Source organism: Nyctereutes procyonoides, unplaced genomic scaffold (genome assembly GCF_905146905.1).
Source record: "Nyctereutes procyonoides isolate TBG_1078 unplaced genomic scaffold, NYPRO_anot_genome, whole genome shotgun sequence".
Lineage (NCBI taxonomy): Eukaryota > Metazoa > Chordata > Mammalia > Carnivora > Canidae > Nyctereutes > Nyctereutes procyonoides.
Window position 1 is genome coordinate 6,300,300 of NW_026575129.1, and position 72,089 is coordinate 6,372,388.

The following is a 72,089-nucleotide window of genomic DNA, read 5'->3' on the forward strand; positions in this document are numbered from 1 at the left end:
GGATCACGCCCTGGGCCAAAGGCAGGCGCCAAACCGCTGCGCCACCCAGGGACCCCAATACTGTACTGTTTTAATTACTGTAGCTTTGCAATGTATTTTTGAATCAGGAAGTGTGATACTTCCACCTTTCTTCTTTCTCAAGATAGATTTGGCTGCTTAGGGCCTTGATGTATCTTTTTAAAATTTTTTTAAGATTTTATTTATTTATTCATGAGAGACACAGAGAGAGGCAGAGACACAGGCAGAGGGAGAAGCAGGCTCCATGCAGGGAGCCTGACATGGGACTCGATCCCGGGTCTCCAGGATCACGCCCTGGGCTGAAGGCGACGCTAAACCGCTGAGCCACCTGGGCTGCCCTTGATATATCTTTACAACAGGTTTTTGAGTTAAGTACTTTTGTTCCCCTCTGCAGATGGGGAAACTGGACTTTGGAATGCACTTGAGGGCTGTCTGACTCCAAAGTCAGTGCTCTTTACCATTACATTCCAGATCTCTTAGCACATAGAGTCATGAATTTAATAAGAAACTGCGAACTAGGATGCATATGTAAAATTAGATAAGTTTCAAAGATTTTTCTCCTTTATTTACCTGCAAAATGCATGTAGTAATGCATACTTTGTAGATTTTTGAGGAGAGTTTAATAGCTTCCTGAGAAGTACTATGAGATTCTTATTAAGAGTTAGAGTATGAGAACAATGCCAGTTTCTAAAAAAGAGGTTAATTGAAAATCTGCTCCTTAGTAATAGTCTCTCATGAATAAGCAAACATCCTGAATAGACCCACTGATATCATTCTACCCTCTAAATTAAGCAGTATCAAGCCCCTCCCTCCACCCTCTCCTATGCATAATACATCCTGGAAATGTGATCTTCCAGTTGGTTGAATATGTTGTCAGTCACAAGGCATGGAAAGTACTGCCTCTGCTCTGTTTGCATTTATGAATTAACAGATGTGCTTGGTTTGAAGACACTGATTCATTTCTTGATGGGAAGAAAAATCTTGCTTAGTTTTTCACTTATTTCTTTTTGTATGGGATTTTCACTAACTTTGGACCAGATTCTTGCAAGGAAGAATGTAAGGTGAGTAATTGCACATTTTTTTTAAATTTGGTGCATCTGTGAACTTCAATACAAGTGTGAAATTAGATGGTTCTGTAATTTCTTTATATTGTTGCATAGCTATATTTGTTTATAATTCAAGTTGAATTTATTAGATCATTCAGTAGCTTATTAAATCATTGGACTAGAGTTTATAAATATGAGATGAAAACAAAGTCTTTATTATAAGAGGCAAGGATTATTCAAAATGCATAAGAAACATTTGTATTATGTATCAAAGTATGTATCTACGAGAAAATGACTCACAACAGTATTCAGGTTTCTTTTAGACTTATGAGTAAATATTAATTTTATGGTTTTCTCTTGCCATTACTATGTGAGGAGAGAGCAAGGAAAAATGTAAAAACTTCAGAAATATATAACCTGTCCTTTGGAGAAAAGGTGATGAATCATTTTAACTGGTAGGAGATGATAATTGTTTGGAGTACATACTATTTAAAACTAACAAGCAAAACTTCTATTTCTGTGTCCTTTGTCTTTTTTCTCTTTCCATGTCATATAAGGGAAACTAGAGATTTATCTATAAGGGAGACTATTCAGAATCTGAATATCAACTAACTTATGTCATATCTCCTAATTGCTCATTATGTGCCATCCCAACAAATACATCAGGGAATTTAGTGTGAACACCAAGGATAGCGCCAGGGAGAATGGTCTGCCAAAACTTGTTAAAGAATCTTTAAGTCACCAGCTGATAAAAACTATACGTGTAGGTATTTTCTCATTGTTTCTAAGTTAATTAGTGCTTTTCCTCAAGTTCATTTTCAAATAATAAGTGACCTATACTCCTTAGGTTGTTAAGGCTTAATAAGGTGTCCTTACTTCATTTATGCAGAAATGACTTATTTGTGCATTACACTTGTAAAATGTACACCAAATACTATGAAAATCCCAGTTCTGTTTTTAAAGCAAGGTTAATGGGTTTAAATAATCTTGGCTTCAGAAGGGATCCTAGAAATCACATCAATCACTGATCATTTGAATCTAATAATATAGCATATTAATTTATTATGAAAGAAACAGGAGTTGCTGTTTTGTGAATGTCTTTCAAATCATGGATCTGAGATTTAAAACATCTTTCAGGGACACCTAGGTGGCTCAGTGGTTGAGCTGCTGCCTTTGGCTCAGGGGGTGATCCTGGATTCCTGGATTGGGGTCAGGGATCAAGTCCCACGTATGGCTCCTTGTGGGGTGCTTGGTTCTTCCTCTGCCTATGTTTCTGCCTCTCTCTCTGTGTGTCTTTTGTGAATAAATAAATAACATCTTTAAAAAAACTCAAAAAACCCCGATCTTTCAGTTCTATGGGTCTTTTCAAGGTTATTAAGTCTCTAGGAAGAATGATTGTATTTTAAGCTTAATACTTTTTTCCTAAGCTTAGAAAGAGTAGGGGTCACCACTCTCTCTTTACATATTCCTTCCTCAAATTGTATTTAAAGCATTCCTTAAACAAAAGGAAATGTTTTTCCTTTTCTACCCAGCATCCTGTGTGATCTCCCATTTTCTACTTCCCTTTCAGATTTCATTCATTAATCTGTTAGTTCATTCATGCATGTAGCACATAATGTTTTTAACACTTGGTACTTTTAAGTACTAGGCACTGGACTAGGTACTGCATCTACAATGGTGAGCAAAACAGATGTAGTCCCTGCCTTCATGAAGCTTTAAGTCTAGTGGGGGAGGTACGATCATTAATCAAATGTGAATTATGCTGTGAAAGAAAAGTGTGGGAGGCTATGAGCACGTATAATAGGCGAATCTGAAATGATCTGAGATGGTAGGTATAGTGTTCTTACGGAAGTGACATTTAAGCTGTGATCTCTAGCATAGGGAGGAAGTATCTAGGAGGTAAGGGGAAGGGGAGGCTAGAGAACATTCTAGGTGGAGAGAACAGCAAGCAGTAAGACTTATGAGAGAAGAGGGGAACATGAAGCATTCAAGGAGCTGAGTTAAGGAATGCTGGTGTAGCTAGAGCAGACAGGGGACTAGGTCAAATGAAGTGAGCACAGTTTTTTTTTTTTTTTTTTGTGTGTGTGTGTGTGTGTGTATTTTTTTTTTATTGGAGTTCGATTTGCCAACATATAGCATAACACTCAGTTGAAGTGAGCACAGTTAACAGGTCTTTGAGGGCCTTAGAGGCCATGTTGGGAATGTGCTCTTCATCCTGCATAGAACTATGACAAAGCTGCTTCTCCTTCACCTTCATGAAGGCATGACTTTGCAGATTCATGATGGACTACCTCGTATATAAAAAATGTGGCACCAGCTACTACAAGCTTAGGGCTCTTGATTATGTTTCAAATACAGAGTTCCCTTCTACTGGACAAGAATCTGAATGTTTTAGAGACAATGTAGGTTTTCTTAAATTTTTTATTAAAAAATTTTTTAACCAGTGCTTCTCATTTTATTCATATACATAATTTTATTTTTAAAAAATGTTTAAAGATTTTATTTATTTATTTGAGAGAGAGAGAGAGAGTGAGAGTACAAATGGGTGGAAGGCCAGAGGGAAAGGGAGAAGCAGACTCGTCTCTGAGCAGGGCTCCTGACATGGATGTGGGGCTTGATCCCAGGACCCTGAGATCATGACTTGAGCCAAAGGCAGATACTTAACTGACTAAGCCAGCTAGGCGCCCCACACATAGATAACTTTAACCACTAATTCTTTGCAATTCTTACTTTAGTTCAGAGATTATCTTTGGTTGCAATTGTGGTTTCCCATAAAACCCTGTTAATTCAGTCATATGGGTATGGGAAAGACCTATCTAAATTATAGTTCATTAAAAAAAAAAAGTATGGGAGTGTTACTGTATATTCATGACCATAGATTCATTGAAATGAAAATAAGCCTTTGTTGTCTTCTAAAAGCTTTTCATTTGTGAACACATGAAAACTTCTGATGAGTAGAGCAAAATCTCAAGCCAAGATTATTATCAGTATGGTAGCTCATCCATCCATCTATCCATCCATCTATTCATCCACTCATTCATATACTTTTTCTCAGGAAACTTTTATTAAACTGTTCTGCTAACTAGGTATGTCCAAATGACTTGATTAATTTACATCTTATTTAGATAAAATATATCTCATAATTTTCTGTTTTTGTTCATTAAGACCTTTTAAAATTGAATACTTAACCATGTATCATGAAACGTGATTTTTGGATAAATGAAGTTTAAAATAAAGAAATTTAAAAAGTCTATTTGTTTATGATGATATCAGAAAGCTTGAAGCTCTTTAAGAAGTTATTGCCTGGATATTAGTGTTCCTTTCATGTGTTTAGTCACTTTGTAACTTGTATAGAGTTTGCAGTTAAGGTAAGATAGAGATCTTTTCTCTAAAGCACATCTCTATTGTAATTACACGATTACTGATTGGAGCCTCACTTTTGCTGCTCAGGAAATTAAATTTCTTACTGCTCCTAGGTGTAATGGGCCTCTGAGGACTGATTTATGCTAACGCTACTCATCAGAGACTTACTATATAAATCAGAATGCTAGTTTATAAATTTCAAAAGGAAGACATCGTTTTTCTTCTTTTTTTTTAAAGAGAGAAAGAGAGAGAGTGGTGGGATGGGAAGGGGCAGCGGGAGAGGTAGAGAGAGAATGTTAAGCATGCTCTATGCCCAGTGCAGCGTTGGATATGGGGCTCCATCTCATGACCCTAAGATCATGACCTGGGCCTAAATCACAAGTCAGGGGCTTAACTAACTGAGCCACCCAGCTGCCCCAGAAGGCATCTTTTTAAAAAGAATAAACTAGAAAAATCCATCAAAGTAATGCATATACATGGTTTTAAAAAAAATCTGAGGTTACCAAGACACATCATAAATTATAAAAAAAAAAAAACAACTGTCTCCCATTCAGTCAGCTTTTTTCTAGTAACACACAACTCCAGCATTCCAGAATCTTACAATCTCAAACACGTATTTCTCACTCATGTTACATGTTGATAGCTGCAAGTAGCCTGTTGCAGATGTGTTCCAGCTCTGTTTCCCATGTCTTGTGATTCCAAGACCTAGGCTGACAGAGCAGCCCATGTTCGGGCACACCATCGTGGCAGAGGGAAGAGGGCAAGGAGGTGCAGACATGTGCAGCACCTCCAGAAGTTTCTGCAGAACTGCTATACTGTCACTTCCACTCATGTTCCCTTGGCTCAACCAAGACACATAGTAGAGACTTATGGAGCCGGAAATACTCTCTACCTGCAGGGAGGTGCTGCAAAGCATATGGCCAAGGGCAGGGATATATACATTTTGGGTTGTTTCTGAGGAGTTGGGAACAGTCATACAACCCACCAACCTGCCCCCCGTAGAAAAATGCAAACTAACCTAAAGTGACAGAAAGCAATTCTTTAGCTTTCCTGTGGCTGAGAGTGGATAGAAGACCACTCTACTGCAAAAGTGCATGGGGAAACTTTGGTGGTGTGGAAGTGTTCTGTGTCTTTACTATGGTGGTCTGTTGTGGATATATGCATAGGCCAGAACTCGTCGGATTATACACGCGGAGTGATGTCATTCATTGTCCTTAAATTATATCTCAGTAGAGTTGATAAAGTGAGAGTAAGTTGTATGCATGCATGAATTTATCAGTAGCAATGAGTAGACATCATGGTCACCAACTTGTCCTCTCCAGAAATTCTCATTAGATAGGGGCGCCTGAGTGGCCCAGTCAGTGAAACGTCTGTCTTTGGCTAGGATCATGATCTCAGGGTCCTGGGATCAAGCCCTTGTCAGGCTCCCTGCTCAGTGCAAGCCTGTTTCTCCCTCTCCCTCTGCAGCTCCCTCTCCTTGTGCTCTCCCTCTCTGTCAAATAAAGAAATAAAATCTTAAAAGAAAAATTCTCATTAGCTATAGATAGTAGTTGCATTGCCAAGAGAATGGTGCATTCAAATGTAATTGGTTCCATATAGTTCGTTTTAAAGCACATTCTGATACAGATTTAGTAACTCTTTAGCTAAAATTATGTTTTGCATAGGGATCATGATATGTACTATATATATTTCTAATTGTAAATATATTGAGCTTATGTAATAATTATATATTAATTGTCTTGAATTGTAATGTCTTAAATACAGTTTGGTCTGCATTCTTACAAACTACAAGGTACAAGTTCTAAACTACCTTGAACTACAAGATACAAGTTCTGAAAAATTGTAAATAGGCAATAAACTAAAATTTTTTATGACATTTATGATGCAATTAGAGATTTAAGCACTGGCATGATATTTAATGTTAAAAGAAATTAATATTTTCTATATGTAATGGGCTCATGTTTTAAAAAGTCCTTATCTTTTAGAAATATATACTTAAATCATGTAATTTCTGATATTTCTTTCAAAATAATGCCAGAGAGGGGAAGTGGGTGAGCTCAAAGGTGAGATAAGATTGCTTATAACTTGATAATTACTAAAGCTGTTGGTGGGTACAAGTACATGAGGGTGGGAAGAGAGCTTATGTTTTTCTGTTTATGTTTGGTGTATGTTTACAATATTCTATGATAAAAAGATGTATAGACCTTCTAAGTTAGCAATTTCACTTCTAGGAATTTATCTTAAGGAAAATCTTGGGGATACGAACAAACAATCCACAATAATGTTCAATGTAGTATTGTTTATTAATTGAAAACAACCTAAATATTAATGAGAATTTGGTTGAGTAAATTGATACATTTCTATGATGTAATACCAACAAGAAATTCAAAATTATGTCAGAAAATCATATTGAGTACCAGGTGATGTATGGAATTGTTAAATCACTATATTGTACATCTGAAACTAATATAACACAGTATGTTAACTAACAGGAATTAAAAAGTAAAAAAATTGTCAGAAAAATATATATTATATGAAAAAATATTTATGATATATTTTTTATTTTTTACTTTTTAAGGATTTTATTTATTCATGAGAGACACAGAGAGAAGCAGAGACATAGGCAGAGGGAGAAGCAGACCCCCCATGGGGAGCCCATATGGGACTTGATTCTGGGATCCCAGGATCATGACCTAGCCAAAGGCAGACACTCAACCACTGAGCCATCCAGACATTCCTGTGATATATTTTTAAGTTGAAAACAATTTTGCAGGCTCCAAAACAGGATGTTTATACATATCTGTTTTTTAATTTTATAAAAAGTAAATTTATGTGTGTTGTGTGTGTACCTCTGTGTGTTTGTGTGTATGTAGAGTGCAACACTGGAAGGATATATATTATAATTTATATCCCCATAATTTTCAGAAAGAGCTTTTTGGCAATAGAATCTTTTTTTTTTTAAAGACTTTATTCATTCATGAGAGACACAAAGAGGCGGAGAACATAGGCAGAGGGAGAAGTAGGTTCCCTGTGGGGAACCTGATACAGGACTCGATCCCAGGACCCTGGGATCACGACCTGAGCCAAAGGCAGACGCTCAACCACTAAGCCACCCAGATACCCCTAGAGTCTTTTTTTAAATAAAAAGGATTGAATATTTTTGTTTTAATATGGTAAAATTACAATGAGTATAAAATTTCACTGTAAAAGATTTTATTATTTGATTATTTGGTTACTATTTATTTTGGTTAGACCTCTGTAGCACACTATTTTGCACATGGTAGGTCTACAGTAATAATATTCAATGGGTAAGAATTTGGGTTGATGTTTACAAATTTGAAAAAAATCCTGACTTTCCTTATTTTCTTTGAAGAACATGTATTACTACTTTTTTAAAATCAGAAATTCACTATGAAAAAGTGGACAGTTTTGACAGGTAAGGTTCTGTCTTTTACTCTTGGGATGTAATAAATTGAAATACCCTCCTTAAAACTTCCTGTGAAATCTGAAATATAGATATTTGTTCAGCATCTTTTTATTTTATTTTCTCTAGTTTCATCTCTCGAACATCTTCAAATAAAGAAGTGATTCTAAATGGTAAGATCTGTGTTTGCCTGTAAGATTCCTTGAAGAGTTGAGAAGAGTGTCGTCTGTGGTGGGCTTCCCTGAATATTGGTGATTGAAGCAAGAGTCTTTTACATAAAAATCTCTTAAACTGGTATATTTTAAATAATGAACAAGAAGAGGCTCAAACCTGGTAGATTTTACAGTGCTTTGCATTTTATTATCATTCAGTTACATGAATAAATCTGACATTTAGCCTTTGTACTCATATCATTGTTAACAGATCATCAGAGTAATGGAGATGTGAATCCAATCCAGAATTTCACAACAATACCAATCATAAAGGTATGGATATGTTAGGAAACTAGATTGTATCTTTAAAAATATTTTTTAAAACACATTTCAATCAGGTCAGAGCAACTGTGAAAATATAAATAATATGAATATTAATAACTAACATTCTTGCTTAAGCTTTGGGTGGGGAAATGTATTATGGTAGTTTTATAGTAAATAGAAAACTAAAGTTTTACTTGCTCTTGTATATTGTTTTACAATAGTTGCTTTCCAGACAGGATCACTATAGTAACACTTTGTCTTTGGTTACTGGTAAACTTGGATGGCTGCTGCCTCTTTAATTTCTCTTTTTTCTGTACTTACACTAGAGTAATTGGTATGGGATAATTGGTCTAGATAAGTGGATCTTCTTTCAGATATAGACCTGTCTTTGTGACTTCTGGAGTCAAGTACTGAAGTGCATTGTCTTGGGCTTCCTAGGTTTTCATAAGATGAAGAATGGTATTAGCATACCCTGCTAGTTTATGTACATTAAATGATCTGGAGCTGCACTGTCCAAGGCAGTGGCCACTAGCCACAGGTGCCTATTTAAATTAAAATTCAAATGAAACAATGTTGAGTAAGATTAAAAATTAATCTCCTCAGTTGGACTAGCCACATTTCCAGTGCCATGATAGCTTTAGAAAGCCAGTGGCTGCTGCACTGAGTAGGACAAATATAGAGCATATCCAATATTGCAGAATGTTCTATTGGACATTACTGGTCTGGAGAATTATGCTGATATCTAGAATCCTCTTGTATGTCTTTTTGCTTAACATGCTAATTTCTTTATTTTTAAATCCTGCTTTCTTTGGGTTCCTATTTTCTGAAGAGATTACTGCTATTAGTTTCATGGCATGGTGAATTTTTGTTTTTAATTACTAAATTTTTTTTTAATAGTTTTAGGTTTACAGGGAAAACATGAGCAAAATAGGAGGTTCCTTCCTATGTGGTCCCTCAAACCCTGCCCTCCACAGTTTTCCTTTTGTTTAACATGTTGTGTTATTGTGGTACATTTATTAAAGTTGATGAACCAATACTGATACATTATTATTAACTAAAGCCCATAGTTTACATTCAGATTCACTCTTTGTGTTGTACACGTTATGGGTTTTGACAAATGTATAATGCTATCTACCTACCATTACAGTATTATATGGAATATTGCTTTTGTGGGCCTAAAAATCTCCGCTCCACCTATTCATCCCCACTCTCTCTCTCCCAGCCTGGTTAGCTTTTGAAAGTCTATATTGCTAAAATTATTATTTGCAAAGTTGGCTTTTTTTTTTTTTCTTAAACAATTTGGTCCTTTCCAATCTTGGTGCTTTATGGAACTAGGTTCAAGTACTTTTCAGGTATACCTATCAGTTTAGTCTTGTTAAATAATTAAGATGAGTCTACCTACCTCCTCTGTTTCACTGTAGTGTGGACTCTGGAGCTAGAGAGATGAGAGTTTCAACAGGTTGTGAATTAGCCCTTTTACTTCCAAGGAGCCTTTTGTGCCATGGAAACAAATCCATCTCTTAAATTTTGTTTATTTGGTTAACTAGGCTTCCAACTACACTCCGAGCAGACAAGGACATTTAGAAAAAGAACCTTGGAATGGATTCAACCATCATAGCCCAGTTAATGTCTCCATGGATGGAATTCCCTGCATTCTTTTCTGGGCCAAAGGAATAACAATAAAATTTAAGAATCAGACCTGGCTGGACCTTACAGATGAAGCTTTTGGCCAGAAGGCAACCGTGGACATTAGCAACTCAAACTGCAGTGAAGAAAGTGCCACGTAAGTTGACTGCTTTGCTGGAGGAGGCCCTTCGGGCGATTTTAGTCTGTTAACTGGGAGATCCAGTTTTCTCACATTTCAGAAAATGGAAGTAGGTTCCTTTGTAGTGAATTTGAAGCACATCTCTGATGAACTGTTTAATATCTAAAATGAAAGACCAAGTCAGAAATTAAGTTGAAAAAATAATTTTTCCCACCAATTTTCTTGTTAAAATACCTTGTCAAATCAGAGTTGTGAAAGTGAGGGTTTTCCAAACTCGTTCTGAAAGATGAACAGGATTCCAGGCTTGGTATCAACTCCAAATGTGAGGTGTCAGACTACTTTAGTCCTAGCAGGGTGGAAATCATGTATCAGTACGCAGAGTCCTATATCTTCTAGTGGGTGAAACAGAGAAGGCGGACTCTAGCCAAGGCGGATGTCTGCTTCTAGGGAGTGCTCTGAAGCTGTGGAATGATGCCAGTTTGCAAATGTGCAAGGGTACCTTTGAGTGGCAAATGTCAGAGGATTCTTTAGGACATTTGTTCAAAATGATTATAATAATTCATTTTGATTCAAGATAAGCAGATGGAACAAATACCCTTTTTGAAGAAGAAATCAATTTCCAGTACCTTTCTCTGCTTTCTAGTCATCCAAGCGAAAATTTTTTGCTTGTATTTGTTTTGGTTGAGGAGGAATAAGTCTGGCATATCCCTCTTGCTTTCTGTAAATCTCCTTGCTTTCAACATTTGCTGGTTTAATGAAAGCTTTTGGAAGATTGTCTGCATTTGTTTTGGCCTGGTTAAGATGGGCATAATGCTTTGTATACTGTGTATTTGTGTGTGTGTGTATTTATTTTATGTAATTTGATTGGAAACACTTTTTTACTCCTAAGCTTTACTTTTCATTTAAAAATTATTGATGATGGGTAAAAATGGATTATATGAATATTACAAGTTTTAGTAAGTAGCTTGCTATTCAGAATGATGATCTCTTATTAGGGAATTAGGGAATTTTAAGTATAAGCGTCCAGAGTCCTCACAGATTTGTTTATTCTGTTGCAGCACGGACTACCAAAGAGATTCCAGCACTGCTGAGAGCTCAGGACTTTTTTCTTGGACTCTAATTAATTCCCTACAGGGCTCTTTATTTGTGGTCAGTTGCCTGAAGAGAGGCTGATTGCCTGGGGATCTTCTTGCTTGTCTGTGGCTGACTGGCTTGCCTTGATTCCATTTATTCTGACCCCAGGATATTTGTGGGGAAGATCAGAGCACCACAGTGTTTTTTTTTTTTGTTTTGTTTTTTTTTTTTTTTGCTGGGCTTTAGAAATCTTAATGATCTCCGGGAACCCAGAGACAGAAAGAATAAAACTTGGCTTCTAGACCCAGTTCTGCTAGTGAACTTTGTGACTTTACAAATAGGAGCCACCATAGCATCATCTATGAATGGAGATGATGCCATCTATTAATTGTAACAGGCCTGGAGCACTTGCCAGGGCCAGGCACAGTGTGAGGACTTCACAGGCACAATATCTGTTATTCCTTACAATGCTATTTGTGAATAAGTCCCCGAGTCACAGACTGTTACCATCCAAAATCAAGGCTTGTAGAGGTTAGGAAATTTGATAAGATCATGCAGCTTATTTGGTAATAGATCTGGGGCCTAAAATGTCTTTAAAAATGACATTTCACCTCCTCTTTCTTGGCCCTGTTTTATAGCATTGTGAAAATCACATGGGGAAATGTATGCATGAGAACTTCGAGAACTCGTCAAAGGCTACTCAAAGTAGTAGTATTATCTTCCTAGTTAGGGTAAAATAGTGCCTATGCCTAGTTACCTGGTAGAGAGACCCAGAGAAAGTTTGGTTTTTACAATGCACAAAGGAATGGTTGGGTGGGACCTGACTTTTCTTCTTGGTCAACGCCTAAGAATTCTAGTAGGATGAGTCCTGAGTGAGCAGCATCCACCTCTTGGTGTCCTGTTCAGTCAAGTGTGCAGACATCGTGGACAGCCCACCCACGGGGGTGAATGGGAAGCTTCCCAGTACACGAGGCGTGCAGGGACCAGCTACTGAGACCATCCCTCATTCTTATGAAATCTTATATTCTCAAGAACCAGAGGCAGAGATGCTGAAAGAATAAACCTCAGTAAAGACATAACCATGTAAGGTCGAAAGCACAGATTAAAAAAAGATGACCTTATTTTAATGCTTGGAAACAAAATGTTCAGGGAAAGGCAAATTGTTGGCAGACAGATTTGCTACGGAAATCTTTTGAAATAGTGAAAGCCCTACAAATAGAACATAATCTGAGCATCTGTGCGTATTTTGAATTTAGGCAATTATAGTCTGAGGAATTCAGAGTCTGTTTTAAACGTGGGAGGTTAGGGCGCTTGGAAGAGTAAAAGCAGCTCTTTTTTGAGTGACTTACTAGATTATATATCTCCTTCGTGTTCCCAGGTTATGGTGCAGTGCCTCAGTGCCTGGCACTTAGGAGGGTCTCACTGAATCATTGTTGAATTTGCTTTGTTGAAATCAGGCATTTTTTTTACTCTGCAGCAGAGCATGTTAACAGCTTTCATCAAAACCAGCGCTGCTAGAGAAAGCTCTTGGAGTGTCAGAAGCTTAGAGGCCATCGAGCTGCTCCCTCAGGAAAAGGGGATAGCAGTTAGATGGGCTCAGTATCGCTTTGCTTTGAGGTTTTAATTCATCAGCTACAGAGTCAGTTTATGGATAACTAAGCTATTCTGATTCCTTGGAAGAAATATAAAAATTTCTGTTAAAGTAAGTGACCAGTCAAGTTTATAAGAAATAAGTTTTATTTCTTTAAAGTATCTTAAGTTCTTTGTAATAGACTATCAGAGTATTTTTAGAGAAAAGCCCTTTTGGAGACTTGCTTTACTGAGTTAATTTGCTTACAACGTGTTCATAAATGAATGCTTCTCAGGTATCTAAGCTTGCAATGTTAGGAAATAAAGATAATTCTCTTAGTAACTTTATTTATCTGATTTATTTTGTAAATACCCCTTCCCCTTTCCCCATAAATAGTATGAGGATAAATTTCAGCTCATTTACTGACATTTCTATTTCTTGATAAGTAAGACCAAATATCACATTTGTGTGATATTTTTTCAAGCTTCTAATTGGATGTTTTATGGCTATCCACTCGTGCTTTTTTGGTTTTATAATGTATATTTAGGTGTTATAACCTCTAGACATTATAATGTCACATAACTGCATCATCCTTTCTGTATTTAAATTTTTCACATTTTCTCATTTCAGTTATTTAGTTTTTTCTCATTCTTATTTTTCAGCCTCATTGAAATATAAATAAAATACACTAAACTGCACATATTTAAAGTACACAATTTGATCAGTGTTGACATATTTGTACACCCATGCAACCAGTACTACGATCAAAACAGCAAACATTTTCATCACCTCAAAAGTTTCCTTGTGCCCCTCTATAATCTTTCCCTCCTACTTACTCCCAACCCTCCAGGTAACCACTGATCTATTCTCTATCATTATATGTGATTTTACATTTTCTAGAATTTTTATAAATATGATCATATGGGGCACCTGGGTGGGTCAGTTGGCTAAGTGTCTGACTCTGGGTTTCGGCCCAGGTCCTGATCTCACGGTTGTGGGATTGAGCCCTGCCTGTGCTCAGTGTGGAGTCTGCTTCAGATTTTTTCTCCTTCTCCTTGGCCCTCCCTGCTCACGCACTCTCTAAAATGTATGAAAGTTTTTACTAAATAAAAAAGTTCTATGGTGTGTACTCTTTTTTAGTCTGGCTTCTTTCACTTAGCATGGTGATTTTGATATTCTTCTACATTGTCACATGTGTCAAAGTTACATTTCTTTTTACTGCTGAGTAGTAAGCCCTGCATTATATGGATATACCACAACTTGTTGAGCCACCCACCTCTTGATGGAAATTTGATTTTGCCCAGCCCGGTTTTTGATAGCTTTCCAAGGAAAGTTGCTTTAAACATTCAGTCTTTGTAGGAGTGTATATTTTCATTTTTCTTAAACACCTAGGAGTGGAATGGCTAGAGCATATGGTATATGTATGTTTAGCCTGCTTCTCTCTCTGCCTATGTCTCTGCCTCTCTCTTTGTGTCTCTCATGAATAAATAAACAGAATCTTAGAGAAAAAAAAAAGAAACTGGCAAATTGTTTTTTAAAACAATTGTACCATTTACCTTCCCAGTTGCTTTACATCCTTACTGACACTTGGTATGATCAGTGATTGTAAAAGAAAACAATTTTCTGCGTGGTTAGCAATTTCCGAACAAATTTGACTGGGACTTGGGTTAAAAAATAAGCCTTGGAGTTAGTAAGAGATTTACCTCCTTAGAAGAATATGTTTACCTGTCAGGAAGTAATGAAACTCAGAACCATGGAATCATTCCAGCTCTTGGAAACCCACAGAGGCTACTTGTCTTCCTCTGAGAGACAGTTATTTATCTTCGTGGGTATTAGACATGCAGCCATTTGTCTCCCTTAGGGTGAACTATTTGTTCCATCCAAAATCTGATAAAAGTCATTGGCTTACATTGTGAGGTAGGTACCTAGTACTCTTCTCTTTTCGTGTGCCAAGGAAGATTTTTGACATCCAGGAAGCAAATATTTCTCTCCCTCTCTCAAGGGGTGAAGGGGGACCACTGTCTCTCTCTTACATAAACTCCCAGATTCAAAACGTTGGTGTCCCTCACCTGTTTTACCAATCCCAGTACGTACAGGATGGTATCTGGCTCTCATCAGTTGCCCAGGCAGAAGAGTTAGGTTAAAAGGGGAACAAATGTGGTTATTGCTATAAATTGGTAATATTCTGTGTGACATTCAGGAAATTCTCATGTTAGGTTTCAGAAAAATGTGAATAAATATGGATATTAAGAGCTTAAGGTAGATTTTTGTTTGTTTTTTAGAGCAGAGATGCAGGGAGGGACAGAGGGAGTAGAGGGAGAGGGAGAGAGAGAATCGCACACAGGCTCCATTCCCTTTGCTGAGCCTTACTTGGGGCTTGATCTCAGGACCCTGAGACCACTACCTGAGAGGAAACCAAGAGTCGGATGTTCAACTAACTCAGCCACCCAGGTACCCCAAGAGTAGGCTCTTAAAGTTTTAATTATTTCAATTACTGTGCGATGATGCTTCTATCTTTTTTGTTTGTTTGTTTTGTGATGCTTCTATCTTATTGTACTTTTATATTTTACTGATAACTAATGATGCTGAGCATCTTTTCATGTACATATTACTTCCATGTATATCTTCCTTTGTGAAGTGCCTATCTTTTTACCATTTTTAAAAAAAGATTTTATTTATTTATTCATGAGAGACGCAGAGAGATAGAGGCAGAGACACAGGCAGAGGGATAAGCAGGTGCCCTGCCTGATGTGGGACTCGATCCTGGACCGCAGGATCATGCCCTGAGCTGAAGGCAGACACTTAACCACTGAGCCACCCAGGCATCCCTCTTTTTACCATTTTTAAGTTAAATTGTCTTATTGAATTGTTAGTATTATTTATTATATTCTGGATACTAGTTCTTTGTGTATTGTGAATATTTTCTCTTGTTTCGTAGCTTGCCTTTTTTACGTTCTTACCACTGTCCTTTGAAGAGTAAAAATTTTGAATTTAATAAAGTCCAATATGTGGATTTTTTTTCTTAATAGTTTATACTTCTATATTTTTTCAAGAAACCATTGGCTAGTCCAAGATTATAAAATTGCAATCTGTTTATTCAGTAAATTTTTATTTTCAGCTGTTCCATTTTGAGCTAATTTTTTAGAGTAGCATGACATAAAGGTTATTTCTATTTTGATAGACTATGTTGTTTGTTTTCTTAGTTTGTCTCTGAAGTTTGGTGATGCTGAAATTCCCAAAGGTCTTGATATAAGGTATGTATGGATACTACTTTGGAATGTCATAGATTCAGCACTTCACATTGGCTCCATGTGACTTTTTCATTGAACATGTAGTATCAAGGGCCTGCATGTGCCAAGCACTGTGACACATGAAATGCCACACATAGCTAGCTATACAAAGTTAGCGATACTATGGTGGAATCATATAGTAATGCTTTCTTTAGTTTCTATGAAAGCATCTATATAGATTTTTCCTTCTTTAGTTAGGACTTAGAAATCACATGAGCCTGAAAATGTGATATTCTTTAATAGATAGTGCCTTACATTGAATTATATTTATCATTTAGTAATAGCAAAAAAGTCTTTGTTAGTTGATGTCTCAGCAGACAACACAGGCCTACATTTCACTGTGTTTATGTGTGGAAGAATGCATCTGCCAACAGTATATTTAAGGAGTTAGGAATTGCTCCAGGAGTGGGGGACAATTTGAAGGCATTACATTTTTTTCTTATAAAAATAAAATGTCTCTGTTCCTATAGGACCAACCTCTTAGTGGAGATAAACAACTGTGTCTTTAACATTACTTGAACAAACCATCAAGATGTGCTAGCGCAGTCTTGCCTAAGCTGTGTTCTGTGGAACACTTCTGCTATGTAAAAATATTTATAAGATATACCAGGAAAGGAGTTCTGTGGTCAAATGTGTTTGAGAAAGACTGTACACCATGTCCTCCCTTTGGAGATTCACAGCATAAATTTGTGTATTCAAGTTACTGTGAAGACATGCTCTTAAAGAAGATTGCTGCACTTGGTGACTTTGATTAACCTCTCATTTCCTATGTTTACTTTGGAAAGCTCTTTCCTCAGAATATTTGCCTACATATCATGAAACACTAGTGTTTCACTGGTCATAATGTAGAAAATACATGTCATCACCTTTCAGAGAAACTTTATAAGGAAAATAGAATCCCACAAGGTGAGCAAACATATATACAAACACAAATATACGTATCTGTTTGATATAGGAACGAGGAATAGTTTTTATTCAAATAGTGCTTTTTTCCCCTGAAAGGAAAACAGCTATATATATATATTTTTTCTAATGATAAAGGTATGCGGCCAGCACTGTCAGTACCTCATCTATATCACTTGAATGTTTCTATTTCAGAGCACTATAGTCCATTGCTCAACTTAGAACTGTCAGCCTTTCTTTACCTAAAAGTTTTCTTTAGCCAAAGGGATCCACTGCCTCCAGCAGTTCTCAACTGATGATGGGAAGAAGTGTATAAATACCCCAGCTCCCTCACCCTCAGGTCAGATAACAGGCATGTAAACTACCCTGGCTTCCAGGGTACCCTGTGAGTGTTAAATCCCACTTGCCCACAGTGGAAACTTGCTTAATAATGTGTCCTTTTTGGATGTCTTCCATCCTTCTGTCATTTCTCTTTTCTCCATTTGACATATTTTGAATTCTCAAATAAATTTGAGACTATCTTCGCAAATACTTCTTCTATTCATATTGTTGTCTCAGGGTCTGCTTCTTTAGGAGCCCAATACATGACCAGAAAACAGAAAAATCAGAAAATATTTATATATAAAAAGAACATGAAAATCACTCATAATTTAACCACTATTTGTAACCATTAACATTTTAATCTCTGTCCTTCTAGAATTTTTTTTACACAGTCACACATTTGTTTTTAAATGAAAAAATGATCATGACATATTATAACTTTTTATTGCTGAGTAATATTCCATTCTAAAATGGCTAAGAGTAAGGGCTCTGGTCTCAAATTGGATTTGGAGCCCAGCTTTAATACTTAATCTCTGAATAAACTTGCACAAGTTATTTTTTAACCCCTCTGTATCTTGAATCCTCACCTGTGAAATGAGGATAATATTATCTATCTCAAGTTAGGGTAAAATACACATTAAATACATAGAAGGATGTTTGATACAGCAAATGCTTTCATTATTATTTTTGACCATTGTTTATTTAGCAAATTCTATATTATTATCTATTTCATTTTTTCAACTTTTTTGAAATAATAAAATCAAACTTTGATTTTAAAAAAGAAAATAAAATGAGCTTTTTGTGTTTTTTTATTTTTTTATTTTTTAAGGAATTTGTACTGTTCACATTGGGGGTCTGTTCTGACATTTGTTTTCATTAGTACCTATTAGGAGATTCTGGTTCAGAACTAGAAGTAAACTCTCTCTCTGAGTCAGTTCTACTGTTTGACAAGAGAGGGTGCAATTGCACTGTTCATAGATGATTTTCTGTGTCAGCAAACATCAAAGGATTTTAAGAATAATACTGTTTGTAATTATTTTCAGATTCACCCTTACCAATTACAACAAGTTGTACCTCCAGAGCTGGTTTAGTCTGCATCGAGTCGAGATTATTGTCAATAATTCAATCCAAGCAACTTATAACGCAACTGGTGTATATGCTCCGTCAAGTTATTCCTACCACTGCCAGCATGTCAGCAGCCTGCAGCGATATGATGCCCTCTTGTTGCCCAGCGACACAGACGATATGTCAAGCCTGTGGGAGGTCACTTTTGTTGATTTCCAGGTAACAAACTGAAACATATGCTCAGTGCACCTGTATGTTTGGTGCCAAAGAAACTCGGTGTTTGAAAAAACCTGAAATATAGACATTTAGAGAAAGGAGAGGAATGGACACCTTTAAAATGATATTGGTATTTTTTTCTCTATCTTCCAAGTTATGAAACGGAATAGGATAGAACAGTATCCACACCCTATGTTCCCCCTACTTGCTTTTACATTCACATTTATGCAGTCACTAATAATTATCAATGAGGAATGCCAGCAATCCAAGCTGGAGGGAAGCTGTGGCGCGAAGCCCAGTGACTGACACTTCCTGGAGTGAGAGGCCTTTCTGGGGAGAGGAACTGTTGGATAGTTATTTTATTTCCTTCAGGGAGTGGAGCAGTGATCCTATCAGGACAGATAAGAAGTACATCTGTGGCATGAGTGACAGCTTTGGCAGTTAGCACAGGAATGGAACTGTCAGCCAGGGAGTCAAAAATATCCCAGGATCTCTTGAAAGTATTTGGGGAAAGGCATGGGGGCATTAGACATTTCTTTTCACCACCAGAATGTCAGGCGGAGAGACATCTGTCAACTTCCTCTGTCCTGTTTACCTATGAAAAAAAGCTTCACTTGTCCTTCCAACACTGAAATGGGCGGGATTTTGCATGTCCCATTTATGGGCACTTTCCAATCTCTTGCAAATGTAAATGGGTTTACTTCCAACCCCCGCCCAGCAGCTTGAAGAGGTGTGGTGTTGAGAGGCAGTGTGGGATAGGAAAGGAGCTTGCATTTTGGAGACTGAAAGAAAGACTTGGTTTCAAATTGCTTGTCAGCTCCCTGGATAAGCTAGTTCACCCTCTTAATATCTGGTCTTTGTTTTATGGACTTAAAGAAGTCATGGTCTAACATATGTGGCAGTACCCAGGACTGTGTCAAGCATGGATAACAGTAACTACTACTTCTGAGTCCTCTCTGTGTGTCAGCTCCATTGTGGTTGTTTTACATACTTTGTCTTCAAGATGTCAGAATGTTGCAAGATTGCTCTTGTTATCCCTGTTTTAAAAATGGGATGACTGAAACGCTGATGATTTATATATTTTTTTCAAAGTGATATAACTGGTAAATGGTAGAAGCAGAATTTGAATTCTGGGCTGTCTGACTTCAAGGGCACTTTAATATATATATATATATATAATATATGTATTTATTAATATTTATAAAGTATGTATTATATATATTTCTCTTACATCTTAAAAAAGAGAAGCAGGCACAAAGAGCAAGAAGTAAGTAATAATGGAGACAAAGAATAATTCACACATAATCTTGCCTGATTAGAACAGAGGAATTGATCAATTTATACCTCTACCTTGTTTCAGGAATGATTTAAGATGACTTAGAGAAACACTGGAAGAAAACTGATTTTGAAAAATTCGCAAACCACTTCATAGTTTTTAGAATGGTTATGATAAGAAAACAAACAGACAAACCCAAAACAGAAAATAACAATTGTTGGCAAGGATGTGGAGAAATTAGAGCCCTTATATATTGCTGGTGGGAATGTAAAGTGATATAGCCTCTGTGGAAAATGGTTTGGTAGGGTCCTCAAAAAATTAAGCGAAGAAATATCATGTGATTCATCAATTCCATTTCTGAGTATATACCAAAAGGAATTGGAAGCAGGGAGTTGAACAGATATTTGTATACTCATGTTCATAGCAGCATTATTGGCAATGACCAAACATTCATCGATGGATGAGTGAAAAACAAAGGCTAGTGTATACATGCAATGGAATATTACTCAGCCATAAAAGGGAGGAAATTCAGGAGCAGACAGCAGCATGAATGACCTTTGATACCACTCTAAGTGAAATAAAGCGGACACAAAAAGACAAATATTTACATGATTTCACTCATATGAAGTATCTACATTAGTCACATAGAATAGTGTTCTCAGGGGGCTGGGAGAAGAGGGGAAGGAGGAATCAGTGTTTAATAGTTACAGTTTTGCAAGATGAAGAGTTCTAGAGATGGATGATGGTGATGGTTGCACAATAATGTGAAAGGACTTAATGCCACTGAACTGTACACCTAAAAATCGCTAAGTTGGCAAATTTTATGTTATATATATTTTACAATAAAAAATGTAAAACAAAAAAAGGGCAAAGATATGGGACTTAAGAAAAAGGAAGAAAGGATCAAGTAGAGCCACCGATGAGGTTGGTCCATAAAACCACAAGACCATATATCTGATCTGGGTGGAAACAGCACAGTAATTTGGCTCTGAAGCTTTGGAGCATCCAGTATAAGAAAGAATTGCTCAATTACATGTTTTGGGGGCTCATAAGATTACTAGAAATGTGCTTGTGAGCAGCACATTTTATGGCTGGTATGGTGCAGCCTATGCCAGTATCTTCAATAGCAACCTTATAGTGAACACAGCAGGGGATGCCAGAGGTGGGCCTTGTTAAAACACATTTAATATAAGAAGATGCCAAAATGCAAGCTCAGTCTAGGCAAGACGTGGTGGCGCTAGTGATTAAGGTATACGTACAGGAGGCTGCATTCCACATTAGTGACTGCCCATCTGACTTATTCTAAGAATAGAGTGATGCCACGTGCATGGCAAACAGATGCCTTTGGTGGGCCATTTGGGGACTGGTAAAGTGTAGGCTGCATCACAAGGAGTATATTTATTCAACTCCAGTTAGTCTTGCTTCTTAGGAATGCAGGCTCAGGTTTGCTGGTCTTTGACTTTTTCAATAGAAGCTAGAAGTCTGGATTTTAAAGGGAAATCTCAGGATGTTCAGAACTCTGGGCCTAACAAAACTAACCTGTGGGCTAGATATAGCATGTTTGCAACCAGTAGTCCAGAAAAATGGATGGACAACATACCCTTCAGGCATTCTCCACAGATACCGTCTTAAGGATTAAACCGTCTCAACCATCTTAAGGATTAAAGTAGAGTCATGTGAGGACATTTTCTTTGACTGGAGTTGCAGCATCAAATGAGGCCATCTTTTGTCATTTTGTCAAGAGCTTGATTTTTCAGGCACTAGTCTGAAGAGAAGACCACTTTGCCTCTCCGGAGAGGGGTGGGCCAAGGATCCCAGAAGTCAGGCCAGGAATCTCCTTCAGGAGCTGTTTTGGATTCAGTCTAGTGTACAGACAAGGCCTCTCAAGTCTATGGCTACAGTCATTTTAGCATGAAAAAAAAATGGGAAAGCACCCATTGAAGTTATAAAAATGAGTTCAAAGCACCCATGGATAATTTGGTTTTCTGATGTACCCCTTTGAAACCAACTGGGTGACTGAGTTACTATTGTATAGGACTTTATTCTAAAAGCCAGCTAAATGTGGGAGCTGCCTTCCACAACTGATTGGTCTTAATAGAGTAGTCACCCTGTAGCCCAGTTTCTTTCATTGTGACTGTATTTAGATACAGAGCCAGTTGTCTGTTTGAACCTCTTCTAGTTCTAAGTACTTGAGCTGCTTCATTTGCACATGTGAGAAAGCTCTTCTTTCCATTCTCTGGGCAGGGTGCAAACAGGGACTGGTACACAGCTCTTCCAAAAACAGTACCAAGTCTGTATGGTACAATTGATAAAGAGTGGGGGGTAATGTCCGGAGGAAGAAGATACAGAACATACTAGGGCTTGTAGAGTTGTAAACCGAGAAGTGACTCTGAGGCCAAACTGCCTGGGTTTGAATTATAACTTCACTGCACTTAAATAAATGATCAAATCACATAACATAAAATAAATAAAAAAAATAATAAATTCACTGCACCTACTGCTGTGTGACTCTGGGCAAGTTACTTATCTTTTCTGCACCTCAATTTCCTCACCTATAAAATAGTAACTTATTCATAGGCTCTTGTGAGTTTTAAATGAATTAAAGCAGCATCTAGTACATAAAAAAAGTTCCATGTTAGCCTTTATTATCTGTATTTTGCCTCATTGGGGATCATGCTATCTTCTCCTATGAGACTCTTCCCGCCTACTTCCTTTCAATAGAATCAAAGGCAGCGGAAGTGAGATTTAATTATTCTTTGTGAAATTTACCCTAATGTTTATAAAATTTTGAGTGCACTTTGGATTTTAGAGACATCACGAAGTTACTTTTTAGATGGGCTAGAATATTTCTAAGGATCAGATTAAAAGAGGTTTTATTTCAGAATCTTGAACTTTATGAGCCTTTTAATATGATAACCATACATCTCAGAGTATCTGGGTCAGGCTTGATTTAAAATTGCGTCACCATCCCCATAAACACACTCACGTTTGTTAGATCGTGTGCTCAAATTACTCAGTAAGTATGGCCCCCATGTCTTAAATTTGGTTAATTAGGAGTCCAGAATCCTCAGCTCAGCTGAGAGGTAGATCTTAGGAGAGAAAGAATATATCACTTCAGCTCTTTGTCCTGACAGATCCAAGGCTTTACCATCAAGGGGAGGCAGTTTGGCAAGGCCCGAGACTGTGCCTCCTCCTTCTCACCAGCCATTCTGATCGGCCTGGCCATGTCCCTGATCCTGCTGCTGGTGTTGGCCTACGCACTACACATGCTCATCTACCTGCGGTACCTGGAGCGGCACTATGGTTTCATCACCTCTCCGGCCCACTTCCCCCAGTTGAAAGCTCGAGATGCAGCAGAAGAAAAGGAGCTGCTGAGGAGCCAGGGAGTCGAGTGCTATGAACTGAGAAGCCAACAGATCTGCAAAATTTATGTGTAATAGCACAGGCCCCTCATCCTCACAAAGTCCACAATGGGTTCTGAAAGGAGTTATTTCTGTTCTGTCCTCTTTGGCTTGTGATATAAAGTTTTAACCTCATGGCTTGATTTTTTTAAAAAAGGAAATACGTGCAAAAAATACATTTTGGAGCATCCACTGGCCTATTTAGATAGACTTGAGGTAATGAAAAAGTTGTCCCAGGAACCCCACAGAGATAAATATGATTGTTGCCCCAAAACTACTTTGAAAGCAAAGGGATATTTCAAGTTACAAAGACAGAAAAAAACAATGATGTCATTTAGAGAGGGGAAAACATTTGGTCTTTCTTGTTTGTGTCAGTTCAGATGTGATAATATAGAATAATAAATCCAACTTTGGAAGTTCAGAAAAATAAATCCAACTTTGGAAGTTCAGAACTTAAAGTATTTTGAAACAGTTTGCATTTTTTGAAATTATATCCTGATTTTGTCTTAAAAATTAATCTTAATCTTTCCCAGAGCTGTTTTGGGAAGACCATTGTCAATATGGTAGGACACTTTATTCAAGGGCTTTCTTGTCATTTACTTTGCTGTTCAGAGGCAGCCCAGTTCAATTTGTAAAAGATGGGTAACAGTCTTGCAGTTTCTTACCTTTTCTATCTGGTTGTGGTGCCAAGGCTTGTCTCATCTGTCTGATGTAGACATCCATTAACTCTCCTGGGTACCACTTGAAATAAGCAACTGAGTAACAACAGTGTGCTTGCTATGCAAACACAGCTTCAAAGCAAATCTCTTAAACCCGCTTGCAATGTGAGGGTGTCCCTTAAGGTCTCCTTTAATAGATATTTTGCAGCCATCACCATTCTTCTTACATATGGATTTCTCCATCGTCTTTGCCAGTTCTTGACAGATACTGAAGATTGGCTTCCCCTGAATTTTCACCAAAGATTCTCCAACATGTCTTGCGTGTTACAGAGATCTTTTTTTTTTTTTTAAGATTTTATTTATTTATTCATGAGAGGCACAAAGAGAGAGGCAGAGACACAGGTAGAAGGAGAAGCAGGCTCCAAGCAGGGAACCCAATACAGGACTTGATCCCATGACCCCAGGATCACACCCTGAGCCAAAGGCAGACGCTCAACCACTGAGCCACCCAGGCGTCCCTGTTACAGAGATCTTATGTATAAAAGGTATATTGTATTTCCCTAACTAGGATTCTACACATGACCTGTACAGAACTTAGAAAGCAGATGGGAACAATGTGGGGTAGAGGGTCACGCACAGAAAAATGGAATCTTTTGGGCAGCTGTGATTGATGAGTTTACAGTCTGGTACCATCTTTGATGCCAAACGTGAATGGCAATGTGTGGGGTTTCTAATAAAACAGTCTTACGTTGGACATTTCTCTTGGCTGTGAATACAGGTTTGGTTCCAGCCCTCTCAGAATTCTGTAAGCTCTTCATACTCTATAGTGAATTTTTGTTGTTGTTGTTTTAATACCTGGAATAGATTCTGTAGTTTGTATCTAAGAATCTTGATTTGTGTACTTCTACTAAAGACAGTTATAGGGAACAAACCTTGAAGAACATAGGAACCTAGGATTGATTTTTTTTGGCCCTATCGAGCAAACCAGGGAGGACTCGTAGCATTAGAGAGTGGGAAACAGCTCATGTCATTCCATAATGAAATTTTCATTGTGGTTGTTTTGAATGTCCACTGGTGGTATAAATGGTTGGTGTGGTAGGCTATAGAACTTGAAGGGTAAACATAACTTATGGTCCAACTGGGGCACTTTTGAAAGTGAAAGTCATTAACAATTCCAGGATAACAGACATAAGCAGAACGGTGCCAGACAGACTGGGGGTAGTCACCCTAGATATGGTAAGACCCTACAGGTATGGTCATCACTCTATAGGGTGATATCCTGTAGGGTAATCTGGCTCTTTCTAACTGTGCTAGAGGGCTTACAGAAAGAAAATAATAGCTTGAGATTTAAAATTCACAGCTATAGGGCAGCCCGGGTGGCTCAGCGGTTTGGTGCCTGATCCTGGAGACCCGGGATCGAGACCCACGTTGGGCTCCCTGCATGGAGCCTGCTTCTCCCTCTGCCTGTGTCTCTGCCTCTCTCTCTCTCTCTCTCTCTCTGCATCTCTCATGATTGAATAAATAAAAATGTTTAAATCACAGCTATAGATGTGGTAAAAGAAAAATCCAGGGAGTTTCTATGACTGATCTATAAGGATCTTATAAAGGGGTTGACATAGTTGCAAATCAGACACACAGGTTTGATCTTGCAAATTGGTAAAAGGCATTGTAGGTAGAATTCACAGACTTGCCAGATCTCTTTAAAATTTTTTTAAATTTATTTATTTGAGAGAGAGTGAGAGAGCACATGTGCAAACAAAGGGAGAAGAAGACTCTCTGTTGAGCAGAGAGCCTGACATGGGACTCAATCCCAGGACCCTGAAATCATGAATCTAAGGCAGATGCTTAACCTACTGAGCTACCCAGGCGCCCCATCGGATCTTAATGAATATGAGAACGCTGATTACAAAATAGAAGACATTTGAAAAACTTTGGGGATAATTTAGACAACTTTAAGGATATTGAACCTGTAAACTCCACTGGTTTTCTTGCTAGCAGAAGCAATCCTATGAAATGAAGCTGTTCTGACCTCACCAAAGATAGTTACCTTGCCAGGGGGTGCCGATTTTCCTCAATGTCTTTAGACAATTGGAATCACACTCTAGCATATCCCAGGGAACCAATTGCAAAGTCAAATATAGGGGAATAAAAATTTCAAGGTTTTACTAATTTATGCAACAAAAGACTTGGAGAAATATATGGAGGAATTAATTCTGGAGGTGCTAGCTCAGAGAGGGAAGTGCATAATTTTAGATTGAATTGAATTTTTTTAATAGGTCCTCTTACCAGATTTTGGGTTAAATATTCTGGTTTGAGCAGCTGGGAATATTTCTAACCGTTTACTTGGTTGATTAAAATATGACCTCGACAGTGACATGCACTAAATGAAATAGACCAGAAACTCGTTGGCATAATATATAGGAAGAAAATGAATTTAATAAATTAGAGAATTGGAATATAGGAATGGATTTATCATGCATGTCCTGCTCTCCATCCCCAAAACTATTTTCTTCTGTGAAGGCCCAGAGGACACTTATAGCACTGAGCTGAAAAATACATTGGGAACACAGGATCAGGATTTTTGAGAGGTGCTTTAGAGGCTGTCTGTAGGCTATGGATGAAGGCAGGAGTATCTTTGATTCCTTAGTCTCAGTTGGAATGCCGGGATCCTGGAGTGGCAGAGGTCATATAGCAGCATAGCAATGTTAAGGGGTTGTCGGGCAGGAGTGTTAATCAGATTAGATGATGTTTGTTAATGGTAAAGTGACCGATGACAGAGGTAGTGGGCTAGTCCACTAAAGAACTCATTCATCTGAATAATCATAATCTTAGTAAGATCTAGTCCTCATATAAAAAGACCTTATTTGACCTATCATGGTGGATTTCCAGAGCTGAGTCTACTGATAACTCAGTAAGAGAGCTCTTGACTGAAATGGAGACTTTTCATTTTTCCTGAAAAAGAATCTTTGCTCTTTGTATTTAATGTTGAATATTATGAATGATATGTTTGTCCATTAGGTATCTTTTTTTTAAGATTATTTATTTATTTATTTATTTATTTATTTATTCATTCATGAGAGACAGAGAGAGAGAGAGAGAGAGAGAGAGAGAGAGAGAGAGAGGCAGAGACACAGGCAGAGGGAGAAGCAGGTGCCGTGCAGGAGCCCGATGTGGGACTTGATCCCGGGACTCTGGGATCACGCCCTGAGCCAAAGGCAGGCGCTAAACTGCTGAGCCACCCAGGGATCCCCCGGTATCTTTCATTTTGTATCACTTCTAGTATGTTCTGATCTTGAGGTAAGGAACTTAGGTTATTCCCATGGATACCTTTATTATTAACCCAACAGTATGTAATTGTTAGTGCTTCAGGAGCATAGCCTAAGAGATGTCTGTCTTCCTGGGAGGTCTGGAACAGTATGTCAATGAAAGTAATGTTTGATATGAGTAGGAGTTGACCGGGCAGGTGATATGGAAAAGGACAGATATGGCAAAAGGAAACACATGCACAAAGACTCGACTATCATGTGAGGAGAACTATGAATACATATCTGTGGGAAGGCACATATAATGTATTTAAAGTAGTGAAAGAGAGATTAGCCTGGAAATGAGGAGAGGGAACAGGTCATTTTGTTCCTCAACTAAAGACTTAGAATCTTGACTGGAGGTAATGGAGAGGTTCCTCCATTGGAGGAATCTCCAGTGGAGATTTTGGAGGATTTTAAGCAGTGAGATTAGCATGGCAGGTAAGCATGAGTAGAATAGGGACAGATACTCCATTAAGAAGATTATTGGAATATTTCAGATGAAAAATAATAGGACTAAACCTAGAGGTGGGGTGAGAGGAAAGAGTATTTAGGAGGTTGGTTCATTAAGTTTTGGGAACCAACTGACAAATCACAAATGTCTGTTAGGTATCTTATTTGGGGTGCTGGGTGGAGAACGATACCAATTTCTGTAATCAGAGAGAAATAAGAGAGGGTAGGAATTTGATATGGGAGATGCCTTTAGGCAGATCCTGTAATAGAGGTCCAAGTAGACAGTTTGGTTTATGAATCTGGGGCAGAATAAAGAGATCTGGCCTAGAAATTTGGAACTCAAGCAGAGCCTGTCAGTGTCCTACCCATATTTCTTTGCCTCTTACTGCATCCTGACCCGTATCATCATTGCCAGTTACTGCCCCCTAAATCGACTCTCCTTGTGCTCATGGCAAGCTGGAAGTGCTAAAGATTTAATGTCTCCTGGGAGTTAACCCTCATGCAGCAACTCTCAGGAGTTGTGGATAAACACCCCAGCTCATTTGTCCCTTGAGTAGAACATTTCTAGAGTGTGTCTTACACTATATCCTAGAGCTCCCCAGTAGGACTTAATTCTTTTGCCCATTGTGGTACTTTGCTTGATAATATTCACTTTATTAACTCCCTTCTCTTTCTTGTCTTCCTTGCTTCCCTAATGATGTTTCCTAATGATGTTGGCATTACCTCCAAAATAAACTACTTCTGTTTAAATCCTTGTCTCAGGATCTGCTTCTCAGGAAATCCAAACTAAGGCAAGCAGTAATGGGCATAGAGGAAAAGTTGACTGGTTGACTACATTTGGAAAACAGCTTATTTTTACAGCTTTTACAAAAACATACAATTGTTAGAACATGATGCAAGAAACCTTTCCAGGGTCCTGGACAAGAGGCTCTATAAATGAATGTGTGTGTGTGTTTTCATGAGAAAACATGAGATTTGAGATTTCATGAGATTTGACCTTTTATACAATACTTAACACTGGTTAAATAGCCTTGGTGAGCTGGTTGTCTTCATCTTTGATGCTAAAATTTGAAGTTTAGCTTAGCTGGCAATTGGAAAGAGAAAATCGATGTGAGGCAGTGGAGAGCAAGAGCAAGCTAGAATTCATGAAGAAGAGCTGGGACTGTAAGAATGAACTAGAACCTGTGTCAGTTTTCACTGTATCCAACTTTGATAAAGTAGTACCCTTTGTTTAAAATGGCGCAGGGCCGAATGAATGGCCCAAGGATTGAAGATGTTCAAGAAAGATCCAGGAGAAGGTGGAGAGCCTGCCAGCCTGGTTGCTGCCCTCCACCAACAAAGGGAGCCAGCAGATAACTGACAATTTGCTTGAGCTACAAATGGACCTTGATCCCACCATTTGAAGGTTAGAAACAATATGGCTCCTGCTTCACTTCTACCTTCTAAATCTCATTCGAATAGTTCTCTCTAATATGGCTTACCTTAACCAGAAACATTTCTGTAGGGAAATTATTTCTGGGAAACATAGTTCAGCTTAGCTGTATTTTCCTTCCAGGCAAAATGAACAGTCAGGTACCATGCTTAAAGTCCTGTCCACAAGGAGGATTTCCCTTTACCTCTGTCCATCAAGGCCAACTTGGCATAGGGCTGTAGTGTTCCAAGTGCCCACTTATAGGATGTGCCTGCATTTATTAAGCAGAACCATCTGCAAACTAAGCCTGAGTTTTTTTCTTCCTTAAGAGCTGCTCACAAAGGACTGCCCATTAGGCCATAGGTATGGGTTGAGACAGTGAAGGCAGTTAGTAGGAGTGGGAGACATGGGCATCTAGGCTACTTCCTCATGCAACTGACTTGTGCCTCCAAGACTTGCTTGAGCCTACTTTCTGATCCTGGAAAGCTGATACTGTGCATGCCTAACTTTGTGGGCTTGGTGAGTCAGACAGTATCGACTTCATGATGGGCGCCTCAGGTCACATGGTAACTTGGTGGCCCATGGTCAGATGTTCTGTTTCTACTAAGGTCAAGTAGAAAGTCAAAAAGCCAAAAGCTATTTCTGAAAAGGAGAATAGTTATCTTCATAGGATGGCATGGCTCTGTTGTGACTCGCTAATAGTGCCCTGCCACAGGCTCCATTCAACAACCGTATCCACCACTGACACTTTAAGCTCTTTATGCACGACTTCACAAGATTGCAGCTTTTGCTCCTTGTTACTGTTAATTTTATTTAGTTCTAGGGGAAGGATATATAATCACAACTCTTGGTGTATGAATGTTTGCTATGGACCCTGTGGTAAGAAGAATAGTGCTGGGGATCCCTGGGTGGCGCAACGGTTTGGCACCTGCCTTTGGCCCAGGGCGCGATCCTGGAGACCGGGAATCGAATCCCATGTCGGGCTCCCGGTGCATGGAGCCTGCTTCTCCCTCTGCCTGTGTCTCTGCCTCTCTCTCTCTGTGTGTGACTATCATAAATAAATTAAAAAAAAAAAAGAAGAATAGTGCTTCTCATCCAGGGTCGTCCAAATCCTAACTCCTACACCTGTGAATAGGTCAGCTTTCATGGCATAAGGGGCTTTGCAGATGTGATTAAGTTAAGTGCTTTGCGATGGGGAGATTATCCTGTTTTATCCAGGTGGACTCAATGTAAAGATGAAAGTTCTTTTACTTTTTTAAAAAGATTTATTTATTTGAGAGGGAGAGCAAGCAAGGGGAGGGGAAGACGGTGAGGGAGAAGGAGAGAAGCAATTCTGTGCAGAGCCCTATGTGGGGCTCAATCCCATGATCCTGAGGTCATAACTTGAGCTGTAATCGGATGGTTAATGGACTGAGCCACCCAGGGGTCCCCATAAAAATTCTTTTAAGAGAAAAATGAAGTCAGTACAGAGAGAGGAGGAGATGGATGTGACAACAGAGGTAGAGGTTGGAGTGATACAAGGAAGGAACCTGGAACTAAGTAGTTGGAAATGCAAGGAAAAAAATTCTGTCCTAGTGCCTCCAAAAGAAATGCAACCCTCCTGAAACCTTGATTTTCAGACTGCTGACCTTCAGAACTATAAGATACAAATCTACATTGTTCAAAGCCACCAAGTTTGCAGCAGTATGTCCCAGTGACAACAGGAAAGTTTGATGTGAAACTGCACCCAAGAGGAAATGAAGTGTCTGAGTAGAGTCCTCTCCCTCTCTGTGCATTCCTCCTCCCCTCCCCAGTATCCATCATTCTCCACAAGACTGGCTCCAGGCCAACTTACAAAGGATGCAGGGTGGGTCATCATTGCAAGACTTACTTTTCTCCCTTCTTCTGTGCCCTGTGTCCTCAAGTAAACTGCTGGCTACTAGAGGTCCCTACCAAGTGGCCCCTTGGTCACATCATTTTTTTTTTCAGCAAGTCTCCTTTTTATTTTTAATTCCTTTTTTTTTTTTTTTTTGCTTAGGATTTGAACTCTAGTGGGAAAATGATAAGTTGTTGATGAAGCAGTGACTTATATTTTCAAATATATTTGAAACACATATTTTCATATGTGTTTTTCACAGACTGTCTTAGCCACATAAAGAATTACTTTAGGGTGGCCCAGGTGGCTCAGTGGTTTAGCACTGCCTTCAGCCCAGGGTCTGATCCTGGAGACCTGGGATCGAGTCCCACGTTGGGCTCCCTACATGGATCCTGCTTCTCTCTCTGCCTCTCTCTCTCTCTCATTAATAAATAAATAAAATATTTAAAAAAATAAGACTTACTTTATTGGTAGAGATTTCAGTATTGTGGCAGGCTAATCCTAGAAATTTTGGAACCTCTCAAACTGCATCAGGTAAATGCCAGTCTGTGTGCAGGGCATTTTCTGACTCTTTATTGTTTATCCCTGATGTCCATCAATGAATGTTTACTGTTGTTGGGTCCAGCAAATCATAAAATCTTCAAAGGTTTCTGTTGTTTAAGTACAAACTTGTATTAGGGCTATGATTTAGAATCTACCACCCAGTGAAATAACTAAGTTCTCTTGCCTAGTTTGTTTGAAGTTCTGTAGATGTGAGAGTGACACATTTTCTGCTGCTCCATCCTCCGTATCACTCAAAATAGTGTTGCTGGTCTCTTCGGGACTGGATAGCCTAGGTAAGTAGAGTTTGTGTTAGTGACTCTATAAGGACTGTGAGTCCATGCAGGAATGGGCAAGATGTACTTCCATCTTTCTAGCCGAGGGATTCTAATTGAAATAGGACACACAAAAAAGATACTTTTCTTTGTACTTTTTTTTTAGTCCAGTTTTATTGAGATATAATGACACATAACATTTCATGAGTTTAAAGTATACAGTGTGTTGCTTTAATACTCTCTCATACTGCAAAGTGATTACCACCATAGTATTAGCTGACACCTCCATCACGTCACATAATTACTTTTTTTTTTTTGTGGCAAGGACAAATAAAATGCAATCACTTAGGAACTTTTAAGCATACAATACAGTATTTTTAGCTTTAATAAAATACATACATTAGATCCTCAGATCTTAGTTATCTCACAATTAGAAGTTTATAAAGAGATACTTTTAAATTGCCATGGTCAAAATGTACCATCTCATACCCTGACAGTCTTGACAGTGCTGTTCCTTGGATAAAGTCTTCTCTTTGACTATTAAAACAAACTGTGTCTGTTTTCTGAGCTTCTAGCCTCCAGTCTTGCAACCTTCCCATCTCTCCATCTCTATCCCTTCACTTAAAAAGTGGAATGAATATACTTCCCCAACATTTGAATCTGGCCTGGCCTAGTGATTTGCCTTGACCAACAGAAGAAAGCAGCAGAAGGCGATGGAGGGCCAATTCTGAGCCTAAGCATCCACTTGTTCTTCTGGAATCCTCTTTAGCTGCCAAGTAAACAGTTATGGTGCAGAGCCTACTAGAGGATGAGAGACCACCTGGAAAAGAGACGAGCCATCTGAGCTGAGGCCATGCTAGACTAGCAAGCCTCCAGCTGACCCAGCAGCTGACCGTAGATGTCTAAGTGAGCCCAGCTGAGACCTGAAGAACTGCCAAACCGAAGTCAGCTTAATTGCCCACCTGCAGAATTTTGAACTAAAAAAATTATTGTTTCAGTCACTTTGTCTTGGAGTGGTTTGTTATGCAGCCAAAGCTTACTTACTTGTCATCAAGATTGGAAGCATTTTGAAGTTAGGAGTTATATCCACGTCTGAAATATCATACTTAGGACATAAAAGGAGAGAAAAAGCAGAAGATGAAGCATATATGGAAGAGAAGAGATATGAAAGAAGGAATATATAATCAGGCTGCTATTACTCTCAGCCCATTCTGGTTGTAATCCAGTTTCTTCTCCCACTAAATAGATCACTTATAATTCAGCAGGAATCTTTTGTTTTCAAGACTCAGAAACTCCCCATACTGGCTTAAGTAAAAGAAAATTAGTCTTCGGGCCATCTCATGGAATCCCAAGAGTTCTCTATCTCAAGACCTAGCTAGGTCTTCTTGAGTCACTAAACCTGGAACTGACCATATAATGTGAAACCACGGGAACTACTTTCTCTGCTTTGTTGTCTTTCCTTCTCTTTTTCTTTGGTATAAGATCTCAGATCACTTCTGCCTATTTGCTTCACTTTTTCTCTTCTCAGTTCTCTGCTTGCCCATAGCTTTGGCGTGCCTATTCCAAAATAGCAGCCTCAGCTTTAAGTCTTCATGACCTTCTAGCTCGCTTTCCATAAACTCAAATTTCCAGTCAGAGAGAATCCAGTTGATATGCTTGAGTGGTAATTGGTAGGGCCAATAAAAATACCCTTTTGTTGACATTGGGCAGGCATCTTTTGCAAGAAACAGAGGATTTTATTGCCCTTCTTAATATCTACTGTTGGCAGGATTCACCACCCTGAATTTCTGGAACTCCTTCTAGACAAGTCACCAATAAATTTTTACCTCTGTCTTTCAGTAGAGGATCGCCTTCTGCATCCTTCCATCGAGGAACGTGAATGAGAATGATCAGCAGTTTCCTTTCCTGATCAGGTTGGGGCAGGGATTAGAAGACCTTTCTTAGCCCAGTGCCCTGCCTCATATGTGTTTATAGTACTCTTGGTATCCCAAAATTTAGCAGTTCCAGCCTCTCCTTCATATAAAGCTGCTTCCAATGCTATAATGTTCTATTCAGCATCTGGGTCTGTCCCTTTCTTTTTTCTTTTAATTCTGTTTTTGTTTTGTAACAAAATCTAAAAGGCTGCTGGTTGAGACATTCTCTAGTGGCAGTTTATAGTTACATGGATTTTGTGGACTCAAAATTAAAAAAAAAAAATCTGGGTATTGACATATGGTTCCCAGGTCTGTATTTTGCCACATAAAGTCATTACAAGCTCCCATATTCAATTCAATCATCATCATTTAATGTTGTATTGAAACCTAGGAAATTGCCATTTTTGTAGGTCAAAAATAGCTAAATTTTGGCAATTTCCTGTGGTTCAGTATGGTATATTAAAGCATATTTTAACTTGAGAACTATAGAAAGGATATAATCTTGCAGTGCATTTATTTATGAAAAATGTGCTACACTTTCCTTAATTTTCTTGTTTCATGATGGACCATGAAAACTTCATCATGGTGTGGCACTAGTTTTTGATGTGTGTTTTTAAATCTTAATCTTAATTTAATTTCTATTTTTTAGTATCCAGATTTTATTTAAATTCCGGTTAGTTAATATTTATGTGTCTTTTCTTTTCTTTTTTTAAACACAGGTCTAGTGAAACATGTCTGTGTGATCCTCCTAGGATCACTTTCATTTCTTAGAATGCTTTTTTTCCTAGCCTCCGAGGTAGGGTTGTGGCCTTCCCTTGTTCCAAAGTCATGCTCAAAGAGCAGTCATGTTCTCTTAGGTGGCTGTCAGGTAGATTCTTTGTTGCACCAACCTTGGGAAGCTAGGAGACATGCTTGCAGCATCCAGCTCATTTCCACATTCCCCCTCATATGGTACCTGGTCACATTTACAAAAGGAGCTTCAGTAACCTTCCATGCCTTCTCAGTGAAATATGCAAACTGAGTTTTCTATCAACCATGAGTTAAAGATTCTTCCCTTTAGACTGTGTTTTTTTACACAACTTTTCTATCATCTCAGACAACTCCCTCATCACCCTCTACTTCCTACCCAAGGGATCTTCGTCTCTCTTATAAGCAAGATCCAGACAGATTGTATAACAAACTGGCTTTAGCTATTAAAAACATCTTTTTGGCTCTTGGCACAACAAGCAAAACCACTCCTGATGAAAAGAAAGTCTCTCTCTCCCATATGGTTCTCTAAAGAAGTACAATTTTCTGAATTTACTGTACATGTGAAAACAATAAACAATTTGCATTTCTTTCTTTTTCTAGTAATTCAAACTCTAACCTGAGGGTTTTTAAAGAATAGATTTAGTAATTTCTACATTGCACCATTTTCTGAAATATTATTGATTCTCAGTGAAGTAACTAAGCCTTAGCCAAATGTTTCAGTTTATCTTTCTTTTTTTTTTTTTTTGTGAATCTGCAAATGCGTCAGAAAAACGTTTACTGTAATGTTAGAATGTGCATGTGTTGGCATTAAAAGTGTGGTTTTGTCCCTACGGGGAATCAAATAGAAGCAAAATTACAGTTAATTCCTGGTATCTGTGGTAATGGAGAACAGACTGAGTTTGTACCAAATAATATTTGAGAAATTTATTTTAGAAATTAAGTTGAACCTTGTTCTTCACTAAACCTGCCAGAGATTCACAAGTAGTCAAGTTGTGCTGCTCTCTCCTGCTGGCTCAGCCAGAGTCTGGGGGAGAGAAATGGCCAGCAGGGAAGAAGGGTAGAATCAAAAGACTTATTCACAAATCTCATGGTCATTAGATTTTCTCAACATGTTGACTGCAGCTCGTTTGTGGGAAAAGGAAACCACTCTGTAGTAAAAAAAGATGACAGTCTTTCTACTCCTCTGGTAAGGCGTCTTGTCTTTCCTTATGATTTAAGAGATGATCGTCCACCAACATTCATGTTACCTCCTTTCCAAATTCAGTTAATAACTGAAAAAAGAAGTAGACAGATTTCTGAGAGTTCTTGAGTCTCTTTAAAGCTATTCTCTTGGGGCACCTGGATGGTTCAGTCGGTTGAGTCTGCCTTCGGCTCAGGTCATGATCCTGTGGTCCTGGGATGGAGACCCACATCAGACTCCTGGCTCAGCGGGGAGTCTGATCTCCCTCTCCTCCTTTCCCAGCTCATACTTTCTCTCTTTCTCTCAAATAAATAAATAAATAAAATCTTAAAAGTGAAATAAAGCTATCCTCTCAAAAATGGAAGATTTGAAATGCCACCACAGAACCATCTACTTCTAGCAAGTAGCCTGCAAGAGAGAGGATTTATTTCATCTGGTTGAGTCTCTGACCCTTTGGGAGAGGAGATGATATACATGTTCTCTTTGACCTCTCGGCTTGCACAAGGGTTTTCCATAGACCAGAATGGTAGGGCTTCACTTATTCTGGATCAGTAATATTTCCTGAATGCAAAGAGCTCACATGCTTGCAGAGAGAAGAGTGCATTGCACTCGCTCGTGGTGTCCAGATGTGATGCTCCAAGGATGTAAGCCATTAATTTGTTCTGGAACTATTACTGTTATCTGTTGAGGAAGATTTAGAAAATGACTTACAGTTTTAAAAAATCATGGAGAATTTTGCAACTCTCTGCCCCTCATAGCAGCAATCTTGACATAGCTGCAAATGCTTTGGAGATATGTGATTATGAAATATTTTGTGATTATGGTAGGGATACGAGAAACTTTAATTAACTACATTAGGGAAACTCGAAATACAAAATGAAATGATGGTTTTGAATGAGGCTGGATATCATAATTAGTCCCAGATGGTTCCTTTGTAGTCAGGAGAGTTCTCCCAAACTGCTACATTTCTTTGTTTGAATGTCAAAAGTGAAACTGAATTAGTCTTCTGCATTGTGTTCTCATACTCACAGCTTGTTTGGGACCTTACAGGGTAGGCCTTGTGAGACAGCCATTGAGACAAAAAGATTGTGTCCTCCATGACATGCTCTTTACCAAGCAGCAGATGGTCTTACATCCAAACTCTACAACCTCAGAACTAAAGGTTTCTCTTTCCTTCCAGTTCTCTGTATTAGCTTTCAGTAAAGGAAAACATTTTCTCTTTCTATGGTTCATCTACTCAGTGTCCATTGCCCTAGAGGAACAGGCCTCAGAGGTCTCAAGGTGTCATCCCCATTTGCTGTGGGAAACCAGACTCATCAGAAAATTAAGGAGCTCTGATTCCCATGAAGAATACCGGGTAGATCAAGGGAGAGGTGTCTATAAGCTAATTCTGTTTGCCAAGGAAAACCAGCGAAAATCAAACTGAAGGAAACATGCAGCTGATTGCCAGAGAGGGCGTTGTCTTTAGTCCTTTCCAACAGACATCAGTTGTTTCTTGCTATCTCTAATAGAAAACTTGTCAGAATAAATAAACTTGTTTCCAGTTCTGTCCTACTAACAAGTTTTGCCAATTAAATTATTTAATTGGTTGCAGTCATCAGTAAGGAAAATATAGACACACCCAGTCTTTTCCTATAAATGATTCCCCCAAATCTGCATTTATTTGTTTTTGGGATCCAAGGTTCCTATTAAAATTTTTCAGAATATTTCCCTTTTAAGTAGATGGATTAACACACACAATCTGTTTCTTCCTTAGTCAAAGAAAACTACGTTAATGATTCACTGCTTTTCTGTCAGCTAGTACTTGATTCAGAGCAGTATGAAATAGGCCTTACCTCCACGATGTTGGTGGTGGATGACTTAAAAAAATTTTTTTTAATTAAAAAATTTTTATTTAAATTCAGTTAATTAACATGTAATGTATTATTGGTTTCAAAGGTAGAGGTCAGTGATTTACCAATCTTATATAATACCCAGTGCTCATTATATCATGTGCCCTCCTAATGTCCATGACTCAGTTACCCCATCCTCCTACTCCCCTCCCCTCCAGCAACTCTCAGTTTTTTCCCTATGATTAAGTGTCTCTTATGGTTTATCTCCCTCTCTGATTTTATCTTGTTTTATTTTTTCCTCTCTTCCCCTATGTTCCTCTGTTTTGTTCCTTAAATTCCACATATGAGTGAGATCATATAATTGTCTTTGTCTGACTGAATTATTTCACTTAGCATAATATCCTCTGGTTCCATCCACATCATTGCAAATGGCAAGATTTCATTTTTTGATGGCTGAGTAGTATTCCATTGTATATATCTATATCTATATCGCACATCTTTATCCATTCATCTGTCAATGGACATCTGGGCTCTTTCCATAATTTGGCTATTGTGGACATTGCTGCTATAAACATTGGGGTGCAGGTGCCCCTTCAGATCACTACATTTGTATCTTTGAGGTAAATACTCGGTAGTGCCATTGCTGGGTCATAGGGTAGCTCTATTTGCAACTTTTGGAGGAACCTCCATACTATTTTCCAGAGTGGCTGCACCAGCTTGCATTCCCACCAACAGTGCAAGAGGATTCCACTTTCTCCACATCCTTACAAACATCTGTCACTTCTTGACTTGTTAATTTTAGACATTCTGATTGGTGTGAGGTAGTATCTCATTGTAGTTTTGATTTGTATTTTCCTGATGCCTACTGATGTGGAGCATTTTTTCATGTGTCTGTTGGCCATTTGTAGGTCTTCTTTGGAGAAATGTCTGTTCATGTCTTCTGATCATTTCTTGATTGGATTATTTGTACTTTGGGTGTTGAGTTTGAGAAGTTCTTTATAGGCTTTGGATACTAGTCATTTATCTGAAATTTCATTTGCAAATAGTGAGAACTCAGAAATGGACCCTCAACTCTGTGGTCAACTAATCTTTAACAAAGCAGGAAAAAATATCCAATGGAAAAAAGACAGTCTCTTCAACACATGGCATTGGGAAAATTGGACAACCACATGCATAAGAGTGAAATTGGACCATTTCCTTACACCATACACAAAAATAGTCTCAAAATGGGTGAAAATCCTAAATGTGAGACAGGAATCCATCAAAATCCTAGAGGAGAACACAGGCAGCAACCTTTGTGACCTCGGCCACAGCAACCTCTTACTAGACACGTCTCCAAAGGCAAGGGAAACAAAGACAAAAATGAACTATTGGGACTTCATCAAGATAAAAAGCTTTTGCACATCAAAGGAAACAGTCGACAAAACCAAAACTGACAGAATGGGAGAAGATATTTACAAATGACATATCAGATAAAGGGTAGTAGACTTCTTAAAGTCCACATGAGAGTTAACAAAGAATAGAGGAGGCATTTTTCATCTAGTTAGATTCATTTGTATTTAAAGTCAAGGAAATGATATTTATTAGGTAACATTTGGGTTAATAAACAGTGCTACTTCCTTCCTCTCTCTAGATCAACATATTCATTAATTGTGGTTTTTAAATTTTTAATCAGTAATATAATACAACCTATTTTGCAATAAGTGCAATGCATAGGAGCCTAATGAATCACACTAAAACTAAGGTTTCCCATGGACTAAAGGTTACTCACTACATGTAACTACCAGTTTTTTAGGAGAAAACTGGGGTTATTTCCCAGAGCATGTGAAACAAAACCAGTCCTTAGTTTTGTATGGGCTATTTAGTAGACTAAGAAAAATATAGTTCCTCTTTTGAAATATCTGGATAATTGCTGAAATTCTTCACTTTTCTCTTGAGTGGATACAGAACCCAAACCTGCAATTTTATTTTATTTTATTTTATTTTATTTTATTTTATTTTATTTTATTTTATTATTTTATTATTATTTTTTTTAAATTTATTTATTCATGGGAGAAACAGAGAGAGAGGCAGAGACACAGGCAGAGGGAGAAGCAGGCTCCATGCAGGGAGCCCAATGTGGGACTGGATCCGGGAACTCCAGGATCATGCCCTGAGCCGAAGGCAGAAGCTCAACCGCTGAGCCACCCAGGCGTACCCCAAACCTGCAATTTTAAAATAGATAGATCTGTTTCACTTGCTGATATAAAAAACACATTATTTCTGTTTTTAATCCCCCCATAATTTGTATTTTTCCCATAGGACATCTTGCTTTTATAGCTAATTTAAAACAAATTATCCATATTGAACAACTAGCAAAATTTTCATCAGCAAACATTGATCAGCCAGCAAAATTGTCATCAGCTTGGCATTCTCTCATTAATGTCAAGATGATCCTGAATGCAATCAGGAGTTATCAAATATTTGAGTAGGAAAATAGCATCTAAGTTATAGTGCATATCTTAAATTATAGTACATATTTTATTAATATTTATATATTTTATTAACATATCACATATATTTTTTGATTTCAGGCTCTATGCTTATCAGCTCACATAGATTTGCATGGCCCTATTATTATATTTAATAATTTGTTGTTGGAGCTGATTTTCCAACGGTAGCATTTTTTTTGAGCTTAGAAGCACTAAAAGATTGGAATTAGAAGTGTGGAAAACTGGGCAAGTCATTCAAATTAGTTTTATATTATTTAAGATTGCAAATGCTATAAGACAGAAGGCAAATGTGAAATGTCTGTTATTAATGCTATATAGCATTTTTCTCCTTAAAAGAGATATTTGGAATAAGTGATCTGTCATTTGTTAATTCATTCATTTACTCACTCATTCACTCACTTATTCGACAAATAGATATTAAGCACTTATTATGTGCCACACTCTGGTAGATGCTGAGACAAACTGATGAGAAAATTTAGATACAGGCCTTGTAGAAAGTCTGGTGGAATAATAAGTAACATTTATTGGACATCTAATCTCCAGTGACCTTGAGAATTTTGACAGTTGATGAATCTGACAACTATTTAGTTATAAAATGGAATCTGTAGTCCTGACAGAAGTCAAGGTGATGGAAGTCTTCCTATTTCTATTTCTCACCCACACTCTTGCACCTGGAGAGCCGAAGGCTGGGAAAAGGAACATGGCAGCAATGTTAGTGGAAGAGTACATTAACTGCCCCTGGTAGGAATGGGTTTATTTTTGTTGAAGGGTAAGGGTGGCTATATGTGTGCGAGACATACTGTGTAGGTAATGGTTATGTTCAGATTAAGGAAATGCAAAGCTCAAATCTCTTCATTTTTCAGTGACTGAAGGAAAGTCAGCACCAGCTTAGGAAATATGAACCCCAGAAAAACACTTCTGAGGTCTTTGTTTTGAGGTCTTGCATTTCTTCCCTTGCCTAAAAAATGTGTTTCCTCTGAGATCTCTTTATTGTATGGAATGAGGAGTAAAACAGATTCTTTGAGGCCAATGAAATAAAGGAAGTCCGTTTTCTGAAGGGAATTCATGTGGTAACCCCTCTCTCATCTCTGGAATTTCCTGGGCTTGCCACTAAAGGAGTGGATAATAATCTTGCACATAGTTGTGTTCCTAAGTGAGCAACTCATTTGGATATGCTGAGTACATTTTTGGTATAGTAGAGTTGTTAGAGGACTAAAGAGAATAGCAATAGATTATTTGAGTAGATTTTAGTGCAGCATTCTTTTTAGGGTTTGATGAGCTATTACCTATGAGGTGAGCTACGGATGTGTTAAGCTGTATGTTTTCTGATCCATGAATGAAACAGACCATGAGAATTGAGAGCTGAGACGATATAGATGTCCACTCCACTGTGGGGAGATGTTTCAGGCATTAAAGAAGTTGTGAGGTGCAGGCTTATTGAACATCTTTAGAATATTTTGGTGAAAGATGTCAATAACACATAACTGACACTGGGTGGAGAGGTATATTAGGAGTCAGTGAGCACAGGGAGACAGCAAAGTCTGAAGCTTAGGAGATAATTTTTGGAAAATGTAGTTCACTTGAGGGAGATTGAAGGCAGAATGACATGATGAGCTGGACACAAAGTTGGTGCTCATGTGGACACCGATGAATGGCAAACTGTGTACTGGGAAAATGACTCTTTTTTAATCAAAAAATTAAAATTTAAAACATTTTTAAAAATATTTATTTATTTTAGAGAGAGGGTGAGTGCACTTTTGAGTGGGGGGAGGGGCAGAAGCTGAGGAAGAGGGAGAGAAGTAGACTCCCTGATGAGCTCAATCGCAGGACCCTGAGATCAGGACCTAAGCTGAAATCAAGAGTCAATGTTTAACCGACTGAGCTACCCAGATGCCCCAGAAAATCAGTCTTAACCTGAACCTTGATTCCCAAGAAGAGCAGATGAACAGAGAGAAGTTCCAGAAAGGAGCAATTCAAATGAAGAAAGTAAGAAATGTTTTAAAGAAACAAGTAAGTAGAATTTAATATGAAAATAGGAACATAAGGAACTCAATATATTATAGTATATCAATATGCTATATATAATGTCTTATATAATCTGTATATATATAATTTTTTTCCAGGAGGAAAAGGGTACTCTAAATAAGGTAAGTATGCTGAGAGGGAGAAAGAGTAATAACATTTAAGACTCAGAGTAAAGTCCCTTCTAGAAGGGGACTATTTTAGTTCATATAGTAGGTAACATTGTCATGGATCAAGGAATCCAGCATGTGGTCCCACATATAGAGCTTTCCCATATCCAGTTCAGGAGCAGCAGCTCCCTGACCCCTCAGTGTGACTCCTTCATATGGGGGTATGCCAAGAACTTGTCTTCTGACCACTTCATCCTCTCCTATCTGAGGGCATGAAGGACCGCGTCAAGGACCACCACTGATGATGTGCTGCTACACAGATTCTGAGATGAATGAGATGCAGGATCGAGGCCACCAGGTGACATGCAGGATTCATAATGAGCATTTGCAAGAGTAAAGAAACGTTAGTGGCTTCTTTACAAATTGGTTTGACTGCATGTTCACATACAACTTAGATAGTGAACAATAACTTTCTTAAAGTGTTCACTTCATTTTGAATAACCTGACAAATATTCAATAAATATTTGAAATGAGGGATCCCTGGTGGCACAGCGGTTTGGCGCCTGTCTTTGGCCCAGGGCACGATCTTGGAGACCCGGGATCGAATCCCACATCGGGCTCCCGGTGCATGGAGCCTGCTTCTCCCTCTGCCTGTGTCTCTGCCTCTCTCTCTCTCTCTCTCTCTCTCTCACTGTATGACTAGCATAAATTAAAAAAAATATATTTGAAATGAGTCTGTTATAAAGTAGAATTTATTACATGTCTGGGATGTTCCCAGAACTGTGATAGAACTGTAAGGCATTTTTTAAAAAAGCTCCAAGGAGTTTATAATTTTGTTGACTTGTTTAAAAATGGATGTACTAAATTCTTAAATGTTTTATTTAACAGACATTTATATAGAGAATTCTGTGTGCCAGGGATTTTTCTAAGTGCTTTATAGATGTTAACTCCTAGATTCATCTAGATTAAATGACCTAGTGATTGGAAGTGCATTTATGAAGGACTTTTATAGATAAGCCTTCTTGAACAGAGGGAATACAAAAGGTTGGATATGTACTGTAAACATACGAAAGCCTAGAAAGGGACTGTGTGGCACTATTTTTCATGTTGAGAGCCCATTCTATGTAAATTTGTCAAGTAAGCAAAATTTGCCTACATGTTACTCTGCCTTTAGATATCAACTGAGCCCTAAATTTTTTTGTTTTGTTTTGTTTTGTTTTGCTTCCTATAGTCTCTCATTCTGATTTCCTGGTTGAGTTTATCTACCTGTGATTTCTGAAACCTTGGGGTAGGCTGTGCACGGATGCCAGGAATTATGGTAAACTGTTCATAGGCATACCTGGGATGAGTTTTGAGAAGGTGTCCAATGACTCTCCTTGCATCTAAAACTTTTGTCTTTTATAAATGGAAGATGTGAATTTAACAAATTACCATGTTGGTTAGGGTAATGCTGACTAGAAGTATCCATCACCTTTTTTTTAAAAAAAAAATATTTATTTATTTATTTATGAGAGACACACAGAGAGAGACAAAGACACAGGCAGAGGGAGAAGCAGGCTCCATGCAGGGAGCCCGATGTGGGACTCGATCCCAGGACCCCAGGATCACGCCCTGAGCCAAAGGGAGACTCTCAACCGCTGAGCCACCCAGGCTGCCCACCCTTCACCTTTCATGAGAAAAACTCAGAACCATTGGTAAATTATGTTGAGGAGTTGGATTGCAGGAATTTCTGTTTACCCACAAGATGGCTTAAAATATTCTCACTGAAGTTACAATCCCCATGCTCCGTTCCTCACCAGAACAGACATTCCTCTAGTGGAGGCGCCAACCTGATCCCATCCAAATTCAGTGTCATTCCTAGAATAGCTAACAACCACTGCCAAATATTTCCCAAGTAATCCCAGCTAAGAATAGTGTCTTACTTCTAGAGCTCTGACATGAAGAACTCAACACCCTGTTGGAGTCAGATAAGCTGAACTTTTTTTTTTTTTTTTTTGAGAGCTTTGTACAAGTAAGACTGAGGAAGTTGAAGTCGGAGAAAGATTCAGGTTGACTGGGAGTAAGACTGTGTATCATTTTTTTTCTTTAAAGATTTTATTTATTTATTTGGGAGATAGAGAGAAAGAGAGAGATAGTGAGAGAGAGCATGAGTAGGGGGAAGAGGGAGAAGCAGGCTCCCCACTGAGCAGGGAGCCCCACATGGGTCTTGATCCCAAGACCTGGGATCATGACCTGGGCCAAAGGCAGACGCATAACCTACTGGGCCACCCAGGTGCCCCGACGCTGTATCACTTGTGACATGGCATTGAGTGATGCTGTATGAGACCAGAAGTGCCTGTGGGTATGCCTAAATGATGAATCGACCACTTGTCAGTGCCTTGGGCACCAAAGAGGCTTTCATTAATTCTGTCCAAAAATCAAATAAAAGTTTCACTTTTACTATCTTGTGGTTCTTAAACAGTTGATACTGTAGGATACCTCCCCTATTCATTCTGCTACAATTTGTTGAAAAGTAAAATCTCCATCTTGCTTTCTTTAAGCTAGAAAAACTTAAGAGATTCGATTTATAAGGGCTTACTATTAGACTCCAAATTTACTATCATCTTGCAACTGATATGATCCTGGATCCTCCCAAGGACTTTGAAAGAGCAAGAATTATCATCCCATTTTTATTAATGAGAAATAGAGGTACCTACTCATGGTTCGGATTTAGCAAATAGCAGATTTTGAACTAGACCTCAGGCCTTTGGACTTCCTTATGTGATATTCTCATTACTCAATCCAGTTTTTGCCCACATCTTTAAGTGTCCAAGGGCTAGTCCCCACCTCCTCTTGCATACGTCTCTGCTTTAGTTTGACAAGGGAAAAAGGCTTTGGGGTTAGGGATGGGTCTCTAACCATGGCACAATGTTTGAGGCAAATGGTCTTATTTTTCCCAATACCAAAAAGGATCATTTCTATATATTTCTTATATGATTCTCTGCAACCCACGAGAGTATCACAGTATTTTTTGGTCTGAAGTACAAACTGTATTGTTTCAGCATGGCTGCATTTGTTTAACATAGATGGCTTGTGTTTAGACTGCCTTGTGCTTTCTTCTCTGGCCTAAATTATTCCTTCCAAGTTGGGATATTTTTTTCTTCTTTGGCATCCATTAAAAATCATCAGCAACATGGCCACTCTCCAGAAACACTTCTGTAATGCCAACCACAGGACTCCACGTCTAAAAATACGAATTGAAAATGAGATTTAAGTTAATGCCCAGAAAGAAACCTTTCCATGTGTCTTTACTAAAATTTGGTAAAATGTGTCTAGGGAAAAGTGTGAAATAAATGAAACTTTTATTACTACTTTCTACAAAAACTTTGGCTGAGTAATTAGTGAGAGCTCATCCTTTTCAACCTTTTTCCTATTAGCCACTTTTCATCTTTTGACTTCAGGTTATGTGAGTTCAGAAGAGATTCTCATTCTGTCCAGAGCCCACAGCTGAGCAGTCTTAACTGGGAAGAAGCAGGGCTCCTCAGTGATGATTCCCAAGCTCTTGAAGTTTATATTTTCATTTGGCCATCATTTCTGCTTCCTTTATGGAACTGATTAAATGCGCCAAATGATGAAACACGAAATAAAATAGTTTGGGAATAGTGTGGGCAGTTCAAAATTTCTTTGACATTTAGTGGGGAAACTGTAAAATTTTTAAAAATATCAAAATTAATTATCTGGGATTTCCTCACCCTTTCTTCCATCTAAAACTCCCTTCCAGTTCATTCCATAAGAATGATTATATCCTATAATAAACCATTCTTAGTTGCCTTTTATGTCTTTACTCAGCTTTCCCCTACATTTTTCATCTTCTGTTTTTCAAGTACACAATCTAATGATAAAGCCCTATAGACCTAGTCCAATCATTCGTAATTCCTCAAATGCTCCAAATCCAGCATATTACTCCTCTTCCTTCCCTCCCCTCTTACTTCTCTCCCTCCCTCCTTCCTTCTCTCCCATCCTTTTTGCGCACAAACTACCATAGAGATTCTTAGGGCAGGCTGTTAGGAATTAGTTATAATTACCTTTTCTAGAAGATGTAAAAATAAAAGCCTGAATCCAAAGGTGAGACAATAAACCCGTTTAATATGTAATGATTGCTGGCTTTTTTCCCTTATTGTATTTTCTTATTTTCACAGCTTTTATGTGTGGTTGGAAAAATGTTATGGACTTTAATTCTGGAGAACAATGGGACAGTTCCACAGCTGTTCTCTCTCCTCAATAGTCTGTAAACCTCATGGCACCACATTTCCCACCCTTACTCGGATTAGATTTAGATTAATGGATTTAGTCAGTCAGCCGGGTTTGAAATGTGTCAGCCTTATTGCTACGTTCGAAAGAAAACTTGGTTTTCTTTCTTCTAAAATTGACTATCTTTATCTACTGTGGATTATTGTGGATTTATACAAACCTAAAAATTAATTATTTTTTCCCAGAATACTTTTTTTTCTCTCTTGGTGTTTTGGACTCGGATACTTCTGGAAGACTTTTGTGCGCACAAGTGATGATGTCACAGAGTTATAGATTTTAAACTTCTGTGGCAGCCCTTTGGCTGTATCTGTATTTTTTCAATAAGGCAGTCTTAGCTTTTGTCCCAGGCTGAACCTAGACTGATCAGTTTTCAAAATGTTGAGTTTTCCCTTGCCAAGGAGACCAAGCTAGGACCCACTGAACCAAAAGGAAGATTCACAAGTCTATGGCTTATTGCCCATAGTTCTTGGGGATTTTTTTGTGTGGGTTTCTTTTTTTCTTTTCTTCTTTTGTCTATTTTCTTTTCTTTCCTTTCCTTTCCTTCATGTTCATTTCATGTTTTGCCCTAGTAGATTTCTACTGTTCATTCAACTTTATTCAGGTATGATTGACAAATTAAAAGTATATGTTTAAAGTACATGTTAATCATATATATATATATATGATTACCACAAATGTGTGTGCAGTGAGAATACTTAAGATCTATTCTCTTAGCAAATTTCAAGTATACATTACCATTAACAGTAGTCATCATGCTGTACATTAGGTCTCCATACTTATTCATCTTATAACTAAACCTTTGTACCCTTTGACTAACATCTCCCCACTTCTCCACCCTTCAGTCTGTGATAACAACAATTATCTCTGCTTCTGTTAAAAGTTCTGTTCAACTTTTTTAGATTCCACTTATAAGTGGTACCAGGCAGTGTTGGTCTTTCTCTATCTGGCTTATTTAATTAGCATAATGTCCTCCAGTTCATTCATGTTGTTGCATCTCTTTCTTTTTTTAAGTTTGAATAATATTTAATTTTGTATGTGTGTATGTATGTATGTGTGTGTGTATTACATTTTTTTATTCATTCATCTGTTGACAGACACTTAAGTTGTTTCCATATCTTGTTGATTACAAATAATTCCCATGTCATGGGATTGCAGATATCTTTTTGACGTAGTGATTTTATTTCCTTTGGATATGTATCCAGAAGTGGAATTGCTGGATTCTATGGTAGTTCTTATTTTTAATTTTTTGAGGAACTTTGGTACTGTTTTCCGTTAAGGCTATACCAGTGTACATTCCCATCAATAGTGTAAAAAGGGTTCTCTTTTCCCCACATCTTTACCAAAACTTTTTATAGCTTGACTTTTCGATAATAATCATCCTAAGAAGTAGAAATTATATTTCATTATGGTTTTGATTTGCATTTCCTTGATAATTAGTGATGTTGAGCACCTTATCATGTACCATTTGTATTTCTTCTTCTTCTTCTTCTTCTTCTTCTTCTTCTTCTTCTTCTTCTTCTTCGTCTTCTTCTTCTTCTTCTTTTTGTATGTCTTCTTTGGAAAGATATATATTTAGGTTTTTTGCCCTGCTTTAATCTGGTTATTTGTTGTTATTTTTTGATTGTTTGTCTTAGCTGATGAGTTGTATGAGTTCTTTATATATTTTGGATACTAACTTCTTATCAAATATATGGTTTGAAAATATTTTCTTCCATTGCATAGGTTATCTTTTTGTATTATTGATTGTTTCATTTGTTGTGCAGAAGCTTTTTAGTTTGATGTAATTCCATTTGTTTATTTTTGCTTTTGTTGCTTTTGCTTTTCACCTCAAATCCAAAAAAATCATCACCAAGACTTATGTCAAACAGCTTTTTCCCTGTGCTTTTTTTCTATGAGTTTTATGGTTTGAGGTATTATGTTTAAATTTTTAAGCTTTTTTTTTTTACATTTTAAAAATTTAAATTCAGTTTGTCAACATATAACACCCAGTGCTCATCTCATCAAGTGCCCTCCTCCATCACCCAGTTACCATATCCCTCACTCACCTCCCCTTCCACAGCCCTTTGTTTCCCAGAGTTAGGAGTCTCTCATGGTTTGTCTCACTCTCTGATATTTCCCACTCGGTTCCCCTCCTTTCCCTTATAATCCCTTTCACCATTTCTTATATTTCCTGTATGAGTGAAACCATATGATGATTGTCCTTCTTCAATTGACTTACTTCACTCAGCATAATATCCTCCAATTCCATCCACATGGAAGCAAATGGTGGATATTCATCTTTTCTTATGGCTGAATACTGCAGTTAGTCGCTCGCGGGGAGCTTGACTCCAGAGCTGGAAATCTGGCCGCCGCCATTTTTTTCTCTTTTCTTAAGCCATTTTTAAAATTGTAATTCCATTGTAATTAATATAGTGTTATATTTGTTTCAAGTGTACAATGTAGTGGTTCAACAATTCCATATATTACTCAGTGCTCTTTAAGATAAGTGTAATTGTAATCTCCTTTACCTGTTTCCCACATCCCTGCTTCCACCTCTCCTCTGGCAACCATCAGTTCTCTATAGTTAAGAATCTGGGTTTTTGGCTTATCTCTTTTTTTCCTTTGTTCAGTTGTTTTGTTTCTTAAATTCCATATATGAGTGAAATCGTATGACATTTGTCTTTCTCTGACTGGTTTATTTTGCTTAGCATTGTACTCTCTGGATCCACCCACATGGCAAATGGCAAGATTTCATTATTTTTTTATGATTGAATAATGTTTCATTATATATATATATCTTATATATATATATGTATATATCTTATATATATATATATATCTTATATATATATGTATCTCCCACATCTTCTTTATCCATTTATTTATCAATGGACTTAGTTGTTTCTGTAATTTAGCTATTGTACATAATGCTACAATAAACATAGGGGTAAATATATCCTTTCCAATTCGTGTTTTTGTATTCTTTGGGCAAATATCCAGTAGTGTGATTACTGGATTATAGGGTAGTTCTATTTTTTAATTTTTTTTGTTAATTTTTTTTTTTTTTTTTATTTATGATAGTCACACAGGGAGAGAGAGAGAGAGGCAGAGACATAGGCATAGGCAGAGGGAGAAGCAGGCTCCATGCACCGGGAGCCCGACGTGGGACCCGATCCCGGGTCTCCAGGATCGCGCCCTGGGCCAAAGGCAGGCGCCAAACCGCTGCGCCACCCAGGGATCCCTATTTTTTAATTTTTTGAATAACGTCCATATTGTCTTTCATAGTAGCTGCACCAGTTTGTATTCCCACAATGCACAAGCGGGTTCCTATTTCTCCATATGCTCATCAATACTTGTTTCTTGTGTTTTTGATTTTAGCAATTCCAATAGGCATGAGAGGATATCTCATTGTGGTTTTGATTTGTATTTCTCTGATAATGAGTGATGTTAAGCATCTTTTCATGTGTCTGTTGGCCATCTGGATGTCTTCTTTGGAGAAATGTCTGTTCCTGTCTTCTGTCCATTTTTTAATTGGATTGTTTGTTTCTTTAGCCTTGAGTTGTATCAGTTTTTTATATATTGTGGGTACTAAACCTTTATTGGGTATGTCACTTTCAAATACCTTCTCCCATTCAGTAGGTTATCTCTTAGTTTTGTTATTGTTTCCTTTGTGTGCAGAAGCCTTTTATTTTGATGTAGTACCAGTTGTTTATTTTTGCTTTTGTTTACCTTTCTTCAGGAGACATATCTAGAAAGATGGCTTATGTCAGAGAAAGTAATGCCTGTGCTCTCTTCTAGGATTTTTATGGTTTCAGGTTTCATATTTGTCTTTAATCCATTTTGAGTTTATTTTTGTGTATGGTATAAGGAAGTGATCCAGTTAGTTTCTTTCTTTCTTTCTTTCTTTCTTTCTTTCTTTCTTTCTTTCTTTCTTTCTTTCTTTCTTCCTTCCTTCCTTCCTTCCTTCCTTCCTTCCTTCCTTCCTTCCTTCCTTCCTTCTTTCTTTCTTTCTTTCTTTCTTTCTTTCTTTCTTTCTTTCTTTCTTTCTTTCTTTTTCTTTTTTTTTTTTGTATGTAGCTGTCCAGTTCTCCCAATACCATTTGTTGAGGAGACAGTCTTTTTCCCACTGCATATTCTGCATATTCTTGTCACTTTTGTTGAAGATTAATTGACCGTGTAATTGTGGGTTTATTTCTGGGCTTTCTATTCTTTTCTGTTGATCTATGTGTCTGTTTTTATGTCAGTATCACACTGTTTTGATTACTACAGCTCTGTAATGTAACTTGAAGTCTGGAATTGTGATACTTCCAGACTTCAAGACACATGACATTTTTTTTTCTTTCTTTTTCATATTGCTTTGGCTATTAGGGGTGTTTTGTGGATCATTCCATACAAAATGTAGAATTGTTTGTTCTAGTTCTGTGAAAAATGCTGTTGTTATTTTGATAGGGATTGTATTGAGTGTTTACATTGCTTTGGGTGGTATAGACATTTTAACAATATTTGTTCTTCTAATCCATGAGCATGGAATGTTTTCCCATTTCTTTGTGACATCTTCAATTTCCTTCATCAGTGTTTTATAGTTTTTCTCTAAAAACTATACAGGTCTTTCACCTCTTTGGTTAAGTTTATTCCTAGACATTTTATTTTATTTTTTGGTGCAATTGTAAATGGGATTGTTTTCTTAATTTCTCTTTCTGTTACTTCATTATTAGTGTATAGAAATGTAACAGATTTCTGAACATTGATTTTGTATCCTGCTGCCTTATTGAATTTATCAGTTCTAGTAGTTTCTTGGTGAAATCTTTGGGACTTTCTATATATAGTATTTAGTTTTAAGTCTCATTTTTGAATTTCTAATCCATTTGAGTTGGTTTTTGTGTATTCATGTATGGAGAAAGATAAGGCTCCAGTTTCACTTTTTTCCATATATATCCATTTTCCCCACTATTATTTATTGGGTGAAAGCCTGAGATGCATCCACCTGTGGGCAGCACATGTCCTTTGGGATGGCACACAGTTGGGCCTCACAGACGATCTATCACATAGTTTGCACTCGTTTGATGAACTGAACATGTGGCTTGTCAGAAACATTTTTCTTCAGTGTTTTAGCATGTGCCTTGTAAGGGAAATTTAATCCAGATGTGTTGAAGATTCATTTACACTTAAATCATTAAAGCATTGTTCTGAGGTTTTGATGCCTAACAAGTCTTTTGACTTTTTCCAAACCATCCAAAATGCCTTGCCAAAGGCAAATCTAATGCCCAGCACCAGAAAATCTAAGTTTTCTCCTTGAGTCTAAAATCCTTGCTTATATCTCAGGTAAAAGTTTGTTTTTTTTTTTTTTTTTTAAGCAGTCAAAATCTACCTGCTTCTGTTTCTAAGTGTCTCAGCAGAGTGGAGCTCTGGAAGGCTAAAATATGATTTGGCATGATTTACACATCTGGCCCCAATCTGGGCCTGTTTTCTAACTTGGCAGGAGGTACAGGATGTATTTTACTTTCATCTACCTCTGCTTCATTGGAGACGTTGTGTGATGCAAACCCCAGACGATTCTGAGTTCATGTGGTCAATGAAAATGGAAAGGAAGGAGCCTCTCTTCACTGCAAGGATTTGGGGTAAACATATTAAAGAGCATGAATGCACAGAGAAGTATTATGTTTCTATTGTTTCTAAGACAAGAGCCAAGCTGCCATGGATGAATCTGTGTTTTACCAATAGACTTACATCCCTCACCTGGCTAATAACTTCAGTTACCTCACTTAGGTAACTGTGTTAGGCCTGGTTCTAAGGTAGTGTGGTGATGCCAGGAAGGCTTCTACCAGAAGGAATCTCTTTTAGTATCTTTCCCCTTCTTGTTCCCTTTTGGCATTTAGCTTTAACTCTTTCCTTGTGCTCAGAAATTCCCCAAGTCCTTCTGGGCATCTAGGAAAACATGAGCTGAATCAAGTCCTATGAAGTTCCTACTGAGAACATACCACTCCCCAGGACAGGTGACAACTTAAGGCAGGGATTTTGTTTCTTATTTCTGTATCCCTGGTGTTTAATAAAATACTTGCGCATACAGTTGGTGCTCAAGTCATGTTTGCTGAATAGATTTAGTATCTTTGTACGTGAGAGTCATGCTAAATTCAAAAGGCTGAATTCCTCACCATGAAATTTCAGCTGTTGACCTAATCTCAAAAAACATCTTGCCTTTCTATATTTTGTATAGTGGTTTCATCCGTTTGAACCTCAATCCACAGCAGGAAATAAGCCAACTAATGGCAGCCCACGGAGCTTTGTTTTTGAATGGAAGTCTTTCCACTAGACAAGTCACATTTCCAGTATAGGAAATGTAGGAAATGTCCAACATTCGGGACAGAATGAGGCTGAGGCTTCTTTGCAGATTTGCTTGCTCTCATGTTGAGGCAGGGTGCGGGACCACTTATTACCTGTGAGATTCTAGTCTTTTTATCTGTGGGTTGAAGTCCTCACCTCTGTAATGAGAGGTTTAGATTAGTTCAGTTGTTCTATCTATACCGTTCATTTTGTATGTCACTTTTTGTGAAGATAGTCAGACTTCAGAATTATTTAGTTTCAGATTATTTGGGACAGGGACACAGTCAGTCTTTTTCTGGCTATGCCTGTTGGTCTCTCTACTATAGTTTTTTTTTTAAGGTTTTATTTTTTATTCATGAGACACACACACACACACACACACAGAGAGAGAGAGAGAGAGAGAGAGAGAGAGAGAGAGAGAGAGAGGCAGAGGGAGAAGCAGGCTTCCAAGGGGAGCTTGATGGGGGACTGGAGCCTGATCCCAGGACCCTGGGATTACAACCTGTGCCAAAGGCAGACACTCAACCACTGAACCACCCAGGTGCCCCACTACTATAGTTTTGAAAACTCATGTAAGCCAATTTAGCCAATGACAATATCAGTTTATATTGGTGATTAAGGGTTGCTTCCAACAGTTAAAAAGACTTGGGAATTGGGTAGCTCCCTTCCCCACACTAGTTACTGAGAGTTGGGAATAGTGAAAGCAAGCCTTAAACCTAATTCTACTATAATCTAACATTTATTAGCCAGCAGTCATGTAATTGGCTTGATGAGGTCTTTGTCCTTCTAGGCACTCAGGCTGAACCAACTTTGCATAAGTATTCACTTCAAGGCAGCTAAAACAGTATTCTTGAAAGGGGGGATGGCACATCTGGATGGCTCAGTGGTTGAGCATGTGTCTTTGGCTCAGGTTGTGATCATGAGAGGGGTCCTGGGATCAAGTCCCACATCGGGCTCCCTGCAGGGAGCCTGTTTCTGTCTCTGCCTGTGTCTCTGCCTCTCTCTCTATGTGTCTTTCACGAATAAATAAAATCTTAAAAAGGGGGGGGGAGCCTTCTAGTGTGAATAGGCAAAAAAAGTCCTTCATCAAGTGATGCAAGACTGGACCAGACCTAGGGTTTCACATTGAAGGGGAACATGACACATTTTTATATTTTGTTCATGCAAAGGTTAAGGTGCCTGCATACAATTTCCATCTGACCACTATCTAGAACACCTGTTATATCACCAATGAAAATATTATCTGACATGTTTACATGAATTCTGTCTTTTAGTACAGATTTGGAAAGCCATATTGAAAGCTGCTTGCAGTAGGCTTCTCAGAGAATGTCTGATAAGGGTCTTTTAAATGCTAACTAATCACCTCCTGAGGCCTTCAGGTTAGTTGAGTTTCACAGACAAATATATTACCGTTTGTGTGCAAGTATTTAGGAATAAGTTAGATAAGATAACATTAGCCTTGAGAACTGATCGTTTTTATGATCCTATTCATAAAAATGTGATTAGCTTCCTTCTATGTGTATGTAAAAGTTTAAATGTCAAACTGAAACAATTTTGAACCCAGGTTAGTTGCATGGTTCTTTAACTTAACATCCAACAATATATAAGATGATCTCAGGCATCTGCTGTTTTTAATGTGTTTATTTTAAATGAAAAATGGAAATAATGCTTTTAAAAATGAAATTATTTATGTAATCAGCTTATTATTCACGACATAGTTAACAGATATTTTTAAAGTTTTAAAATGAAATATTTTTGAATAAGTTATTTTGATAGTTTCAAAAATTATATAACATGACATCTTTGTGAAATCATGTGTTTGTATAAGGAAATGGGTTTTAGTCACAGCAGGGAAATTTCATCTAGCTCATTCAAGCATGACTCTTACATTTGTTGAATATGGTAATTGTATTCTCCTAGTAGAAGATTTTTTTATTCTGTCATTATATATTGCCATTTTTAAAAGATTTTATTTATTTATTCATGAGAGACACACACAGAGAGAGAGGCAGAGACACAGGCAGAGGGAGAAGCAGGCTCCATGCAGGGAATCCGACGTGGGACTCGATTCTGGGTCTCCAGGATCACGCCCTGGGCCGAAGGCAGGCACTAAACTGCTGAGCCACCCAGGGATCCCTATATTGTCATTTTTAGATGCAAAACTAATTTCTGTCATATTGTGCCAAAAAAATGGCCACATTTCCAAGCAATCACATTATTATTTGTACTCAGCATTTTTTTTCTATTATAAAATGATCTCCCTTTTATCAGCCATGCATAAATCTGGACTTCAAAGTAAATAGATGTATACATGTGATGGTTAAATGTGGAGGGAGGATGACTTGCCTCATTCATCTGTATTCCCCCCCCCCCCCCGAGTGTCTACTCTATGCCAGGTTCTATGCCGAGCATGGGATTGGGTGTGTGAATGTAGCAATAAGCCGACAGATGTGTCCGTAGCCTCCTGGGGCTACAGCCAAGTACCAAAGGAGAGATGTGCACTGGTTTAATGGGCCAGATGACAACCTTTGTGTCTTCCCACTCTGAGTTCCACTGTGAGGTCAGAGGTTGTTTTGCTAATTTTGTTTTCAGTGAGTGGGGAGGGGGAGGTAAAAAATGGCAGCAACTAATTCTGTGTGTTAAATACTGTATACACATAATCATATACTCAAAGACAGAGTGAAATGATCTTCCATGTGCCAGGCATATATGGAAGTCTCCCCAGGGGATCTCACACACACACACACACACACACACACACACACACACACACACACTCTCAAGGCTTAAAATGCTACCCATATGCTGATGATGCCAAAGTATAAATCTATAGTTCTGATTTTTCAGACTTGTGCATACAAATGCCTTCTGGGCCTTCCACACAGACTTGGTCAAGAACCTCAAATTCAAAGTGAACCAAGGTGCTGCCCATCTAGACCTGTGTGCCTCAATAAATAGTAGACCCAGTGCTGAGGCAGAAACCAGGGAGCCATTCTAGACTTTTCCTACTCTTTCAGATCCATGTCCAATCCAGTATTAACTCCTACTGATTCTAGTTCCTAAATGCTTGTGATCATTATCTCCTCTTTATCCCTATGATTTCTGTTTTAGTGCAGTGCCCTCCTTGCAGGCCACCTTAAGAATCAGAAGAACCACCTATTTGATCTGCTTCCTCCATTTATCTTCTTCAAAGTCAAACTCCACACAGCCCATAGCATGATTTATTAAAAACACAAATCTAACCAGGCTACTTCTTTGTTGATGTCTCTTCAATGACTCTACCTCAATTATGGCAGCAGTGTTTATACTATGGGTGGGAACCCATCAGTGGGTTATGAAATCAGGTTAGTCACTTGTGATCAGATCAAAACTTTTTGTAAAACTTTTGTTGGAAATGTGTGTGTGTGTGTGTGTGTGTGTGTGTGGTGTGCATGTGTCTATTATTGGGTGACTCTGAAAAAAACATTTCATTTTTCTTTTTTTTTTTTCAAGATTTATTTATTTATTCATGAAAGACAGAGAGGGAGGCAGAGAGACAGGCAGAGGGAGAAGCAGGCTCCTTGCAGGGAGCCCGATGCGGGACTCGATTCCAGGACCCCGGGATCAGGACCTGAGCCACAGGCAGCCGCTCAACCACTGAGCCACCCAGGTGTCTCCTCATTTTTCTTTTTAACTGGGAATCATAATTTAACAAAAATGAAAGCTATGGATCTAAAGAACATCTCAAAATTTGCTACAGAAATAAACTTAAGGATTGAAGAGGATAAATACAATCCCCAGGGAACATAGGGATATCCTCTTTATAAGTAAAAAACAAACAAAAAAAATCCAAATTGTCTTTACAATTTACTCATCAAATTTTATATTCTTCTTACTAACACATCTATATTTGTTTTATCATAAATGCAATGCTTTAAATTATTTACATGTGTTTCTTTATCCTGAGGCTTTGCCGTATCACCTGAGATCCTCATTCCTGGTCTCAGAAGATAGACCGAATGTTAATGGTCAAGCTGCTCTGCATGGGCTACGCTATCTTTTGATGATCTACCCCCTCTCTGGGGACTCCTTTGCTTGGAGTTTGGGTTCCAGAAATACCCAACTGCCTTTGTGTCTCCCTGCCCTTCCCCTTCCATGACTATGACCTTCATGCCTTGCCCTTCCTCCAGCTTCTGTTTCAAATATCCTCTCTCTTGTCCTTCTCCAGGACTATTCCCCTTCTTATGCTAGAGCTCAGCTTAGGAGTTATTCCCCGTGAGAAGCCACCCTGACCCACATTACCTGCTGATGTAGCCAGGCAGCTGCAGGTGCAACAATAGAATACAATCATGTTTAAAAGTATAGATCCTGGGGCGCCTGGGTGGCTCAGTCGGTTGAGCATCTGCCTTCTGCTCATGATCTCTGGGCCCTGGGGTCACGTCTGGCTCCCTGCTCAGTGAGGAGCCTTTTTCTCCCTCTTCCTGTGTCCCTCCTCCCTGCTTGTGCACAATCTCTCTCTCTCTCAAATAATTAAATAAAATATTAAAGAAATTATAGATCCTGGTGACTCTGTCATCAGCCTGGCACAATGGAACATTTATTTCCTATTGTGTTATTGAAGCAGAATGCTACCTTGGAATATTAATTTGTGTTTTGCTTGTTGCATATTCCCATTTCCCCTTTTAAGCAGTTGGCTGACAGGCACTTTGGAGTCATTACGTCCAGGAGGAAAGTAGAAACTGTAGAGTGAAATCTGCCTGCCTTTTGTCAAGTAATCACATAAAGTGTACTGGATGGAGAGAGAGCAGCAGGATTGTGGAGGCACCTTTGTGGACAAGCAGAAAGGGAAAAGGGAGACTCCCAAAAGGGGAGATGAGAGAGGCTGGTAAATATGGGCAAGCCCTTGTCCAGCAGGAAGACCACAGGGGTGGCTGCATGGGGCATTGATCACATGGTCTCCAACCTTGGCAAAGGCTCCTGATCCCCAAGAGGGGCAAGGAGGTAGCAGAGCTTCTGGCCCAGAGGGAATTACGTGGGCTGAGACTTCAGGCACTTCAGGAGAAACCAGAGCATCAGAGCAGGCAGGTGCCAAGTGGAGAAGGATTCCTGGTGTCCTAGCGCTATGGAGGCTCAGGCCTGAGAGGTAGGGAGTCCAACAGTGACTGTGACATTTACAGGGGGCTTGAGTTGTGCTTTTTTTTAAATATTTTATTTATTTATTCATGAGAGACTTAGAGGCAGAGACACAGGCAGAGGGAAAAGCAGGCTCCCTGCAGGGAGCCTGATGTGGGACCCGATCCCGGAACTCCAGGATCACGCTCCGGGCCAAAGGCAGGCACCAAACTGCTGAGCCACCCAGGCACCCCAAGTTGTGCTTAAATTGATTTAAAGAAAATGGGAGAAGTGTCCCCTCTTACCTAGCATTGTAGGCTGTTTCATGTCCATCATATTATCTTTTGTTGGCTTTATATTTGATATTTTGTTCATATCCCATGAAGAGCTGACATTTGTATAAGTTAATGCCTTATGTACATTGGCTCATTGCAATCTCATAGTGGTTCTTATAAGGTTGACCTGCACTGCCATCTTTATTTTACAAATGAGAAAACGGCAACCTAACAAACCCTGTCCTAAGTTCTGGCTAGAGTGCTGGAATCTGGATTTAAACCCAAACCAACTAGACTCACCCCTACACCACCCTGCCCCATCTGTGCTAGGTTTCTGGTGGATGCCATCCCTTTGAGAATCATACCTTATGCTCCTGTCTTCTTCACAGTGCTTAACTCAGTGAGGGACATTGGAGATGATCAACAAATATGAGTTGGCATCATAGGCACTTACCTTGTGGAAGGAGCCCAGCTCCCCAGTTTTGGCCCCCATCTGACATTGTTTGGTAAAGAGAAGAATGGTTCAAGATGAACTCTTCTCCATTTCAAGCCTCCCACTCTCCTGCCGTTTCTACTGCCTGCCCAGCCACGGAGAGAACAATAGCTGGGTTGTCCACAAGCTGGCTGTGTGTCCTTTCCATGGTTCTGGTCTTTGAGGTTCTGTGAGAGGGTGCCCAATGAAGAGTTGAGGGCATTCCAAAACTGAATCCCACCATTACTCTTCTTTCCCCGACAAACTCCAGCATTCCTCCCAGGAGTGTCCTTAGTGCTTGGGGACAGGAACCCAGGAGATCCTCAGATGAATTGCAAGGATGTTTGGGGCTATGGTGGTTAAAGAAGGAATCCTTGAGAAAGTTTTCCTTCTGATCAGTGAAGAGGCATTTAGAAGTATCTTCTAGTGCAGAGAGCTAAGGCCCCCACAGAAAGCCAGATTCTCTCTCAAACTCTCACTCTTATTTCCTGGAGAAGAGGATGCACTCAGCTTTTGTGACTTGATTTGAAGCCATCAAAATTGAGTGTGCCATCAGGACAGGAGTGCTCTATGCAGGGGCTGTCTGCACAGCAAGAGCGACAGTGTGAACCCTCACAGCACACCACATCGGGGCCTAGTCAGGGGTGACAGAGCGGGTGATTCATGACCATCTGGGGCCACTACATTTGGTGAATTCCGGGAGGAAGATGTGTGACTGAGGGCCTCTGTAGCTCAGGGGCTGGAGGATGAAATACGAATGACTTCTGTTGCCTTGCCTTGTTCTTGCCTAAGCCCAAGAAGTGGGCTGAGCTGAAGTCTGTGGAGACAGTCAAGCAAGCTGTTTCTGGAAGGTCCCCACAGGACTGTGGGACTTTTTCTGCTAACTATTGTCAGGCTCACCCCAACCTGTTCAGTCTCAGGAGTGTTAGACTTTCTTTCAAAGTCAGAGCAACTCATTGAACACAAATGACCACAGGTTGAATCAGCCTCTCCCTGAGGATTCAACCTTGGTTGTTTGGGATATAGAACTGGGTGGTTTCTGAAAAACGCTCATGCAGCTGCAGCTAATGCCGAGGGATCTATCACAGCTGTATGCTGAATTTTTGATTCTGCAGCTTGTGTGCTGGCCGTACTCTCAAGCAAGCGAAGGAGTATTATTAATAATAGGTTGTGTTTCTCTAAGGATTGCTGGAGAGAGCTAGTCATGAGCTAGTCTTCTGGCCTTTGTTATAAGTTACATATTTGTTCGGTTGTACAAATTGACCCCCTCCCCAAAACTAGTAAGAGGGCCCAAGAGAGTCTTTATTTCTTCATGGTAACACCACATTTTAAACTTGAGAATAGAGTTGCAGGGTCCTTATTCACATAGCCTCACTCTGTCTTTGGAAGCCAGCCTTCAGGTAACTTCCTGATGCCCAGGTGGCCCCTAGCAGGAGGATCCCAGGTTTGGTGTTGGGTACATTGGTCATCCCGCTACCTCCCACCTGGATGGACACAGGCTGACAGACCTTTCCTCGGCTTGATGCTGGGAAAGCCCTTGGGACCTGTGGATGGAGTGATGGGAGAGATGCACATTTACCTCTGCCCTCTTCCCCAGCACCAGAGCCTATTGTGGCTGCTGCAGAGTATGTGTTTCTGCAGAGGTATCTTTGGCTCTCAAGAGGCATAGCGTTGGCCAGTCCAGTGCCGGGGGCTGCCAACAGGGGTGTCATGTGTTCTGTGTGTTTTCTGTATATGTGATTTTAATGTTCCCAGCTGGAGTTTTCTTGCTCATTGCAACAAGGCCTCTCTTCTGTATATGTTCAGTTTTTTTTCCTGTCAATGAAGTAGAGAGTTGGTTGTAAGGGGACTGAATAAGGAAAGAGCAGATGCTCTGTCACTTTCTCCCCCCACAACCAACATGCCTTCTGCTCTGCTTTTCCTGGCAGGACTTAGGTCTACTCTCAGGAATCCAAGCCTGGGAACTGGCTGGCCATGTCCAGGATCTGTTTTGGAGCTCAGCCCTGGACCACGTGGGGAGAGCATCCTCCACAGGAGTATTGTGGTCTCCCATTGAGGGCAGAGTTGGGGATGGACTGTCTGAAGGGGAGAGGATGCCTTCACCAAAAATAGTTTTGAACCCTTCGCCCTTCATGACATCTGGGGCTGCATTCCTAAATGATGCAATGAAAGAATGAGAGGGGAAAAAAGAGAAATATATATGCTCGATTCTTCTGTAGTTGTCTCTTTCATTCCTCCAACTATGTGCATGAGATGAGAGGTGGAGCTGTCTGGCCCTCATTACACATCACACCTCTTCTACCCTCCTTTGCCCTGTGTACATTGCCACTTTGCAATCATGTCCTGGGCCACACTTGAAATCTCAGAGTTTCGTGAATTTTAACCACCAGTCTATGCCCTACTTTGGATATAATCTTCTTACCTAGGTTGATAGTAGTTTCTCATTTATAGATATTTCTTCTTATGCGCAAACCTAGCTAATTATTTTCTCTTAACTTTTGGCTTAAGGGACACCTGTAGGTACGAGCTTTTGTCAGAGATGATCTCTCTAGGCCTAAGTCTCAACCATTGACTCTCAGAGAATGAGGGCTGGTTCTTGAATTTCGGACACTTCGGCATTTACTAGAGGAGAGTAGGAGAATGGACAGAGTGAACATCAAAGCTCTGTATTGAACGCCATGGTAGGCAGACTTGCCGAGGCCTGGAAATGGTTTTCTTCTCCTACTACTAGGACAATTGGTCCAACTTGTCAAAAACCAATTTGCCAATTGTTAAATGACCAATTTACTGAATTTACCAAATTTACTAATTTACTGAATTACGTTTATGCATTTATAAAGACTTGAGCAATTGGCACAGGGTGGATTTGCTGGGCCTGAAAAAGCTCTGGGGAATTAGAAGCAATTGTCCCTCAGAACAGCACTGCAGGAGGCACACATTGCCTCTGAGGGGCGCCACTGACCAGACTGTGATGTGCGTGGATCCATGGTTGGGAAGTCATTCAAGGATTCACTACAATGAAATATTCCTCAGCCATTAGAAATGACAAATACCCACCATTTGCTTCAACGTGGATGGACCTGGAGGGTATTATGCTGAGTGAAATAAGTCAATCGGATAAGGACAAACAGTATATGGTCTCATTCATTTGGGGAATATAAAAAATAGTGAAAGGGAATAAAGGGGAAAGGAGAAAAAATAAGTGGGAAATATCAGAGAGGGAGACAGAACATGAGAGACTCCTAACTCTGGGAAACGAACTAGGGGTGGTGGAAGGGGAGGTGGGCGGGGGGTGGGGGTGACTGGGTGATGGGCACTGAGGAGGGCACTTGATGGGATGAGCACTGGGTGTTATGCTATATGTTGGCAAATTGAACACCAGTTAAAAAAATTTTTTTAAAAAAGGATTCACTGCTGAAATACAGAGCAGTTCTAACTACTCAGTTCCTGTTTTAAAGCCAATTCTGTTTTTCTTTCTTTTTTTTTTTTTTAACATTATTATGTTTAAAATCTCGCCAAGGTGTATCCTTCACTGGCTACTTTGCCTTACACATTTCCATCCTCCTACCATGTTATTTGTTTGGCCCTTCATCTCTGCTCTTCTCCGCTCTCATTTTGGAGCAACATCAAATCTCTCATTTTCTCCTGTGGAGCACTAGCAGAATAGTTTAGCTGTCTCTTTACTGCTTTTGTTCCTGATAACCCTTGTACTTCCGGGTCCACCTTCTACCACAGAAGACTAAACAGAAGAAGAATGGTTTCTTCCCAAAAGGCAATTATGGTGCCAGCTCTTCAGGTAATAGTAATAATAATAATAAAAAAATATTTTCTACACCTAAGCATGCTCTTGCAATTTTGGATACTAGAAAAAAGAATCTTCAAATTTTTGCAAACCCAATGTGATAGCATTCATATATTAGGTACTCAGTAAATATTTTAGGAATTAACAAATAAATGGCTGGTTTCTGTGATGAAATAATGTGCTAGCTCCCACCTCTAAAGTCATAGCAGATTGCTTAACCTGGATTTACCCGAGATCTTAGGAGAGGAAGAGAAAACTGAGCTCAGCAGATTGGGAGATCAGATCAGGAGCTTGACACAGAAGCTCCTGTTAGAAAAAGAGGATTTTGTTTGCTCTTCCCTGACTTCTTGAAATCCTCAGGTCTGACAGTTGGGGATGAGTGGGCACGGACTATAAGTTCTTTGGACAGAAGATGAGAATATTATACATCACGGCTTATATTGCAAAATTAAAGAATATATATTGGGACGCCTGGGTGGCTCAGTGGTTGAGCGTCTGCCTTCAGCTCAGGGCGTGATCCTGAGATCCAGGATCCAGTCTCACACTGGGCTCCCACAGGGAGCCTGCTTCTTCCTCTGCCTGGGTCTCTGCCTCTTTCTCTCTCTGTGTCTCTCATGAACAAATAAATAAAATCTTTTAAAAAAATTTAAAGAATATATATATCTTATATATAAAATTTATATAAAAACATATATGGGATTTGAGGATTTATTTGAATTTTAAGAGCAGAGACAAAGTACCTCCTAGGGAAAAGATGCCTACATGGAGAAGGGATCTAGATCAGTGGCTCTGGTCCGTGGCAATCAGATCTTGGTGGGATTAACTTCTAGATTGGTGGTATATACATTGTGTATGAAACTGGCTATCTAATCTGCTTGGGCTGCCATAACAAAATATCATAGCATAGCTGTCTTAAGCAACAGAAATTAACTTTATCACAGTTCTGGAGGCTGAAAGTCTGAGATTAGGGTGCCAATATGCCCAGTTTTTGGTGAAAACTCTAACAGATGGTCACCGTCTTTCTGTGTCCTCACGGAGGAGAGAGAGTGCAAGCTCTTTGGTATCTTTTCATATAAGGGCACTAATCCTATCATGAGAACTCCACCCTTATGACCTCATCTCAGCTTCATTTTCTCCCAAGAGCTCCATCTTTAAATATCATTATCTTATGAGGGAAGGGGGACCTTCAGTGAGTGAACTTGTGAGGAAAAAATATAGTCCATGGTACTGGTTGAGAAACTAGCTGCTTTTACACTAAGATCATGGTCCTGGATTTGGATAACACAATGAAGATATTATCATGTATTGTCCAGTCATCTCTGCTGTTTCTTTTTCTTTTCTTTTCTTTTTTTTTCCTTTTCTTTCTTTTCTTTTCTTTTTTCTTTCTTTTCTTTTCCTTCTTTTCTTTTCTTTTCTTTTTTTTATGATCTCTGCTCTTTCCAAGTTGGATTGAACTAAGGAAGGAAACCAAAGGGAAAGGCTGTATGCTCCTTTTCTCCCCCTCTCCCTGAGCCTTGGATTAAAAAGTTCTGACACCAAACACTTCTAGGACACAACTCCCCATCAAGTAGCCATTTATAATTATATTTATGTTTATTTTATGAACCAATTATTAATTTGATAGGTTTTTTGGGAAATCCTATGGATCTATGAATAAGAGGAAACTGCTCAAATGTTGGTCCAAGTTAAATAGTTCCTTCTGGGCCTGCTGCTTCTGTCACTGGCCAACAGATTCTCAGTCTCACATCCACTCAGAATTAAATGGAAAGGGCTTCATCTGAAGTGAGCATTTTAAAAGATGAATTAGAGAAACCTGTTCATGATCTCAGACTAAAACTTCAAAGTAAAGTGGGAGCTCAGATAAGATTTATAGATGATGTGCTCACAGCCCACACCTATTCCTATTGATGTGATTCATCTCTATTACTGAGGTATGATTAGTCCAAAGCAGGAGGAATTACAATCTAATGTCAAAGAGATGTACTAGTATAGGTTGGTGAATATATATATATATATATATATATATATATATATATATATATATTTAATATGTGATATATACCTATGTAATTTTAGTAGTTGCCAAAGAAAATTTGGGGGAGGAAAACAATTGCCAACTAAAATGTGTACATAATAATGGTTCAGGTTAAAATAAATATTTATGTTGCTTTTACCACAAGTCTGTGAAAACGATTTTTTTATTCGTTGGGAAGGGTCCTCTTTCATCTTCCTGTAAAGTTTGGCATCATTCAGCCTATCCTTTCTGACTCTTCCTCACATATATGTATATGTATAGGTTGTCTCTATTTCCTGAGCTCTACGATGAATTGACAAACTAGCAGTAATTTGAATCAAGCCCTTAAAATTTAATCTCCTGCGATAGTCCATTTCATGGCCTTGAAGAAACACTCCTGGCTGAATAAGGGTGGAAACCTAAGGCAGCAAGAGCACATTCTTGTACTTATCTGAACGCATATGCTTATATGAGAATCACGTAATAAAAACCCAAATGAATGTCAGGGTGAAATCAGATGTAGGAGCCCTTGGAATGCATGGGAGAAATGCGGTGTTGAATGGATCCCTTGAAAGGCAAGGTGGTTTCTGTTGTGTGGACAACGCAGGCAAAGCAATGAAAATGGAAAAAGGCCCTGCAAGGACAAATGCCCTCTCAGGCATTTAGGGTAAATGGGATTATAACATAGAAAAAGAAGAAAAAGGAGAGAGAAACAAAAATAGATAGAAAGGTAAATGAATGACTCCAACTGTCCGCTACTGAAGGTTTCAAATGTTTCCCTAATAGAGATCACCAAGTCTTAAATTTTGCCCATCTTTCTGGTCGTTACAAAAGTGAGTACCTGTTCTGACCACTGGGGGTCTCTAGAGAATCACTGATCAGTACCTGAAGCCTGATAACCTTTTGGTTATCAATCCCTGGAAGAGGTATAGGTGTTTTATTTCTCCTACAGGATTAGTCACAGGAGATCCAATGCCTGAATTTTATATTTCTGAAGTTCAAAATATGTATTTAGTGGGTAGCTACCGACTGAACTCCAAGCTGGCACTGACTGTCATCCTTCAAGTACATTCCTTGCTGTATTGATGGTAGAAATTTCTCAGTTTCACTATTATTCTTGGAGTAATTACACTGCTTTCTACTACAAAGACAAATGTCCACGGGGGACTAATTTATAGAATCATTATAAGTTATTTATACCTTAGTATGACTTAGTCTTACTTTGGAATTTCTCAGGGTGCTTCTTAAGGACAGATCAGAGTCAGAAGGGAGACACTGAAGAGGTGAAGACAAATTTCATTTCCTTCACACCACTGCAGAGGTCTGACCCCGGGTTCTTTTCCAACTCCGTGCCCCTAGGAAAGTGCTAACCCTGGGGTCAAGAGTGCAAACTGCCCTCAGTTTCCTTAAGCCCTCCTGTTTGAGAGGATGACTTCCAGACTTTCCAGGGACACTGACAGTATCACCTCGAGTCCTTAGTGGAACTTTTCCTGGTCACACAGACTGTAGCTATTTTAGACATGACTGACATTTTTGATAGTGTTGGTGATGAAAGGTGTGCATTTCAACATTCTTTGAAATAATCCTGCAATTATTTGGAATGAATCACTGATGAAATCCGGGGAATAATGAAGTCCTTTCTCAATGTTTGGCTGATGAGCTGCGGGAAATTTTACTTTGATGCTCTCTCATTTTTATTTCAAGAATCTTGGATGTTGTTTCCTGATACACTCTGGTGTTCATTAAGTTCTCGTACGTTTATCCATCTATCACACGTTTACTGAGAGCCTTTTACTTTCTACCTGCCCTGAAGGCTCTATGAATATAAAGATGAATAAGAATGGGGCAGGACTCTTACAAAGTCCATCAACCAGTAGGAGAGACAGATGTGTAAAGGCAGTCAGAAAATGGGAAGTACAAAAGAGAGAAGTACAAAATGCTTTGGGATCCAGAAAAAAGAACTTTTGGAAAGGTAAAATTCCTTTTCTCAGCTTATCTGAAAGCAACCATCTGTAATTGTTGTTGTTGCTGTGATTATTATTTTTTTTTATCAGAGAGCCCTAGTCTAACTGATAACTCACCTTGATGCCTTTGATTCGTTTTTAAATTGCTCCCAGCTGCTTTAAAAGGCACTGATCACAGCGTGATAGGGTAGAGAGCCTGAAAGGCAATCTGGCCAAGTCCTGCTCATGTAACTCATTGTGAAGGAGTGAGGGAGACCAGTGACCAGTGGGGCTGCCCATGCTTTCGCCATAGGTACCCTGCCAATCCTCGGTCAGTGCTGCTGGAACACAGACAATTCCCTACTGAAGGGAATGTTCTAAGGTGCATATGTTCTTCACTTCTGCAGTTTTTTAAGGAATGTGGTCATCTCTCAGCAACTTATCCTTCTTTTGGAGACTTGATTACAAAACAGACAATTAGGTGAGTGTCTGTGGTTTGGAAGTGTGTATGCACAGAAAGGGAGAGACAGAAACTCTGTCCTTTGAACAAAGAGTTGGGGTGGATGTTCACCACCTCCCTGGGGCCAGGATTCTTAGTAGGCCTTCTCTGCTGCTGAAGATCATTTCCTGCAGTGTGGTATGGCCTTGTTTTCTTTCTGACCCAAATAGCATTTATACTCAATTCTCTTCATGTGAGAACAAATTTCATCTCTTCTTTGTGTGTGTGTGTGTGTGTGTGTATGTGTGCTTTGTAAAAGCACATATATTTATAATCAAGTAGTCCATTTGGCTTTTTGCTTTTAGGTGGGCATAGACTTCTATTAATTCCAGACCCTTCTTTTTCCTTGGAGAAATCACTTTTGTTCTTAAAATTAAATAGATCCATCATTTTCTATTTTCTTTCCTGTGATACTCTTCCTGGAAAAAATATTATTTTCCAATCTCCAAACCACAAAGTGAAACAACAGGAAACAGTGTTCTTACAAGTGGGAAGATTGTGTGTGTGTGTGTGTGTGTGTGTGTGTGTGTGAGTGCATGAACATGCACTCACATGGGTGAGGGGAGAGGTGAGCAATGGATAAATATAACTTGCATGTTCTGATGTCATGGAGACCAACCTATTAAACAACTGAATATATATGAAAACCTAAGTGGGAAATTTAACAACCAAGAATTTAAAAAGTTTTCTGAGGGAACCTGAGTGGCCCAGGTGGTTAAGCGTCCAACTCTTGATTTCAGCTCAGGTCGTGGTCTCAGGATCGTGAGATAGAGCCCCTTGTCAAGCTCTGCACTGGGTGTGGAGCCTGCTTCAGATTCCTCTCTCCCCCTCTCTCTGCCCCTCCCTGCTCCCCGCTCCCCTCCCCCCATTCTCTCTCTCTCTCTCTCTCAAAAAAAAAATAGGATTTCTGGATCTAAGCTTGAATTCATTTTAAAATACTAATGTAGGTCAGTTAACAGCTACCATATGCACTATACACCAGGCAGGTGAGACCAGATTATGGAAAATGTGGGGACCTGAGATTAACACTTGCTGAGTTAATATTTTTCTGTCCCTGAACAGAGGAAGGGATGAGTCTGTCATGAGACCATTCACAGAAGGCCCATGCATCATTCTCCCTGTCTTACCTTCATTATTAGCACAACCTAGAAACCCCAGAGGCCTTTTCTTGTCTTTCTCCTTCTGTGCTTCAGGGAGCCTGGTGTCGGGTAGTCATCACATGGATGCCCAATAAAGTTCAGAGTGTGTAGTTATATCTGCATCCTGTGGACATATATTTACATAGGTTGCTATGATCATCTTATTTTTTCCTCCCTAGGACGACTTTAGAGATGCAGGTGTTAAGACCACTCAGCATCATCTTGGAGGAACAAATTCCCTTCCTTGTTGACTTCAGATGCTGGGACCTTAGAACAAATCTGTTGCGTGTGGAAATTACAAAATCTAGAGGGAGGTGGGAAAAGAGAAGGAGGCCATTGGGGAGCTTGATAACTGAAGAGTAGAGAAAGTTATTTCAGAATACGTTTTCTTGGGGCACCTGAGTGGCTCAGAGGTTGAGTGTCTGCTTTTGGTTGTGATCCCGGGGTCCTGGGATCAAGTCCCCTCTGCCTGTGTCTCTGTCATTCTCTCTGTGTCTCTGATGAATAAATAAATAAAATATTTTAAAAAATAGGTTTTCTTGTATCGAATGTCATGTCAGTCCAAGTTTTAGAAAGAGGGACCAAAGGGCCAAATGATGCCTGGTCAGCTCTTGATTTGAGGCCTCTCATCCTGGCTATCAGTTTCCCACACCCCTCATGTAGCCAGGACCTAGAGTAATGGAGTCGAGTTCAGATCAACATTTGAAGAACAGCCCTCACCCTGTTCTTTGCTCAGATTTGCTCAGCTCTGTCCCAGGGTTGGGAATTGGGGGTCACTGGGCTTTAGCCTCATGTTAATGATGGGCCTCAAAATTTGACTTCTGAAGCTTTCTCCAAAAGAAGGTGTACATATGGTTATTAAAGTTATTCTTGGGTCAAAAGCTTTTGTTTGCTAAATGTAAATATATGAAACATAACCTAATTTTTATAATGGTGTTTTGGCATTTATTCATTTAAAAAAATATATTGAATTTCCAAATTTGGAGTTGGCTCAGACCCCTCTCAGCCTCTGAGAGGTCCTGAATTTACCACCAAACAGCAGCCAACATTTGAGATCCTCTGGGCTTTTGTCCTGGGCCCAATGACCCAGCTGGTCCCTCTGCTAGTAGATCCAAAGAACAGATTAAATTCACTACACATCCTAATCTTTCTTATGTGAGTATTTCAAATTTTTTTTTATATATCAGTTTTTTAACATTGCATGTTTATAGGATACTAGTCCTTTTTTTTGACTTATGAGAATTAATAATTTACCCATTGAAAAAGAGTCCCAAATGAGGATATTTCTAACTATTGAAAGTGGCAGGGGGAAGTGGGGGGGGGGCAGGGGGCTGAAATTCCCAGAGTACATCTGGACAAAAGTGAAATGGAGTCTGCCAATATCAGTCTAGTACTCCACAGGAACAAAGCAATGAAACAGTGTTTGGTCTGTGTGTGTGAAGGAATATGTGTGTATGTGTGTCTGTGTATCTTTGCGCGACAATTGTGTGATGAGGCTTTATTCATACACAAATGGAACTAGCTCAAGTGGTGGCCTCCAATTACAACAGATCCTTTGTTTTGCCCTTCCCTGAGCTGAAAGTACTGCCAGTATTATCTGACCAATGTCTGGGGCCCATTTCCATTTGGATTTGGAGACTTAGGCTCTAAAAACTTCCAAAGGAAATGTCCAGTTGGGCCGTAAGGGAATGTCCCTCTCATAAGGGAAGCCATGATGCAATCATAGTATACTTATGTTTTCTTTAAGTGCTGTTTCCTGTGGATACATGTGTTTCTATATATTATAAGACATATTTTGCTTAATTTTATTACATATGCATTTTTTGAACCATAAAATAATAATACATGCTTTTTGTAGGAAATTTGGAAAGTACAGAAATATATACTATAAAGAAACTAAAAAATCACACATAATCTCAGCACTGTTATTTTTAAGCTGACTTAATTCTAAAATAAATTTTATTAATTTTTATTCTTACAATGCAACTATTTCATTGCAAGGAGTAACATTAACAGTTAGAGTATTATGCTTGACCATCTACACCTATTTATTGTGACCCTAAAATACTAGAGGGACCTGTTGAGATGCCGTCTAAAGTCCAAAGGTTATGTGATATCCTGAACCTTCTCCTTTTGTTTAAAAATGAACAGTGAGAGGCAGAGAGCCTCTCCTCTTCTGTCCTGCCCGCTGCCCCCTTTCAGTGTATTCAATAAACGTCCATCTCCTTGAAAAACAAAAAACAAACAAAAAACCACAGCTGTAGTTAATACTTATTCTTACTCTGTGCCAGCCACTAATACTAAAATCTTCATGTGGATTAAGCAATTAATACTTACAACAACCTTATGATGAAAGTACAATTGTTAAATTTCCATTTTGCAGATGGAAAAGTTGAGAGGTAAAGTAGTCCCCCCATCGACAGTTTTGCTTTCCGCAGTATGGTGCTCCAGGAGCTGGGGGTTCTCCTGACAAATCATCAGAAGGTCAATAGTATCCTAACTCTACCTTCCGAGCCGGTGTCATTCATTGCCTGTGATATCATCGGTGGACGTTGTAGCAGAAGAAAGGTGAGTACCCTTTGTATAATAAGATATTTTGAGAAAAAGAGAAACCACATTCATATCACTTTTATTATACTGATTGTCACAGTTGTCCCATTTTATTATTTATTGTTGTTAATCTCTTACTGTGCCTAATTTATAAATTAAGCTTTGTCGTAGTATGTATGTATAGGGAAAAAACCACCCTATGTGGGGCTCCATGCTCTCCGCTCTTCCAGGCATCCACTGGGGGCCTTGGACAGCCCGCATCCCCTGCAGGTAAGGGGGGGCTACTATACTCAGGAATTTGTTATTTTTTTTAAAATTTTTATTTATTTATGATAGTCACAGAGAGAGAGAGAGAGAGAGAGAGAGAGAGGGAGGCAGAGACACAGGCAGAGGGAGAAGCAGGCTCCATGCACCGGGAGCCCGACGTGGGATTCGATCCTGGGTCTCCAGGATCGCGCCCTGGGCCAAAGGCAGGCACCAAACCGCTGCGCCACCCAGGGATCCCTATACTCAGGAGTTTGACCAAGGTTACATGCTTGTAAGAGGTAGGTGGGATTCTGAGCAGTACCTGTGTGCTGAAACCCTCAGCAACTTCTCTTAAACGTGACAGTGCTTGGTTTCTTGGAGAGATAAGGCCCCAGCCACGCCAGTGGGGTATTTTGAGCACATTAAAGGGGAGCAAATCACATCCTTTTCTCTTTGATTTCAGCAAATCACAGCCCTTCCCTTTGATTTCCCTTGTATCAAGTGGTGACAAGCCACATGTGAGTTTTGCTCAGGCGACAGGCTGGAAATGCATGTGTGGGGCAGGCAGGCTTGTGAGATCACATCCGAAGGCTGGCTGGACTCATTTCAGTCCTTTGGAGTGTTGATTTAGATGAGAGGGAGAGGATGCAAAGCCCTCTTCTTTGGCTTAGAAGATTATGGAGCTGCAACTTCAAAAGCTGTTTGCAATTTTATATTTGCATCTTACTGCCAAGGTGCTGGTCTTATCTTAAGTCAGTTGGCTGAGGCTATTCTGAGTAAGCTGGGAGGTTTCCTTCTGCAATTGGAAGGGAGTTGCAGGGGCAAGAAGATGAGGGGCCTGGAGAGAGGTATGTGTGGCCCAGAGTGTGACATGAGTGTAAGGGAGGGAAATACGCTGAGAGGATGGCTAGAGGAGCAGGAGTGAGGGGGTGGGGGCCAAGAGGTGCTCCCCTACTATGTGCTGGTGTGGGACACCCTGCACCCTGTACTCTAAGCAGAAAGAGTACAGGACAGTCAGACAGACCTGGTTAGAGTTCTGGCTCTGCAGCTCCATGACCTTAGTCAACTGACTAAATCTCAGCATTTGTATCCTTTTCTGCACTGTTCTCTGTTTCTGGCTAGGCTCAGGTAAGGATGTTGCCCCTAACACTCTCTGCCCAGCTCCATCTAGAAGAAAGAATGCCAGTTTGGGAGGCAAGAGATCAGGATTTGTGTGTGTGTGTGTGTGTGTGTGTGTGTGTGTGGGTGGGTGGGTGGGTGTGGGTGTGTGTGTGTCTTTGCTCTTCATCAGCAATTTTCTGGGGCAGGACAAAGCTTGGTGACATCCAGTTTCCTCACATCTCAAATCTGTAATAGTTTACGTGCCCATCTCACTTCACATGGTTTTTGGGAGGCCCAGAGGAAATCAGGTGTTCGAAAAAGATTTTGTAAACCGAAGAGGATATCTGATGAGCTATTCTAGACGC

The 72,089-nt window shown here is 39.1% G+C and overlaps 1 protein-coding gene across 1 annotated transcript; it reads left to right on the top strand.

Moving 5' to 3' along the window:
- Positions 1-984: 984 nt before the first annotated feature.
- Positions 985-23,575, top strand: LOC129521065 (V-type proton ATPase subunit S1-like protein). The gene is made up of 7 exons (XM_055342299.1): positions 985-1,079; positions 7,981-8,024; positions 8,275-8,336; positions 9,875-10,110; positions 15,940-15,990; positions 18,294-18,534; positions 22,942-23,575. Exons 1-7 carry the CDS (start codon positions 985-987, stop codon positions 23,242-23,244), a joined length of 1,032 nt encoding a protein of 343 aa, XP_055198274.1. The 3' UTR covers positions 23,245-23,575.
- Positions 23,576-72,089: the final 48,514 nt, after the last annotated feature.

Coding starts and splice junctions, on each gene's coding strand:
- LOC129521065 (XM_055342299.1), top strand. CDS start 985: ATGGGAAGAAAAATCTTGCTTAGTTTTTCACTTATTTCTTTTTGTATG. Junction 10,111..15,939: donor TGCAGTGAAGAAAGTGCCAC/GTAAGTTGACTG, acceptor TTGTTTTCTTAG/TTTGTCTCTGAAGTTTGGTG. Junction 18,535..22,941: donor TCACTTTTGTTGATTTCCAG/GTAACAAACTGA, acceptor TTGTCCTGACAG/ATCCAAGGCTTTACCATCAA.